Raw genomic sequence first — 72,089 nt, 5'->3', positions numbered from 1 at the left:
CACATGGATATGGGACCTTGGTAGGTATGCCTTGAAAAAGTGTCTCTTCAGATCCATTGGCATTTTTTAACTGGATTGTTTGTCTTCTTGTATTGAGTCCTATGAGTTCTTTATATATTTTGGAGATCAAAGTCTTGTCTGAGGTAGCACTGGCAAAAACATTTTTCCATACAGTTGGTTCCCTTTTCAAATTGCTGATGTTTTCTTCAGTTGTAGCGAAGCTTTTCAATTTGATGTAGTCCCATTTGTTTATGTTTTTATTTCCATTGGCCTAGAGGATGTATGAGAAAAATATTGTTGCATGGGCTATCTGAAATTTCACCGCCTGTGTTTTCCTCTAGGACTTTTATGATATTGTGGTTTCTGTTTAAGTCTTTTACTCACTTTGAATTTATTTTGATATATGGTGTAAGTTGGTGGTCTATTTTCCTTTTTTACATGTATCATCCCAAATCTCCCAGCACCATTTGTTGAAGAGGCTATCTTTACTCCATTTTATACTTCTGCTCCTTTTGTCAAATATTAAGTGACAATAGAGACATGGGTTCATTTAAGGGCTCTCTGTTCTGTTTCATTGATCTATGTGTCTGTTTTTATGCCAATACCAGACTGTTTTGATTACCCTGACCTTGTAGTTTCGTTTGGTATCAGGTATTGTGATCCCTCCTACTTTGTTCTTCTTTCTCAAAGTTACTGCAGCTATTCTGGGTCATTTTTTTGTTCCATATAATTTTTGAAATATTTGTTTTATATCTGTGAAACATGTCATTGGTATTTTAATAGGGAGTATATTGAATCTATAGATAGCTTTGGGTAATATAGACATTTATTATGATGTTGACTCTTCCAATCCATGAACATGGTATGTGCTTCCATTTGTTTTTATCTTCCTCAATGTATTGCTTCAGTGTTGTATAGTTTTCTGAGTATAGGTTTTTTGCCTCCTCAGTTAAATTTATTCCTATGTACTTTATTTTTCCTGTTGCTATCATAAATAGGATTTTTCCCTAGTTTCTGTTTCTGATATTTCATTGTTGGTGTACAAAAATGCTTTCAATTTCTGAATATTAACTTTGTATCCTACTATTTTGCCAGTTCACTTATTAGGTCTAGTAGTTTTTTAGTGGAGCCTTTAGAATTTTCTGTGTACACTACCATGTCATCTGCAAAAAATAATTTTACTTCCTGCTTTCCAATTTGGATGCCTTTTATTTCTTTTACTTGTTTGATAGCTGTGGCCAGAACTTCCAATACTATGTTGAATAGGTATGGTGAAAGCAGACATTTTTGTCTTGTTCCTGATCTTGGTGGTATATCTTTAATTTTTTTGCCTGTCGAGTATGATATTGGCTGTCGTTTTTTATATATGGCCTTTATTATGTTCAGGTATACTCCCTCTACTCCCACTTTGCTAAGTATTGTTTTTTCATAAATGGGTGCTGTACCTTATTAAATGCTTTTTCTGCATCATCATCCATTGATATGATGATGTCACTTTTATATTTCATTTTGTTTATGTGGTATATTATGTTTATTCATTTGCAAATATTATACCATTCTTGCATCCATGAGATGAACCCCATTTGAACATGGCGTATAAACTTTTTGATGTATTAAAGATCTATTTTGCCAATGTTTTGTTGAGGACTTTAGAGTTTAAGTTCATCAGTGATATCGGCTTGTAGTTGTCTTTCTTTGCTGTGTCTTTATTTGGTTTTGATATTAGGATGATTCTGGACTCATAAAAAGAGTTTGGGTGTCTTCCCTTTCCTTGCATTTTTTGGAACAGTTTGAGAAAGATAGAAGTTAACTCTTTCCTAAATATTTGGTAAAATTCACCTCTGAAGCCATCTGGTCCAGGAGTTTTGTGTGCTGGGAGTTTTTTGATTACTGCTTCAATTTCACTAATTATTATCAGTTTGTTCAGGCTTTCTGCTTCTTCCTGATTCAGTTTAGAAAGATTATATGTTTCTAAAAATTTGTCCATTTTGCCCAGGTTTTTTAATTTCTTGGCATATAACTGTTCATAATAATTTCTTAGGATCTTTTGTACTTCTGTTGTATTGGTTATAATTTCTCCTTTGTCATTTCTGATTTTATTTATTTGGGCCATCTATTTCTTCTTCATGAGTGTGGTTAAAAGCTTGTTGATTCTGTTTATCTTTTCAAAGAACCAGCTACTGGATTTTTTGATCATTTGAGTTGTTCTTTTAATCTCTATGCAACTTCATTCTGCTTTGATCTTCATTATTTCATTCCTTCTACTTGCTCTGTTCTTTGTTGTTGCTCCCCTAATTCTTGTAGAATTAAGGTTAGGTTGTTCATTTGAAAATTTTCTGTCTTTTTTAGGTATACCTCTATTGCTGTGCACTTCCCTCTTAGGACTGCCTTCTCCATATTTCATAAGTTTTGGGTTGTTTTGTGTTCATTTTTGTTTATTTCCAAAGACTTTTTGATTTCTCCCTTGACCTCATTGTTAACACATTTGTTATATTTTAGCAAGTTATTCAATCTCCATGAATTTGAATGTTTTTGACTTTTTCCTTGAGATTGGTTTCTAGTTTCAAGTCACTGTGACCCAGAAAAATACTTGATATGATTTCAATATCCTTGAGTCTGTTAAGGCTTGTCTTGTGACCTACCATGTGATATATCATTAAAAATTTCCCTATGCATTTGAAAAGAATGTATATATTGCTGCTTTGGGGTGAAAGTTTCTGTATATATCTATTAAGTCCATTTGATCTAGAATGTTGTTCAATGCCACAATATTCTTGTTGGTTCTCTGTTTGGAAGATCAATCCATTGTTGACAGTGGAGTGTTAAAATCTTCCACTATGAGTGTGCTGCTGTCAAAATCTTTCTTGAAGTCCTCCCAGATTTTCCTTATGTATTTTGGAGGTCCATGTTGGGTTCATATGTTTACAAAGGTTATATCTTCTTGATGGATATAGTGCCTCCTTTGTTTCTTTTTATGGCCTTTGTTTTGAAGTCTATTTTACCTAATATAAGTATTGCTACCCTAGCTTTTTTTTCATGTCTGTTTGCTTGGAATATTTTTTCTATCCCCTCACTTTCAATCTGTATAGATCTTTTTCTCTGAGATGGTTCTTTTGCAGACAGGATATGTGTGGGTCATATTTTCTTATCCATTTGGCTATCCTATGTCTTTTGATTGGAGCATTAAATGATTACATTTAAGGTTATCATTGATTGGTATTTATTCATTGCCATTTATTCCACTGTTCTTGTGCTCCTCCCTCTCTCTCTCTCTCTTTCTTCATGTTCTTATAGTAATCCCTTTAGCATCTCTTGCAGTTCTGGTTTGGTGGAAATCTGTTCTTTTCTTTTTTCTTCTTCTTTGTTTTTTTGGTCTGAGAAGCTCCTTATTATACCTTACATTTTAAGTGAGAGTCTTTCTGGGTAAAGTAGTCATGGTTGTAGGCCTTTGGTTTTTGTTACTTAGAATATTTCCTGTTATTCCCTTCTGGCTTACACTGTTTTTGTTCAGTAATCAGCTGATAGCCTTATTGAGGCTCACTTGTATGTTACTAGCTGTTTCTCCATTGCTACCTTTAATATTCTCTTTGTCATTAAATTTTGCCATTTTTATTATGACATGTCTCAGAGTGGGCCTCTTTGGATTCATCTTGATTGGGGCCCTCTGTGTTTCCTAGACTTGTGCAACTTTTTCTTTCATCAAGTTAGAAGAGTTTTCTTTCATTACTTTTTCAAAGAGGTTTTCTATCACTTGCTCCTCTTCTCCTCCTTCTGGTATTTCTATGATAGTGATATTATTACCTTTCTGGTTTTCCTGCATTCCCTTAAAACCTCTTTCATTCTTTTTGAGTCTTTTTTCATTTTCTTGCCTTATGTGGGAATTTTTTTCTACCTTGTCCTCACTGATTCAATCCTCTGATTCATCTAGCCTTTTAATGTCTTCTACTTTGTTCTTCAATACAGAAATTATGTTCTTCATTTCATTCTGGCTCTTATTGATAGTTTCTATGTCCTTTTTCATGCTGATGTGGTACACAGTAAGTTCCTTGTAGCTTCCCTGTAGTTCTATATAGTTCTTGCTCATTGTGCTCATTGAGCTCATTGTGCTTCTTTATTACCATTATTTTGAACTTAATGTCTAATAGTTTACTTGCCTCTATTTTATTTAGCATTCTTTCTAGGGATTCCTTTTTTCCTTTCAATCTGGGGTTGTTTATTTCTCTCCCCTTTTTTGGGGAGACTCTTCTTGTTTGTTTGTACTTCTTGAAATGATCTGTTTTGACTCTCTGTCTTTGTTGTGTGAACTTCTAAGGTAGGAGACCTGTGTGATTCAGTGGTGCAGTCTCCTTGGTTTCCTGAGCTTGATGCTTTTGGGATACCATTTATGCTCTTTATGTTGGCTCTCTGGTTGTAACTGAGTTTTGATTGTTGTTGGTTCATTCTTTGGTGGGTCCTTCCCTCTGGCTGGCTGACTGAGAGTTACTCCACCCACCATGTTTTGTATAATATTGTACGGATGCAGGAAACAAACCCATACCTGTAAAAATAACCCCACCCCAAATCACCCTATTAATAGCAAATAACCAGTACGAATAAGGGTGTAGAGAAATTAAGACCATTAGAAGACAGGAAAAATTAATATGAGATTGCTGAAAGAAAAACGATTGTGAGACAGTAGAGCAAGGAACACTATTAAGAGTAGGTAATTGGAACAAGAAAAAAAGAGAAAGTAAGTAAAATTTGCATCATAAATAAAAAAGGGAATGAAGAAGGCTGAATGGAGCAAGAACAGAGAAGCATATGGTATTAAGTTTAAACAGAAAAAAATTAAAAAGTGACAGAAAAAGAAAAAATATGAGTAAATAAATTTAAAAATTAAGGGCCAAATTGGAGCACCACAGCACTATCAATGATAGATGAGCTAAGATTAGTATAGGTGGGGAATAGGAGGGAAAAAGAAATAGAAGCTTAAGAGATGTTTAATAGGAAAGGGAAGTGAATTTGAGATGAATGAGGGAGAAGAAATGGTAGGGGTAAAGAATGAAAAGTAGGCTAAAACAGGGAAAAATTAAAATTTGAGATGAAAAAAAGGCAGAAGGAAGGCAGAATGCAGTAAGAGAAGGCAGCTGTAAAAATTGTGATCTAAAATATCAGAATGTTGAAGCCCTAGAGACAAAATTGGAGAAATGAAACAACAACCATCCTCCCTACAATCAGCAAGGAAAGACTGATAAATGTGGAGAGAGAACACAGGCATTTTAAGAGTGAGAAAAAGAAAGTGAGATGGCCAAAGAGAAAAATAGTTTTGAGAGGCTTGAGGGGTGATTAATAAATAGTAAGAATGCAGACTGTAAACAAGTTGTAGCAAAAGAAAAATCAAAGTGTAAAACAAAAATAAGAAAAAGAAAGAAGTACCGCAGGGTGAGGTAAAGTAATTTCTGTGAGTGGGGCGATTGCTTCCCCTCAGGCTGATGGCACTTGGAGGGGAATGGTCTGCCTGAGCAAGATGGCTCCTACAGTATACAGGTGACTCAGCTCCAGAATCCTGGCAGCTGCTCTCTCAGTTCTCTCCCCAAAGCCACTATCCCCAACCTCTCCTCAAGTGTCCCTAGTCCACTCCACCCTGCCTCCTTTGCCAGAGCCCAGGGTAAGTGGCTGAAAATGAAAATTTATGCATTGGCCCTTTAAAAGGCTCTCTGTTTCTCCAGCCTTCTGTCCCTGGCAGAGAGAAACCCCACAACTTTTTATAGCTGAATGTTATCTAGGTAAATTCTGGGCTCTGGTGCTTTAGGCAGGGAGCTCAGCTTGGGATTTAGACCCCACACTTCTTGGGGGGAACCCCCCAGTCATTGAAATATGCCCCCAGCAATTCAGCGGCCAGTCAGGGGAACCCAGCTAGCCCTCTTACATCTCCTCCACACTCTGTATCAGTCACGTTGTGGTGAACCTGTTTCTTCTGCCTGCCTATGGTTGTAAGGCTTCTCTCTCACTATCATTCAGTTGTGTTTTTTCCAATTGACTTCTACACAATTTAGTTGTGATTCCTGATGGGTCCTGGAAGGAGGTTAGTGTAGCTTCTACTTGCTCCTCTGCCATCTTGGATCTTTCTGAGATTTTCTAATAGTGTATTTCCCATGGACATGGCTGATATTACTCTCATCTTGGAATGCTGTGTAAGAAAAAAATCATCAAAGAGAATTTTTAAGGCCTACGAGGGAGTAGAAAAACTAGGGCTTTTGTGAGAGGATTAGGAGAATGTTAAGGGGATGTATTGGGAAACATAAAATAAATAACAGAATATCATTAATTACATATTTATTTTTTATTAGAAATATAGAAAACAGGATCTGGTTAAAAACGCAAAAAGAGACATAAAATTTCATGTGTAAATATGAAACTGGATATAATGCATTTCTTTAAAAAAACTGACTTCTGCCTGGAGGAAATAGATTTATAAATAAAATATATCTAGATCATGTACTTACTGAGATAATTACTGTGACTATTTTATTTACATATTTCACAACTTTAATAACATTAAATGACAATATCCAAACCATTTAATATACCTAAGAATAAAGGCAGAGCGTTTCTATTCATAACTGAATCACTGCAAAGGCAGCACACTGCTGGACAAATTAGTCTGCTCCCAGGAAATTTGCGGGATCCACAAAGGCAGAGCTCAAAGCAAGGGCTCACCTGAAGGGAATTTATTTGGAAATCAAAGAGACAGTAAGCATGAATAATAACTAGGGAGATTAAAATGAGAATGCAGGAAAAAGCAATTAGGAAAAGCCAATAAAAGATTATTATAAAATTGGCTATCACTGTGGGTAGTGGTGTTCAATCCTACTGAGAACATCTAGTAGCCTTATAGAATGCATTTCAGAATTGTCTGTCTCAGTGATGAAAGAGAGAGTCGTTTATCTATTGGTTCCTAACTCCTACTGGTTAAGAATTGCCCCAGGCAGGTGTGGGGGAGATTAATGGCTCTTAGTAGCAGTTTAAGCATATGTGAATGTCAAGTGAGCTCCAGCAGGTATCCACATGTCTGGAATTATAAAAGTACTCAGACAGAGGGCAAGAAATAGACCCCACATATCTGAAGTGAGCCAATCCATGTAAGTTTCAAATGGCACAAAAGCCTGCACAGAACTGTTATGTAACGCTGAGGATGGAATCAAAGGAGGCCTTCATCATAGGAGGCCAAGATGTAAACCAATGCAAATGAGTGCAGAATAGCCCATTCTTTGAGGTGCTCAGGGCTGCTCACATGCAGCCCCAATTTAATTCAGTCTATCACTAGTTGTCAATGTGGGAATATCAGTAAACTCTCGTGAAGACAAGGCAAGAGAATTAGTGGAACAAATTATATTGATTTTGTAATCAATCACTGTAGTCGATATTACCTAAATTATTGTTCTAGCTGCATTTTTTGAATTTTATGTTGTGTTTTTGGTGACAGTTATAAATGTGTTTCGAATTCTGTTATAACTTCCTTATTTTCCAAATATATATTTATAGCTTTTTCCTAGTATAAGGTATATTTATTACTAATATTTTGATTGATTTATTATTTAAAAGTTCTGTGCATGATATATGTATTGTGGTATGTACCTTGAAGGATATCGGTCCTGTTCAAAACTTCCAATGAAATATTTGGTCCACAGTAGAAGTCCTTAAAATTTGGTCCTGTCTATAACATCATGAGCCTATTTGATTCATATTGGATGGTCCTTGATATTTGGGCCTATCAAAAATCCATGATGAATTACAATGAAAATAACATAGATACAATTTTAATGGTTAAATATTTATATTATGTAATGCATCGTTGACCAAACCAAATGTCTCAGTGGACATTTTGAACAGTACCAAATGCCCGGTAATCAGTAAGTATATCTGTCTTTTAATTTTTCTTGAGCCTATGTTACTTTTATGGTAGAAAATGTATTTTCAAAGAAACTTAGGCAAAAACAAACTCAAGTCTGGTGAAATACTTGAGTATGGAGATAAATTATAATCTGGATATCATATGAAAGCTCAAAGTAGCAAGATGATTTACTTACCTAGTAAATCCTAAGAAAGGGAAAGTGAGCTGAGCCGCTTGCAAAGCATTGGAAACACTGGCACACAGACTTTCTAGTTGAGAAAATCACAAAAGTGCCACCAAGTGTACATGCCAAACAAACCAGAAGCAAGGAAGCATTTCACTGCTCAGAAAGCCGGTGTAGTGGGACACGTGGGTTGGTCAGAAGCCATAACTGCCACATGCACCTAAATACCACACCCAGTTCTATGGAGGCTTTTAGATCAGTGTCGCATTTGTAATGGTGAATCTCAGAACTGCAAGGAAGATGCCGCCTGTAAGTGACCCTTTAGATTGTGAAAAATATCATGATTTTTTTTTTACATACCCACAGTATTAGTGCAGGATTGGAAAAGCAAATACTGCATAATGCCTGTATGCTTTCAGGAATCCAAAATACTTCTGGATAAATTATGTTATCAACTGAACGTAGTTAACACAACTAACAAATATTTAAATCTAGTTCTGTCTGACCAAGTTTTGAAATGTTTTGCTACTTTTATATAAATATAGCTCATATTTATGGAATACTAATTCTCCTTTTCATCTAGTACTTTAATTTTCTCAACAAATGATTGTGTTGGATAATATTTTCTGAGCTTTATAAGTGCAAAAAATAATGAAGCTCAGCTCTATGTATTCTATAAAGTGTTAGAATGTTAACATCATTTAAAATTGTGTCTTCCTCACTCCTTTTGTTCTTATTTCACCTTGTTCTTAGTAATTATTATAAAACCAGAAGAAATAAAAATTGCAATTATATATTTTTTCTGAATCATTTGGGTGTTTGGAGAGAGAAAATCTATCTCAGCTAAATTACCCTTCTCTACTTTCTTGGTGGAAACTGGATACAGCATAAAGCCCACATATGAATACTGAGGAGTCAAGTCTTTCACTCCTAAGGAATCTAATGATAACATTCTTCTAGGTGTACTTGAAGTGATGTGTGATGAATACTGTTCATTTGGGGCTTCTAAGATATCTAGGCAGAAAAAAATCATTTCTCTTCTGTAGTGTTTTTCCACTTCATGGTGAACAGTTCAAATTGCCTATTCCCTATGTCTCTTGAAGCATCCTATCTATCAATGTTGTTAGATGCAATTATGAGAGAGCACATGCTGATACTCCAAGTATGTGCTTCAAAGAGCTAAGTTCCAGTTTAGATACAGGCTTCCTCGTGGTCTGGTTGATACAGGGTGCAGTCAAGAGGCAGGGGGAAGGGATTTGGAATGGGGTCCAGAACTCAAGGTGTCCAGGAAATATTGAACAGACATGTAAGATGTCCTCACCCCTTCCCCCACACGTGTGAGTTGGGGGAAGGGACACATGGAACAGGAACATGCAGGGCTGTTTTGTACAGCCACAGCCTTGCAGCTAATCCATGGCATGGTCATTTAACATATCTATAGCCTTTGGTGGGTTGCTCAGATGTGCTAAATAGCTGTGGCCATGCTTGGAGCCAGGGGGTTGAAAGTCACCCCCCAGATGTAACTGGGGGGACAGGATCCCTGAGTTACAGTGCCTGTGTGCGAGCTTGGAAAAGATTGGCTCTATGACATGGGGCCATACCTGCCCAGGCTCATGATGGCAGCCCAGTAAACTTTGAATAATACAGGAATGCTGGCAGGTGTAACTGATTGTAGGAGGAGTCAGAAATAGGGGTATAGAGCAAGACCGGTGCAGGGATTTAAACCCAGACACAGGCAGCCAATGACAGAAGTACCACTCGGCTTTGCCAGAGTGGGGACCCTCTCCTCTCTGCAGCTTTGTAGGAGAAGAGAGATCCACATCGTTTCACCAGAGCGTGGACCCCTGCAGCTTTGCTAGAGGAGGACCACGTGGCTTCAGGGTGCTCCCTTTGGCCACATGGCCTGGGAAGCAGGAGAGACGTTGTCTGGAAAAAGGGTACAAAGAACTCTTGCCAGTAGATCGTGAGAAGGTGCCACACAGCTTTAGATTAATTAAAGGTCCTGCCTGGAGAGTGACACAGCTGACAGTGCCAGGAGCCTGGATCCCAGATATGTGCTTCGTTTCCTGAGTTGTGGCACCTTGAATTAGGGCAGGGGGAGAAGGAGGTGCTGTGTGCCGCTGTGGATATCCTAAGGGACTTTGATATTTTAGTGAAAATGTTAGGTCACTACTTTAAGTCTGTATAGCATTAAATAAACATTTCCTTTCCTTTTCACAAATGTCTGGCATTGAGAGATGTCTTCCCAATAGGGTGGCAGCAGACGTAACAAACCTTGGCCACTGTTGCTCTGTAACATTGTTGCAACAAGTGAATTTAGGGGAAAATTTGACTCTCTTTTCTGGTCTTAGTTCCACCATTTTGAAAGTGTCTTCATAACCTCTTTTACCCTCCAAAAATTTAGAGAAATCTATCTTTCTCTGGCAATAGGTATATAACAAAAAACTGTATTATTTTCTAAGTATCTGCTAAAACCGCAAATAGATTTTCACCCAATTCAATGAGGTCTGAAGTACCTGCAAAAACACTTTTATTCTGTTTTGAGTCTTTGTGCCATTTACATCCTGAATTCTGTGAAAAGCAGCTCTTCAACACTGCAATCTTTATTGGAGGTGAACACATGTGTGGCATGGCGCTTTTCATTAGAAAGGTAGATAAAGAATGGATCAAGAAAATCTAGGAGCTTACTCCTTTTCTTTAGAACTATCTGGCAATTTTTGAAACCATAGTTGCCATTGATCAATACCATTTTGATACTTCTTCAATGAATGTTGTTATGATTCTTTTGTTGGTCCACTCACTTTGAATAGCCATGCTATCATTCATCAAAAATCAACCTAATTCCAATGTTTTATTCGAAGACATATGCCCAGAATATATCTGGAAAGTGGATAAGAACTTCCCTTTGTTGCAAGGGCAGAATTTGAAATATTTTGAAAAAGAGGTCTGACACTTTCTTAGGTTTTAGGGGAAGCTTTTCTAATGAGCAATGACAAATAATATTCTTTTTGGTACATACTCAAGAGCATTCTATTTCATATCATTAATGTATAGATTATGATGTTTAATTATTTTATTAATAATTTTGGGAAAATGACCAGGAGTAATGTAATCACATTGCATAAACCCATTCCTTCCCTTTCACATTCATGTAAAGACACTTTATAGGGGACCGGTTTGTCTTGGCCTGGCAAATGTGACTCAGCTCTGTATGGAAAACCTACAGAAGCAAAGTGGTGGGCAGGAGCCAGATGTTCAAACCGAGTTTTCCTGTGGGAATCAGACCTAGAAAATGCATAAAGACTGTTAGGGCTTGCTCTTGCTAAAACTCCCTCACCCCGGTCTAAAGCAACAAATGTATATTGTCTATCCTCAAAGTAATTTCCAAAGCCTGTGTGAATTTTCCCAAGAACAGAGCTAATCAGCTCATTGCCATTCCCCTCTGCATGTTATTTTCATTTCCTTGATTATACCTAAAAATGTAGACAATAATATTCTGTGTGATAGATAATAAACCCTTCTTTGAAGTAAAACCCAAACAAAACAATAAAAGCCTGTGTAGGCAAGGGTTGGGGTGCTCTCCTCTTGAGAGAGTGGGTGTGCTATCCCCTTTTCCTCCACAGGAATGCTGTAGCCTGTGCATTTATTCTCATCTTCAGTCGCAACAGGTGGACTCTGCTGGCCGGAGTCCACCACAATACTTGAACTGCCTGGAAAAAGCAATGGTGGTACATTTTTGATAAATAGTTTCCTCGATGCTACTTTTCACCTTATCCATGATTAGATCCAGTGACATAACTTAAAGCTGTAATGTTTTTCTCCTCCACTTTAATATTCTAATAAAGTCTAGAATTTCTGCATCTGAAATATCTACCGGACCTTGGAGAACAATTGGGAATATTTGCTGATGAATAACCATTCTGATGTCTTTTAAACTCCAACTGGTGTTACTGTTAGAATATCTTATTCTCAATAACTATGGTTACATACGTGGTGTTTCTTCTTTCCTGAGTCGAAGAAACATGCTTTACCTTTATTATGAATTATTCTGCATTTTTCATAGCTTTAGAATCAGGACAACTATATCACTCTGCTTGATGTCATTATAGAAAAAGTCTTTAGTACAAGGCCTGTCCAGAAAGTATCCAGCCATGGTCTATAAAAAATAGATGAGTTTATTGAAGAAGATACAAGAAACATTGTACACTGGAAAATGATGCCTCAGTCCCCTTCAAAGTTATGACCATCTTGAGGAAATATGTTTTATTGGTAGTGGTTTGAATCAAGTCATTAGCAATTACAGTATGATATTCCTTCTGCCCTGGAAGCAGAAGCAGAGGAATGAAGTTTTCCATGACACATTTCATTCCCAGATCCTGTGTCAAAATATTGAACAAAGTAGAATCTCCACATCAGCTTCTAGTTCTTGCACTATCAGTCATCACCAATTTTTGTTGATTGCAGCTTGTACGAGTTCAACATTCCCAAGTGTTCTGCTTGTTGCAGGTCTTCCAGGTGTGGATCACTTTCAACAGACTCAACCATCTTTGAAGCATATGTCCCGCACCTTTCTTTGTGTTGCACTTGAGGCATCATTCCTGAAAGCCTTCTGAATCATCTGAGGAAACTGAATGGTTTCCTCAGAAGGATATGAAAACGTAATGCAAAACCTGATGCAGATCTGTTGCTCTACTTGCTCAGTCACTTTTAATGCAATAGCCACACAGTACACATGTTCAATCAACAGTGGCTGCCACTCCCACTGACTATTATACTGACTAGTACAGTGAGGTTGTCATTGGTGACACATGCACATTCCAGTCCACTATCCTTGGCTGCCAGGTTACAATGATGTCATGCAAACCCTTCTTGGTTTATTTTTTCACTTTTTTTGTTTGTTTAAGTACCATTGTCTCCATTCCCCCACCACTAATGCTCCCACCCCAGCCATCCCTACTTCCCACCCTTGATCCTACCTCCCTTTGGTCTTGTCCACCTGTCCTTTATACATGTTCCTGAAAACCCTTTCTCCTTTCTTGTGATATTAACAATTACCTCACATACTTCACTTTAGCCCCTTCCCCAAAATACAAATATCCCCTGTCCCTACTCCCACAGATAAAACGAGTACATAAATATATTCTTCCTGCTTCTTCATCCCAATAAATATTTTGAAACTTCTTTCTCTACTTTGGTAGAACAACTCCAAGCTCCTGGATATCATGTAAGCATGAGAATAAACACCTGCTTTTCACCTCTGCCCTGATAGACTTTGTTCTTGCAGGTATGTGCTGAAACTTTTAGTCTGAATGAATATCATATCCTATGAAACATTTAATTTAGACAAAGAATTTTAGGCACTAATCAAAACAAGGACATTTTGCTTTGATTAGTGAAGTTTAATTTTTTTTAAACTTATTTATCTTTTTTTCTGAAACTGTGCATTTTAAGCCATATAAACTATAAGTTTAGCAAACAGAAATAGGCTTTTTTGTCACAATATAGAGCATAATTTAAAGAGTACATACCTGAGGTTATTCATTTTATTGTCTAAAACAAAATGACTCATGGTTTTATTTCTAGTTAATTTACCAATTATAGATATTGCATTATTTTCTTGTCATGAAAAATATAATTTCTCCTAATTTTTACATTAAAAAGTGTGCCAAATAAAAGAGGAGGAGGAGGAAGAAAAAAGAGTGTTTCTAGATTGGATAGTAGGATTATTTACTAAAAGCATCCAAATTACTATATCAGTCTTTCTTTATATTTTAATTTGTATTTCTTATAAATGCCTCCAAAGTTCCTTCATTTAAAATATCTTTAAAATTTTTTAAATATTTTCTTTAAAATATTGCTTTATGGTACATTTACACAATGGAATACTCCACAGCAGGAAGACATAAGGAGTTCCTACCCTTTGCAACAGCATGGATGGAACTGGAGAGCATTATGCTAAGTGAAATAAGCCAGGCAGTGAAAGACAAATACCATATGATCTCACCTATAAGTGGAACCTAATCAACAAAACAAGCAAGCAAAATTTAACCAGAAACATTGAATTAAAGAACAAACTGACAGTAACCAGAGGGGAGGGGGAAGAGGGATAATGGGGGAAAATAAATGAAAGTCCATCAAGGAACCTGTATAAAGGACACATGGACAAAACCAAAGGAGATAGATTCAAAGGTGGGAGGCAGGGATAGATGAAGCAGAGGGCCAAGGTGGAGTGAAAATAGAGACAACTGTACTTGAACAACTATATATATATATATATATATATATATATATATATATATATCTTGGATATGGAGCCTCAAAGGTTAAAAATATAATTTAATAAAATGGACCGCTAAAAAAAAGTATTGCTATAAATGTATGTTTAATCCGATATTGTATTAAATTTACCTGAAATAATATATCCTAGATTCTGTTAAAAATAATAATTTATAGCAAGTCAAACTTTATAGATATGTCTACATCACTTATTAAATTTTATTTCAAAATATGAAAAATTATAACACTTTTTATCACTTTTAGAGTACTTTCAAGATTTTATTATTTATTTATTTTTAGAGAGAGGGGAAGGAAAGGAGAGAGAGAGAGAGAAGTATCAATCGGTCACCAACCGGGTGACCAAAGCTGCACCCCTGGCAAGTGCCCTGACTGGAAATCCAACCAGCAAACTTTTCCTTCCCACTGGGCCACACCAGTCAGGGCTCTTCCGGAATACTTTAAAATGTACTATATACAATGTTTGGCACAAATAATGCCACATTTTTATTATAAAATTTTTATTACAAAATCATAATGATGTAATTCTGTAATATAAATATAACTCCCACGCACCATAGAACATTTTAGGTGAAATGTTCCAATTAAAACTATAAATTATTACACCTACATTATTAACAACCAGCCACATTCAAATAGGCCTTACTTCTGTCAGCCCCTATATTTTCAAGAACTTTTTCACTTTACTCCATATCTTGTTTTATTTTTTCTTATCTCATTGTCTTTCTTTCTTATATCATACCTATAAGTTTATACAATGTTATAGAATATTTCTTCATGCAATTTTACATGAAAAATGAAGTTTTATGAATTAAATAAAAGAGCCCATGGAATGAACATTTTAATTTACTTTTATTTATGAATAAAAATATGCATTACTTGCCAAATTAGCTCCCTTTGTTGAAACTTTTTGGTAGTGTTGGACAAAAATCTCCACTGGTTTTGTATCTTCTTATGAATGTGGGAGAGGTAGAGAAAGAGGCTCTTTGCTTATTTTTTAAAAAATCGTTACTATTTTTCAGACCTACAGACAACAATATATTCTTCTTTTGTAATGTTTTTGACCGTTATTTAGATGGTTGATGATCTGCATAGCATTACCACTCTATCTCCCCCACGTACAATGATCGTGATATTTCACAGTTGGGGAAAGACTCAGTGTTACTCAGCCATTGATTTTTTTTCATTTAGAGACAGTGTGGCACGTTGATAAGATGCATTACGTGTTGGCTCATGCATATAAATTACTCACAAATTGAGAACGTTTTAGGATTCATTTTGAAACATAATTTTTCTCAGTTCCCTGACTTCAACTTAGAATTTATGACTTAAACAGAGCAAGAATTTCTACTTAGAGTACATTATAAGGTCAGATGTAATTGTAAACAATAATTAGTATAGAAGTAAGTATAGGAATAAGTTGTCTCTGAAAAATATTGACATTGTTAAAGGTTACTGGTTTTTAATTATAAAAATTTTAAACTTTAAGTGTAAAACAAAATATCTTTTTTAAAAATATCAGAATTTATACCTTCAGTAAAACATCTGTCATGTTACTGCATCTTGCTTCTCCACAATTTAAGGTCAGTCCATTTTGATAACTTACTGTAAAGATTGATAACCCTTAATCTTTGTTAAGCTTCTTTCTGGAAGACCATCAAGAGTTATTATTTTTTAATCTTACCACTTGGTAGATAAAGAGCTTACAAATCTCTCCCTCCCCTTTTTTACCCCCTACGTTTTGTAATTAATCTAAATGTCATATGAGAGGGCAGGGAATACGAGAGTGTGTTTTTTGTTCCTTTTAAATCTTCTTCACTAACTCTTACAAATATGTTTTTTATCAATGTCAACTCCCAGATAATGCCATCTGTGCTAATCCATCACCCTCTCCACTCTAATGCTTTAAGTTGTCTTTCCCATTGATTTATCAGACAGCTGACCCTGGCCTAACCCTGTCAGCTTTAGTCAGAGAAACTCTTGCAAAAGATAGGCCTCTGATCTGACAAACTGATTGTCTGCAAAGAACGGTTTAACTGGAAAAGAATCTTCCTAACAAGTGATAAAGTCCTTTTATTCCTACTGTACAGTTTTGGATATGTGAGCAGAATTTATAAAATGTCCAAGAGAGGAAGGAAACATTATGAGTGATCCAAGAAGCTGAATAAAAAGGGAAGCAATGAAAGGCCAACATCTTTCTGGTTAATAATGATTCTGAGAGTATCAGCAACTATATTTTATTTAAAAACCTTTAAGTGGAGGTTAATTGAAAATGATCATCCTAATTAGAAAAGAAATATTAAAATTCTCTTAATGTTTCAAAGCTGACTTTAACTACAGTATAATGATTAGGTATAGGAATAATAAACTGTAGTCTATAGAAAACCTATTAATCAGATATGGAAGAGGTTATTTCCATGCTCTTTCTCTGGTGCAACTGTTGAGCTGCTTCCACCCACGGACTTTGCTTCTTGCCACGTGATTTTGCTGTGAGCGATCAATGTTCTAGTAATTTTTTTATCCAAAAGAAGGTTTATTGTCATACTTCCATTAGGTTTCAAGAAGTAGAGATGTAGAATTGGACAATTTTTTTAATCCAGAAAAATATTAAACCAGTATAATATACAAAAGTTTTATTCTTTAAAGAACTTGGCTATTTTCATTATATTATGCTGCACAATTAGGGCTATTTTTATCTTTGTTTTCCCTTGGCATTTTTTCTTGCTTTCCTTTAGCTTCATTCGTTGTTGTTTTTGTTTTTTGTTTTTTTGCTTTTTTATTGTGCCTTTTCATTTTATTCTGCACTCCTCATGTGTACAATGTGTGTACTAATGAACTGCAGCCTCTATAACCCCTTGGTTCCTGAACACATGCATGATGATCTATCTCTTTCTCTTAATGTATGCCCAACTGAGACCAAGATCACGGGTGGAGAAAACATTTACACCTTTTGACAGGAAGAGCTGCAGCACCAATTCAACAGTGGGAGAAAACAGTACATATGTCATCAGTCCTCCCTCCTGCCTGGAATGGGGGTGCAGGGTCTGGAGAGAGGGAAAGCGATCTTGATGTCAGACAGTTAAAAAAGACCCATAGTGGTGACAGCAGAATTGTGAGTCTAGCTATGCAGCAACAAAGTGTATGTGAAAAACCCTACACCCATCCTAACAGCCATGCTAGGACTGTCAGGACTTTGTGTGTGTCCATGACAGTTATCTTTTGTTGATTTCTATTTTTATTCTAATTTGGTCTCTGGCCTTTCTAGCAATCATGTTATCCACATGATATTTTTATGTTTCAATATATTTTTGCCACAGTTATCCAGAGTAGATTCACATTGTTGGCAGATGCCCAGTCAGATATTTTTAGATGAGGGAGACAAAGACTTAAATTGACATACATTTTTCGTATTGTTGAAACTGTTACAAATGTTCCCCCATCTTTTGCCTTCCTCCACCCACCCAGCTCCTGCCCCTCGCCCTCCCCTGCCCTTCACCACACTGTTGTCTGTGTCTATGGGCTATGCGTATATGTATATTTTGGTAAATATCCTCATCGTCTTTTATCCAGTCCTTCCCACCTCACTCCTCACTGACATCTGTCAGTTGGTCCGATGTATCCACCCCTCTGTTCTATTGGGTTAGGTATTTGGGATGGTGCTGGAGGTGCCTTTCAAGAGGGAATATATGTTCATTACTTGAAATGACAAAATAGGATCTTTTCAATGGCTATTTAATCCAATTTACGAGCAGTTCAAAACTACTATAAACAGAAAAAATACAAACTAAATTCTTTACATAGTATCTAGCATAGTCATGTATATAGTAATTTTTCAATACATTTTTGGAAGCTTGGCAATTCCCAATACATATAATGGCTTAGCTTTTTGAGTCATATTTAAGGGCATACAGTCAGAAAAACTGACTGAGAGTCTTCAGGCCATACTTTATATACAGTGTCTGAAAAGATCTGGACAACTTACTGATATTCAGTCAATAATTCTGCTTTTTAAAAATATTTTACAGTTTATTTTAACTTCTTAACTTTGCTGTCCCTCACTGTTTTTGAAAAATTTACTACTTAAAAAAATTGCCAAATGTATACAGGTTTATCATATATATACATATACATATACATATATATATTCATCATTTTCAGGTTTATTAAATGGACTGTCACTTCCAGAAAAACTAATAGTGGAGCAATGTGAACTTTGCTTCATAAACTTTAATTTTTAATTTTCTATTATCATGTTAGTCATGTTTTCTTGCTTAGCGTAATGCTGAATATTGGTTGAACAAAAAGGAAAGAAAGAGAAGTATTTGACAACAATAAAGTAAGCAAAAAGAAAAATAACCTGATTGATATTATGACCAAGAATCAAGGGTAGCTTCAGTTATTTTCAGTGTTTTGAAATATTATATACAAGAAAACAAGGAAATGAAAAAATACTCTATCTAAGAGACATGCCCTTGAAGATACTTTTATGTGAAAACTTAAGTTAGATTTTGTTCTTTTCCTTGCTATATTAGATGGTGTCATCTAGTTCAATGTTCAGAGGTTGAGGGTTAGGGAGGAGGACAAATGTGTAGAGCCTGAGCCAGAGTAGATCAAAGAATTCTTACACTGCTGGGACTCCTCGTTTACTAAACACCGCACTCATGTGGATGGGAATTTCACTCAGGACCTCACGCTTTCATCTTGGTTACTATGGAAATAGAAGATGCTATTGCCTAATGGCCAACATGCAGATACACAGTGGATCTGCAGTCTGTGTGCATCTTCCCGAAATAATGACAGAGAAAACAAAAAGGATCCCTGGACCTAGAGCAGTTGGGGAGAATCATGTATATGTGCTCTGGAGTTGAAGAGAACAGACTAGAACACTGCAAACTGAGATGGCAGGAAATGTTCAATTCTGTTCCATATATGCATTTTAGAAGCAAGTGGGTTTTTTTGTTGATTTGTTTTAACTAACAATTATAATTTTATTCTTGAAAGGGCAAGCTTAATTTTTCAAAATAATTTACTTTGAATAAGATTTTCTTAGAGATTATTTTTTAAAATGAGATTCACATTTAAATGAAACTTGTTTCAGCCCTGGCTGGTGTAGCTCGGTGGCCTGAGCGCAGGCCTGCGAACCACACGATCGCGGTTTGATTCCCAGTCAGGGCACATGCCTGTGTTGCAGGCCAGTTCCCAGCAGGGGACACACGAGAGGCAACCACACATTGATATTTCTCTCCTTCTCTCCTTCCCTTCCTCTCTAAAGATAAATAAATAAAATATTTAAATGAAACTTGTTTCTGTGTTGAGGCCACCGTAAGTGAATATTTAATTACCCTACTTTGACTTCTTCCATTTTTCTCCTGCTGTTGGCTCTAAGATTCTCTTGTAGCTGCAGGTTTCTCTCAGTCCCAAGCTTTTATGAAATGAGTATGTCATTTAATTCTAGCAATCTTCTGTGTTTTTCCTCTCAGTGACACAACTACTCTAAGTAAAAATAATAATAATAATAATAAAATAAGAGTATTTCCTTTGTTATTTTAGTCTAACATTTACATGAGATGCAGACACATTAATGTTCTCCAAAAAGACTATTTGGTCATGAAGATACCTTTGTGTTTGTAAATTCAACTGCACCTTTTAAAAATCATATTTATTGTTTTTCTGTTATAGTTGTCTCAATTTTCCACCCTTTGCTCTTTTTTGGCCATCCCATACCCCTGCTCCCACAGTTAATTATTACACTATTGTTCATGTCCATGGGTCATTCATATATGTCTGTTGTCTAGTCCCTTCCCATTCTTTCCATGACTGTCCCCCTCTACCCTCCACTCTGGTCACTATTTTAGCCTGTTCCATGTTTCCTTGTCTGTGGGTCAATTTTGTTCCTTAGTTTATTTTGTTTATTAGATTTCACTTATAGGTGAAATCATATGGTATTTGTCTTTCGCAGACTGGCTTATTTCAATTAGCATAATATTCTCCATCTCCATCCATGCTATTGCAAAAGGTAGGAGTTCCTTCTTTCTTTCTGCTGCATAGTATTTCATGGTATAAATGTACCACAGTTTTTTGGTGCAGTCATCTACTGATGGGTACTTAGGCTGTTTCTGGCACTCAGCTTTTGTATATAGCACTGCTATGAATGTAGACGGTGCATAAATTCTTTTGTATTGGTGACTCAGGATTTTTAGGGTGTATTCTCAGCAGTGGAATTTCTGGGTCAATAGGCATTTCCATTTTTAGGTTTGTTTTTTGGGGGGGAAATTCCATACTGTTTTTCACAGTGGCTTCACCTATCTGCATTCCCATCAGTATAATAGTGTACACTGTTCCCTTTTCTCCACATCCTCTCCAGCGCTTACTGTTTGTTCATTTATTAATGATGGCCTTTCTGACAAGTGTGTGGTAACATCTCAGTGTGAAGTGGTATCTCATTGTAGTTTTAATTTGCATCTCTCTGATGACTAGAGATATTGAGCATCTTTTCATGTGTCTATGGATCATCTGTATGTCCTCCTTGGAGAAGTTCAGACCTGTTGCCCAGTTTTTAATAGGATTGTTTATCTTCTCAGTGTAGAGTTGTATGAGTTCTTTACATATTTTAGAGATCAAACTCTTATCTAATGTATCACTGGAAAATATGTTCTCCCATACAGTTAGTTCCCTTTTCATTTTAATAATGGTATCTTTAGTCATGCAGAAGATTTTTAGGTTAATGTAGTCTCATTTGTTTATTTTTCCTTTATTTCCGTTTTCCTAGGAGATATATTAGCAAAAATATTGCTCTGTGAGATATCTGAGATTTTCCTGCCTTAATTTTCCTCTAGGACTTGTATGGTGTCATGACTTATATTTAAGTCTTTTATCCATTTGAGTTCATTTTGGTATATGATATAAATTGGTCATCTAGTTTCATTTTTTACTCTAGTTGTCCCAACACCATTTTTTGAAGAGGCTATCTTTATTCTATTGTATGCTCATGCCCCTTTTGTCAAATAGTAATTGACTGTAGAAACTTGGGTTTATTTCTGGGTTCTCTATTCTTTACCATTGATCTGTGTATCTGTTCTGATGCCAGTAGCAGACTGCTTTGATTACAGTGGCCTTGTAGCATAACTTTTTAAATACATATATCTTGACAAATACATGAGAAAAATATTAAAATAGTAATGTCTTATCAGATAGTGTTATTGAAAATGCTGCAAAATCCCATTATAAAATATTATACTTTCTTCTTTACATTGTTTATTAAACTACATGTCAAATAACATTTCTATATGAAGCAAGGTATAAAGTATATATATCTGGATTTAGTAAAAAAGCCTAAAACATTTATTCATTAAAAATTTATTTTAAAAAATCTTCTGCACATTAGTCATTATGGCAGTAGATTAGGCTACAAAATTCTAACAGTATTTTATGAAGTTTGAAAATAAATTGATAGATATCTGTATGAAAATACAACATTTTTATTTCTTTAATGGAAAATTGAATGACCAATGTTTTCAAAATTAACTATTAACTATTTTAAAAGCATAGAAATTAAAAACACAAGTAGACACTTATTTTTAAAGGTAAATTCTTAAACATATTTTTCATCCAACTAATATTTAAAAGAAATAAAATTTTATTATGCTTTAAAATATTTAAAGTTTATACTTTATAAGTTGCATTTGCTATATGTCTATCTGAAATCAGCATGGTTTCCAAGTGAGTTGGGTTATTTTCAGTAAAGAATTAAAGTAGAATTTTCACTTTAATTCAAGTCATTCCAAGACAAAGAGAAAATCATAAAGGCAGCAGGGGAGAAAAAGGAAATAATATACAAGGGAGTCCCAATAAGGTTAGTTGCTGACTTCTCATTGGAAATGCTCCAAGCAAGAAGAGAATGGCAAGAAATATTCCAAGTAATGAGAACCAGAGGCCTGCAACCAGGGCTATTTTACCCAGCAAGGCTCTCAATCAAGACAGAAGGCCAAATAAAGAGCTTCCAAGACAAAGAGGTCTAAAAGAACACACCTCCACCAAACCAGCTCTGAAAGAGATGCTAAAAGGACTGCTTTAAGGAAAGGAAGGAAAAGAGAGAGACAGAGAGGAACACAGGTACAAAAATGGCAATGAATAAGTACCTATCTCCAATCAAAAGACATAGAATAGCTGAATAGATAAGAAAGCATGACCCACACATATGCTGCCTACAAGAGACCCACCTTAGGACAAAAGACCTACACAGACTAAAAGTGAGGGGCTGGAAACAAACTTTCCAAGCAAATGGGCAAGAAAAAAAAAGCCAGGGTAGCAATAATCATATCAGACAAAACAGACTTCAAAACAAGGGCCATAAAGAGAGACCCAGAAGGTCACTTCATAATACTTAAGGGAAGAATCCACCAAGAAGACATAAAAATTATAAATATATATATGCACCCAACATAGGAGCATGCAAATACATAAAGAAAATCTTACAGGACTTCAAGAAAGACATTGACAGCAACACAATTATAATAGTGGATTTTAACACCCCACTGTCAAAAATGGACAAATCTTCCAAACAAAATATCAACAAAGATATTGTGGCATTGAACAACGCCCTAGATGAAATGGACTTAACTGACATATATATAGAGCCCTTCATCTCAAAGAAGCTAAATACACATTGCTTTCAAAAGCATATGAAAAATTTTGAAAGATAGACCGCATGATAGGACACAAAACAAGCCTCAACAAATTCAAGAAAATTGAAATCATACCAAGCATTTTCTCCAACCAGAAGGGACTGAAACTGGAAACCAAACCCCAAAAGGAAAAAGCCAAAACACTCAAAATTATGGAGATTGAATAGCATGCTGTTAAACAAGGAATGGGTCAAGCATGAAATTAAGGAAGAAATAAAAAGTTTCTGGAAACAAAGGAAAATGAACTCACAACAACCTAAAACTTATGGGACACAGTGAAGGCAATCCTGAGAGGGAAATACATAGCAATACAGTCCTACATAAAAAAGATAGAAACATTTCAGACAAACAACCTAACCCTACACCTACAAGAACTCAAGGAACAATAACAAAGACAGCCCAGAGCAAGTAGAAGGAAATAACCAAGATTAGAGCATAATTAAATGACATAGAGACTAAAAGCACAATTCTAAAGATCAATGAATCCAGGAGCTGATTTTTTTAAAAGATAAAAAAATTGACAAGTCTTTAAGCAGGCTCATCAAGAAAAGAAGAGAGAGGATTCATATAAACACATTCAGAAATGAAAGAGAAGACATTACAACTGATACCACAGAAATACAAAGGATTGTAAGAAATTACTATGAAGAACTGTATACGAAGAAATTTGAAAACCTAGGTGAAATGGACACATTTCTAGAAAAAATACAATCTTCCAAAACTCAGTGAAGAAGAAGCAGGAAGCCAGAACAGACCAATAACAGCAAAATAAATTGAAGCAGTAATCAAAAACCTCCAATCACACAAAAGCCCTGGAGCAGATGGTTTCACAGGAGAATTCCACACAGCATTTAAGAAAGAGCTAACCCCTATTCTTCACAGATTATTCTAAAAAATCCAAAATGATGGAGGACTCCCAAACTCTTTATGAAGCCAACATCATCATAATCTCAAAACCAGGTAAAGACACAAAAAAGAAAGAAAACTTCAGGCCAATATGGCTGATGAACATAGATGCTAAAATCCATAACAAAATATTGGCAAATCGCACCCAACAATACATTAAAAAGATCATACACCATGACCAAGTGTGATTCATCCCAGGATACAAGGATGGTTCAATATTCACAAATCAGCAAATGTAATACATCACATAAACAAAAGCAAAGATAAAAATCACATGATCATATCAATAGATGTGGAAAAAGCTTTTGATAAAATACAATACCCATTTATGATAAAAACACTCAGCAAAGTGGGAGTAGAGGGAGAATTACTCAATATAATAAAGGCTATATATGAGAGACCTACAGCCAACATCATACTCAATGAGGAAAAGCTAAAATCTTTTCCACTAAGATCAGGAACAAGACAAGGTTGTCCACTTTCACCGCTTCTATTCAATACAGTATTGAAAGTTTTAGCTGCAGTGATAAGAAAAGAAAAGGAAATAAAAGGCATCCAAATCAGAAAGGAGGAAACAAAACTGTCACTGTTTGCAGATGACATGCTAGTGTCCATGGAAAATCCTATAGACTCCACCCAAAAACAGCTCAACCTAATAAATGAATTTGGCAAAACGGCGGAATACAAAGTCAATATCCAGAAATCAAGGCATTTTTGTATACTAACAATGAATCAGCAGAAGCAGAAATCAAGAAAAAATCCCATTCGATATAGCAAAAAGAAAAATAAAATATCTGGGAATAAACCTAACCAAGGAGGTAAAAGACCTGTATGCAGGAAACTACACGGCACTGAAGAAAGAAATCAAGGAAGACACAAACAAATGGAAACATATACCTTGTTCATGGATTGGAAGAATTAACATCATCAAAATGTCCATACTACCCAAAGCAATATACAGATTCAATGCAATACCTATTAAAGTACCAATGGCGTATTTCACAGACATAGAACAAACACTTTGAAAATTTATATGGAATCATAAACGAGCCCGAATAGCAGCTGCTCTTTTGAGAAAGAAGAACAAAGTAGGAGGGATCACAACACCTGATATCAAACTGTATTACAAAGCCACTGTAATCAAAACAGCCTGGTACTAGCATAAAAACAGGCACATAGACCAATGGAAGAGAATGGAAAGCCCAGAAATAAACCCAACTCTCTACAGTCAATTAATATTCGACAAAGGGGGCAGTAACATAAAATGGAATAAAGATAGCCTCTTCAACAAATGGTGTTGGGAGAACTGGACCTCTACATGCAAAAAAATGAAACTTGAGCACAGACTTACACCATACACCAAAATAAATTCAAGGTGGATAAAAGACTTAAATATAAGCCGTGACACCATTAAAGTCCTAGAGGAGAACATTGGCAAGAAAATCTCAGATATTTCACGCAGCAACATTTTTACTCATATGTCTCCCAGAGCAAGGGACATAAAGGAAAGAATAAACTAAAGGGATCTCATCAAAATAAAAAGCTCTGCACAGCTAAAGAAAACAACATTAAAATAAAAAGAGAACCAACTGTACGGGAAAATATATTTGCCAATGATACCTGAGACAAGGGTTCAATCTCCAAAATATAGAAAGAATTTGTACAACTCCACTCTAAAGAACTTACACGACTCCAATCTAGGGAGACATCTAACCCAATTAAAAAATGGGAAAAGGACTTGAACAGACACTTCTCCAAAGAGGACATACAGAATATCCAGAGACACATGAAGAGATGCTCAATATCGTTAGCTATCAGAGAGATGCAAATTAAAACCACAATGAGTACCACTTTACACCAGCCAGGATGGCTATCATAAACAAAGCAACAAACAACAAATGTTGGAGAGGGTGTGGGGAAAAGGGGACCTTAGTTCACTGTTGGTGGGAGTGCAGACTGGTACAACCACTATGGAAAACAGTATGGAATTTTCTCAGAAAAATAAAAATCGACCTGCCTTTGGACCCAGCAATTCCACTGCTAAGATTATATCCCAAGAATCCTAAAACATCAATTTCAAAGAACCTATGCACCATAATGTTCATAGCAGCACAATTTACAATAGCCAAGTGCTGGAAGCAACCTAGGTGCCCGTCAGTGAATGAATAGATCAAAAAATTGTGGTACATATACACAATGGAATTCTACGCAGCAGAGAGAAAGAAGGAGCTACTACCCTTTGCAACAGCATAGATGGAACTGGAAAGCATTATGCTGAGTGAAATAGGCCAGGAGCTGAAAGACAAATACCATATGATCTCACCTTTAACAGGAAGCTAAACAACAAAACAAACAAGCAAACAGAATAAAAACAAAGACGCTGAAATAGAGAACAAGTGGGCAGCGACCAGAGGGGAGAGGGAAGGGAATTTAAGGGGAAAATGGGGAGGGATTTTGAAGAACAAGTATGAAAGACACAGGGATGAGGACTGGTGGGGGGGATGGGAGGGAGGTGGGGAGACAGGGGGGCTGGGATGGGAGAAATAGACAAAAAACTGTACTTGAAAAATAACTAAATGAAATTAATTAAAAAAAGAAAAAGAACTAAATAAAATTAAAAAAAGAAGTCAAGCAACCCAAATAAAAAGTAGTCAAAGGAATTGAACAGCCATTTCTTCAAGGAGGACATACAGAGGATCCACACATGAAAAGATGCTCAATATCGCCGGCTATCAGAGAGATGCAAATTAAAATCACAATGAGATACTACTTTACGCTAGTCAGAATGGCCATCATAAACAAAGCAATAAACAACAAGAGTTGGAGAGGTTGTGGAGAAAAGGGGACCCTAGTTCACTGTTGGTGGGATTGCAGACTGGTACAACCACTATGGAAAACAGTATGGAATTTTCTTAGAAAACTAAAAATAGATCTGCCTTTTGACTCAGCAATTCCACTGCTAGGATTATATCCAAAGAACCCTAAAACACCAATCCAAAAGAACCTATGCACCCCAAAGTTCAGAGCAGCACAATTTACAATAGCTAAGAGTTGGAAGCAACCTAGGTACCCAGCAGTAAATGAATGGATCAAAAAACTATGGTACATTTACACAATGGAATTCTATGCAGCAGAAAGAAAGAAGGAGCTCCTACCCTTTGCAACAGCATGGATGGAACTGGAAAGCATTATGCTGCATGAAATAAGCCAGACAGTGAAAGACAAATACCATATGATCTCACCTTTAACAGGAACCTAAACAACAAAACAAAGAAGCAAGCAAAATATAACCAAGACACTGAAATAGAGAACAGACAGTGACCAGAGCCGAGAGGGGAGGGAATTTCAGGGGAAAAGGGGAAGGGTTTACAGGAACTAGTATAAAGTACACATGGACAACAACTAAGGGGGGGTGGAAATGGGAGGGAAGTGGGGAGCACTTGGGGGGTGGGCTGGGATGTGAGTAAAAGACAGAAAACTGTACTTGAACAACAATTAAATAAATAAATTTTAAAATATTTAAAGTTTGTACTTTATAAGTTACATTTGTTATATGCCTATCCGAAATCACCATGGTTTCCAAAGAGTTGGGTTATTTTCAGCAAAGAATTAAAGAAGAATTTCATTGTAATTCAAGTCATTTGGTTTGTGTAACATCCATGTATACATGACAGTGTTAGCAAAGAATTTTCCATATATGCTATAATATACAATTAGGAAATGGGAAAATATTTTATCAGTTTATGAGCTGAAATCATCACAGCTAAAAAATCCTTTGGAGTCATCTTTTCTGAATACCGTTAATGTATCTGTATCCAATAAATTCTTACAGGTTTAATTATAATTTTCTACTACACATGGGAGAGTTTTTATAGAGAAAGGATAATTAATTCTGCAGTTCTTGATTATCTTTTAGGCACACATAAGTATGCATTCTGTTCTCTAACAGATTATAAGACAGGTTATTTATAATTGTGCTATAAAAGCATATATTTTCCCTCTATTTAAAATAAGTCTTGGGATATTTGACATTGCTAGTTTCACATTTTACAGGGAGAGAAAATACAAATAGCTCTGCCATCCAGAGTTTTGCCCATGAAATGTTTCCTAACCAGCATTGTCATGTCCAATATAAGTGAATTGGCTTTAGACGATTAGTCAGACTGCCTTACTTTTTACCTGTGAAAATTGAGATCTTGGGTTCACATAACTAAATAAATTCTCTGAGTTGCTAAGTCATATCTAAATGAGCTTGGAAATTATCTTGATTTATAGTGTATAGAACAACAAACAGCATAGTCTTAAAATGTATAAATTTATGTGAAAATGGACCCATTATTATACTTTATCAATCATTATGTATGATCTATGGGTCCAAAAAGACTTTACTCTTAAGTTTAATCTATTTTGAACATTGTAACAATGAGAGGTGGATATGATTATTATCTTTTCACAAGTGGAAAAATTTGAAGGCAGTTTTCAGATGTTTAGTAATTTTTAGTCATTTTTGACACATGATTTTCAAAAAGAGCTCAACTAAAGTAAGGGCAAACAAGTGTATGAATATCTTTTGATGATTTTGACAATTAATCAGATCTTCCACATGGAAAACACCTACAAATTATAATACTTTTAATATTGTCTAATGTACATTACAGCTAAAACTCAAACCAATTATATACATTCTCAAAATACTATTAGCGTAATAAAATAAAATATATATATATTAAAAATATTTTCAAAAGTATTTGTCCAAGTTCCCTTGACATATAAGTGACTTCTTTAGACCTGATTAACTTACTGATATATAGAAAAATTGCCATTGGTAGCTGTGCCAGAAAGTTATGGTTGGTAAACTTTTATATGTTCTGGTATATTTATGTTTTTAGAACTTATTTTGATAAATTCTGCTCTCTAGTAAAACATTTATTAAATACTGCAGCTGAAATTTATCTTTTGAAATCATTTCATCAAAGACTTGTCTTTTTTAAAAAATTGATTTCTTTTATTATGATTTTTGAGGAAATGAAAATTATACACTATTCTTCTAAGTAAATAGGTGCATATTTCTGAAGATTTTTTTAAAAATCAAAGTATATAAAGATAGGACTTACTACATTTAATGTGATACTGCAATCACAAGTTAGACTACACATAAATTATTTGCTAATAAATAAAGCAGCCTTAATTTTTCTGTCATCACAATTCAAGAAGCATGAAGACTAACCCTGGAAGAAAAGCACAAAATCTAAAGTCCTTGTGTGACTAGTTTTCTCTGGGGTGATGCAATGCCCAGATAAATGCTGAAAACACTAGAATGTCATGGGGGACATGAAGGAGTAGGTGGAAAATGTAACTAAAAAAGCTGGGGTGGTTTTGTGAAATTCAACACCTTTATGTTTCTCAATGGTAAGTATATGAATTGCTGTCATAAACAACAGCATGGCTGGGAGCACATCTTGTTCCTCTAAAATAGCATCAGTGAGGAATCAAATTAATAGCACAACCTAAAAAAAGTAAATCTTACCTTCTCACTAGTTATGCAAAGTCAAAACATTTTAAATAATTACAAAACGTATTCTGCACATATATACTCAACTATGCACTTTTAATAGAATTAAGATAAAACTGCAGGATAGACATATACTTAACTTAAAAAAATTTATTTTCTTTCAAGAAAGAAACAATAACTTATATTCACTATTGTCACCAAGCCATTTTCGCTTTAGTGTTTATCAAGTTAGCTTGTATTTTAAAATGCTGGTACAATATTGAGAGAGATTATAGATCACAGTCAGGCTGTATGGGTGTAGCTTTCAGATCCATAACTTTCTAGCTGTTGCTCTTTGGCTGGGACAAGTGAATGAAAGGCTTCGATGTTCATTTCTTCATTTGTTAAATAATGATAATAATTGCTTGTCATGATGGAACATGGGTGAAGATTGAGGGGAATTTAGTAGCATGCTCCTAGGAAATAATGGACAGTACTAAATTGTGGCTATGATCACCTGCATTTCTTTTATTTCTCTTTATGTAGAAAAACATATATATATATATCACATAAATACAAACTATTTTAAACTTAACCTTTTCAAGTTCCTTTTTCTGTTTGTCTGCTTCTTACCACTCTCCTGCCTTGTTTCCCCAGTGGCATTTAGTAATAGGGTGTATTCACCGTGTTTTCTTCATTGGTATGTAACAGTAAGGTTTTGTATCGTATACACACACATATATATCTATCATCTATCACCTATCTATGATTTTCCAGTTTTTATACTAGTATGGTTATGTTATTTACATTATGCTACATTTTTTCACTCAAAAATTTCTGGAAATTTCTCTAGGTCATTTAAGATAGGTCTTATATATTATTTTAATGACTGCACAATATTCTGGAATATACATAACTGAGTTAGTCCTTCACTGAAGGCTGAACATTCACTTGTTTTTTAGATATTTTACCCCTGTCATAATACTAGAGACTAAAATGTTTAAATTGTGATAACTTGTCCTTTTACTTTTATGAGTTACCAAGCCAAGTTTGGAATTTCTGTGTTGAAATGTACTTGCTTATTTAGTTTGAATTGAAGTTTCCAGATTAAAGATGACACTAGAAGGTAAGCTAAACATAGGGCTTTTGCTGTTCAGTGATCTAATTCAAGTATAGAGAAGATTATCTGGCACTCTCTGCTACTGGTCAGCAATGTACCCATAACGCTTAGAAGATTGTCTACTGTTTATTATGTTCAACATGTATTTCTTGAATAAGTAAACAAAAAGAATATAACACTTCATGTTTCTGCAACCAATGTGCTAGAGTTTCTTTTTCACACAATTTCCAACACCAACAGATTTTATAAATTTTTTTACATATTTAATTTATTTTTATGATCCTTAGAGGCATGAAATTTACCTTATATTCATTTTACATTTTCTTAGTACCTTATTATTTTCACGTCCTTTTGCAATTTGTTATTCTGTGAATTACCTATTAAAAGTCTATATAATTTTATTTCTATATGTTGTTTTTCTCAATGAAAGAAATCTTTATATTACTATAACATTTTTATTATTTATCTGCATTGTAAATATATTTATGAACTATCATTGCATATTGTCTTTCCTTATGGTATTCTTTTCAAAAATACATATTTTGTTATTATTGTATTTTTATGTTTTATATTTTTATTAGCTTACACAAATTATAAGTCCTTATAATAAATGTGTAATTATTCTTTGATAAATGCCTTTTTGGCTAGTCCCCTTGAAAATTTCACTCTAATCTTTGATGCAGAAATCTAGTCCATACTACAATAAACTAAAAATTCCAGTTAGTTTTGTTTGTTATACTCTATCTGTTTATCAGGAAATTACTTTGTACATCTTCAAACAATTAAGCCAGTCATTATTAAATATAATTTATTAATATATTCAAGTGTCTTAATTTATGTACTGTTCAAGATTAAATAACATTGTTCTTATTTTTCTCATTTTGATAATATATCCCAAGTTTGTTATTTTATTTTAAACTTTGTATTTATTTTATTATTATTTTAAATTTAATTTATTGGGTTGTCATTGATTAATAAGATTACATAGGTTTCATATGTTCATTTCTATGATGCATGATCTATGTATTGCATAGTATGCCCACCACCCGAAGTCAAATCAATTTCTGTCACCATATATTTAGCTCCATTTACCCTTCACTATGTTCAACTTTCCTTACCCTTCACTATCCTCCACTTTCCTTTCTTTTCCTCAGTAAATACCATACTGTTGTCTATCTTTGTGAATTTCAGTTTTATATTCTACATATGAATGAAACCATATGGTTGTTACACCTTTTCTGACATTTTGCTTAGCACAATATTTTTGATTTCCATCTATGTTTTTGCAAATTTCATCTCTTATTATGGCTGAGTAGTATCCCATTGGATGCATGTACTACATCTTCATTATCCCATCATATATCAGAGGACACTTTGATTGTTTCCATGTCTTGGACATGTGAATAATAGTGCAATAAACATAGGGATGCGCATATGTCAGTGAAAAAATGTTTCCAAATTATTATGATAGATGCTCAGAAGAAGAATTGCTGGGTTATGACTGGGTTAATGTAACTAAATTCTTAACTTTTTGAGAAGCCTCCGTACTGTTTTCTATAGTGGCTGCATCAGTTTACATTCCCATCAGCAGTAAATGAGGATTCCTTTTCCTCCACAGCCTCTGTCTTGTTGACGACAGCCATTCCAACCAGTGTGAAGAGGAATCTCATTGCAGTTCTTGTGTGCATTTTCCTGTTTCTTTTTTTTAATTTATTTTTATTGACTATGCTGTTACAGTTGTTCTATTCCCCCCTTCATTCCCCTCCACCCTACCCCCTGTCCCCACCATTACCCCCCTTTAGTTTATGACTATGTGTCTCAAGTTCTTTAGATTCTATATTTCCCATGCTATTCTTGCCCCCCCCATCTATTTTCTATCTACTGTCTATGCTACTTATTTTCTGTACCTTCTCCCCCCATCTCCTCCTCCCACTCCCCTGTTGCTAACCCTCCTTGAGATCTTCCTTTCTATGTTTCCACTCCTGATCTAGCTGTCCTTTTAGTTTGCTTTTGTTTTAGGTGTGGTTGTCGATAACTGTGAGTTTGTTGTCCTTTCACTGTTCATGTTTTTTAAACTTCTTTTTCTTAGATAAGTCCCTTTAACATTTCATATAATAAGGGGTTGGTGATGATGAACTCCTTGAATTTGATCTTATCAGAGAAGCACTTTATCTGTCCTTCCATTCTAAATGAAAGTTTTGCTGGATAGAGCAATCTCGGTTGTAAGTGTTTGGATTTCATGACTTAGAATACCTCTTTCCAGCCCCTTCTTGCCTGTAAGGTCTCTTTTGAGAAATCCGCTGACAGTCTGATGGGGACTCCTTTGTAGGTGACTGTCCCCTTAGCTCTTGCTGCTTCTAGGATTCTCTCCTCCATTTTAATCTTGGCTAATGTAATTATGATGTGCCTTTGTGTGTTTCTTCTTGGGTCCAACTTCTTTGGGACTCTCAGAGCTTCCTGGATTTCCTGGAAGTCTATTTCCTTTGCCAGATTGGGGAAATTCTCCTTTATTATTTGTTCAAATAAGTTTTCCACTGGTGGCTGTTCCTTTCCCCCTTCTGGTACCCCTATAATTCGGATGTTGGAGTGTTTAAAGATGTCCTGGAGGTTCCTAAGACTCTCCTCATTTCTTTGAATTCTTGCTTCTTGACTCTTTTCTGTTTGGCCATTATTTGCTTTCTCCTGGTCCACTCCATTGATTTGAGTCCCAGTTTCCTTTTCATCGCTATTGGTTTCCTGTGCAATTCCATTCATTTCAATTAGTTTCACCTTCATATGTTTGTCTAATTTGTGGCTATAATCAACCAGTTCTGTGAGGATCCTGATCACCAGTGTTTTAAACTGTGCATCTGAGAGTTTTGCTATTTCTTCATCGCTTAGATTTATAGGCCCTGGGGCTTTGAGATCTTCTTGAACCATTTTTGGTTGTTTGCGCCCGTTAAGTCTGCGGAGCGGAGCCTTGGACTCCGAGGTGGCTGGGTATGTGGAGGCGGGCTCAGAGCGGGGAAGTGGCGCTCCCTCTGCCATTTCTCGCAGCTGGGTGAAGAGCAGAGCCTTCTTTGTTCACCAGGGCAGAGCCACTTAGGTCGCTGAATTATGACGCTGTATGTGGAGGCAGGGTCAGAGCAAGGAAATGGCATGCCCTCAGTGCTGCTTGCCCTGGGGCTGCTGGCTCTCATCCAATCACCCACTCCCTCACTTGTCTAGCCACACGCGAATGCGCGACCACAGTCAACCTGCAGCCCTGTTCCCTCGCTGTTTCCCAGCGATTGCTTGCTGAGTTGCCCACCAGGTCCAACCTTGCGCCTGGATTCCACGCGCCTGAGTCCAACCGACCGAGTTTTCCTGTGCTACCCCGCTCTGCCAGCTGCTGGTTTCGCCCCTCTTACAGGTCAGGCTGAAGAATTTGTTGTTATCAGACTTCCAAAAAGTTCAGTTTTCTGTGTTCTGGCTATGTTTTCTGTTGCTATTATTTAGATGTCTCTAAACTTGGTTGTGTGAGGAAGCACGGCGTCTCCACATATGCCTCCATCTTGGCGGAAGTCTTCCTATTTCTTTAAAATATGAATTTGGATTGATGGGAATCACATTAAATGTGTTGATTGCTTTAAGTAATATGGTCATTTTAACTATGTTGATTCTTCCAATCTGTAAACATGGAATATCTTTCATTTCATTGTGTCTTTTTCAATCTCTTTTAATGATGTTTGGTAGCTTTCAGTGTATATGTTTTTCACAACTTTTATTAAGTTCATTCCTAGGTAGCTTACATTTTATGTTGCAATTACAAAAGGAATTGCTTATTTTTATTTTTTTGAAATTTCATTGTTAGTATATGAGTACAGTCAATTTTTTACATTGATTTTTTTGTATCCTGCAAATGTACTGTATTTATTTATTGTTTTTAATAGTCTTTTGTGGAATCTTTAGGGATTTTTATATACAGAATTATATTATCTGTAAAAAATGACACTTCTGCTTTTTCATTCCCAACTTAGATGCTTTGTATTTCTTTCTCTTACCAGACTACTCTAGCTAGGACTTCCGGTATTATGTGGAGTACGTGTGGTGAGAATGAATATCCTTGTCTTGTTCCTAATTTTAAGGGAAAAGCTTTCCTTCTTTTACCATTGAATATTGTATTAGCTGAAGGTTTGTCATATATGGTTTTTATTATGTTGAGGTACTTTCCTTCTATACCCATTTTATTTAATGTTTGAATTATAAATTGATGTATTTTATTAAAAGTTTTTACTGCATTTAAGAATAAGATCATATGATTTTATCCTTTCTTTGGTTAATGTGGTGTATTACATTGATCAATTTACATGTGTTAAACTATCCTCATGCCCCTGGAACGAATCTAACTTGGTTGTGATGTACCATTTTTTAAGGTATTGTTGCATTCAGTTTGCTAGTGTTTTGTTGAGGATTGTTACATTCATATTTATCAGAGATATTGGTCTGTAGTTTTCCTTTTTTTGTGTTATCTTTGCCAGGTTTTGTATCAGGTTTATGTTGGCCTCATAAAATGTGTTAGGAAGTTTTCTTCCTTCCTTCCTTCCTCCATTCCTCCTTTCCTCCCTTCCTTCCTTCCTTTATTTGAAGAATTTGAAAGGATAGGTGTAAAATCTTTGTTCAGTAGAATTCACTTAGTGAAGACATCTGGTCCTGGAATTTTATTTTGGGGAAGATTTTTTAAAAGATTTTATTTGTTAGAAGGAAAGAAACACTGATATGCAAGAGAAACATTGATTGGTTGCCTCTCACATGTCCCCAGTTGGTGATCTGGCCCACAACACAGGCAACCGTTTGCTTTTCAGGACATTGCCCAACCCACGGAGCCTCACCAGTCAGGGCAGAGTGGGGAGGTTTTTATAATGATTTTAATTTCCTTACTGTTGATTGGCCTATTTAGGTTTTCCAGTTCTTCATGATTTAATCAAGGAAGGTTATATATTTCCAGGAACTTGTCCATTTCTTATAGGTTATAGTATTTTAGTATGATCCTTTGTATTTTTGTGTCTGTGATAACTTATCCTCTTTCATTTCTGATTTTGTTTAGATGGGTCTTTTTTGTTTTTTTTCCTTAGTGAATCTAGCCATGGATTTTTCAATTTTATTAATCTTTCCAAGAACCAGCTTTTTGTTATATTAATTTTTATAAATTTACTGTTATTTCATTTAATTCTGCTTCAATTTTTTTTATATTTCTGGTTTTTTGCTGACTTTAATCTACTTTTGCTCTTCTTTTTCTTGCTCTTTAAGATGCAATGTTAGGTCATTTCTTTGATATATATTTGTTCTTGAGATAGGCCTGTAATGACAAAAGACTGTTTTTACTACATCTTTCATGAATCCCAGAAGTTTTGATGTCACAATATCATTCTCATTAGTCTCCATATGTATTTATCTCACTTTTTATTTCTTCTTTGACACAGTCATTTTTTAGTAGTATGTTGTTTAATCTTTACATATTTGTTGGTTTTACTTTGTTTTTTCAGTTGATTTAATTTAAAAGGATTGTGGACAGAGAATATGCTTGATGTGATTTCATTCTTTTTAAATTTGTGCAGACTAGTTTGGTGACCCAAAGTATGGTCAATCTTTGAGAATTTTCCATGCACACGGAGAAGAATCTATAAACTGAAGTTCTGAGATGAAAGGCTTTGTAAATGATAATTATATGAATTTGGTCTAATTTGTCATTTAAGACATTTTTTAATTGATTATCTGTTTGGATAATCTCCCTGGATGTTTATGTTTTTGTGAGTTCCTCCCTTTAGTTTTTTTTTTTAGTAGTTTCTTTAAATATTTTGGTTTACCCTGATTGGGTATATATATATATATATATATATATATATATAGAGAGAGAGAGAGAGAGAGAGAGAGAGAGAGAGAGAATTGTTATATATTCTTGATGTAATGTCTCTATCATTGCAAAATGTCCACCTTTGTCTCTTATTACTTGCGTTATCTTGAAATCTATTTTGTCAGGTTAAATATAGCTACAAAGGGTAGGGGCTCCTTCTTTCTTTCTGCTGCATAGAATTCCATTGTGTAAATGTACCATACTTTTTAGATCCATTCACCCACTGATGGGCACTTAGGTTGCTTCCAGCACTTTGCTATTGTAAAATAGTGCTGCTATGAATACTGGGGTTCATAGGTTCTTTCAGATTGGTGTTTCAGGGTTCTTAGGATATAATCCTAGCAGTGGAATTGCTCTGTCAAAAAGCACATCTATTTTTAGTTTTCTAAGAAAATTCCATACTTTTTTCTCATAGTGGTTATGCCAGTCTGCAATCCCACGAACAGTGCACTAAGGTTCCCTTTTCTCCACAACCTCTCCAACACTTGCTGTTTGTTGCTTTGTTTATGATGGCCATTCTGACTAGTGTGAAGTGGTGTCTCATTGTAAAATCAAGTGTCCCTGTAAATGTATGTCTTTGTGTGCATATATGTATACATATACATGGAGATGCGTAGATGTGTGTGTGTGTGTACGGAAGGATCATGTGTAGTAATAGTGATAATATAAAATTTGAATTAATGGAAAATCACTCCTTTTTTTCAAGTGGTTTCTTTTTAATTCATGTTATTTTTATGTTTTTCACATATGCTAACTTGACTAGTTTCTATTGCCATTGCTTCTAGTACTGTCTGCTACAGCTGCATGCAAAAATGAATAACACGTGTTGGCAGAAATTTAAACAAGTATTAAAATTAATATTTAAAAAATTGAATGATATCATTGAAAATACATATTATAGAATGATGAAATACAAAGTTGTGACTGTGATTATAAACCACCAGCGCAGTTTTATATACCTAAATCTCCCTCCCTTGAATATATTTTGTTCTTTCTTTTACTTACTTGCAGTTTGATGGTCTAATCTCAGTGGGAAAAACACATTTCTGAGACTTCTAGAATTTTTTAGTTTATTTTTATTTGTTTATTATTCATTACATAAATGTTTATTGAGAGTAAGCACGATGATAATTTAATATAGTCTTTAATATATTTAATTAGTACAGTTTATTAATAGATTTAATATAGCCTCTTACTTTAAAAGCTACAAACACAAAACACTTAGCCTTCCATAAACTCTTTGAACTAGTGTATTAGTATTTGACCCATTTTTGAGCAATGTCTCTTGAGAAATGAAACTAAAATAATAAACTCTAGAAAGGATATTTTTTAAGAAAACAGATGCTATTAACAACTGAATCTAAAAAAGCAAACAAACTAAGCAAACAAGCACAACAGGAACAGATATGGAGATCATTCAGAGGGTTATCAGCTGGGAGAGGGAAAGGGAAAAATGGGGGGCAAGGTGAAGGGATTAAGTTTGACTTGGTGGGTACAGAATAGATGGGGGGATGTTAAGAATACTATAGGAAATAGAGTCACCAAAGAACTTATATGAATGATCCATGGGCATGAACTAAGAGAGGTGATTGCTGGAGAGAATGGGGGTTCCAGGCAGAGGGGAGAAAAGGGGGTAAATTGGGGTAACTGTAATAAAATAAATGTAGTTTTTGAAAAAGGAAAAATAAAGTATTGATTTGGACCTTGACTATTGTGGCTCAGAGGGTTGGGCAGTGTCCCACTAAGCAAAAGGTTAGTGTTTTGATTCCCAGTCAGGGCCTGTGCCTGGGTTGTGGGTTTGATTCCCAGTAGGGGGCCTATGAGAAGCAACCAATCATGTTTCTCTTTTGCACTGATGTTTCTCTCCTTCTCTTCCTTCCCCCTTCTCTAAAAATAAATAAATAAAATCTTTAAGAAAAAAACAGATGCTAAGGGAAATGACAGTCTTCTCTGACTAGATATGATCCTGTGTATATGTGACATCTGGAAATGACAGCCAAGAATATGGGAGCAGAAATATAAAAGAACCGTACTAATGAACTTCTTATGAGAGACAATTGTATGTTCTCACCACTTAACTCATCTTGATTTGGATATACTGGTCCTTGACACTAAACGTAATTCAACTGACAAATAGCTATTTACTGGGAATCTCTATTAAATGTGTCTTCTGCATTCATTTATTTGAAACATCAATCTTGGAATATTATAAAAAACAAGATAAGATTAGTCTGCCATGATTTTATTTTAATGAGTTAGTTCCAAACACTGAATTCATAAAAATTCACATATTTTAATACTTTATCTTAATATTTTTCAATGAATTTTATAAGATTCCCTGTTAAATTGGATTATGGATTCAATATTCTTGTTTAAACATTAAAATATATACTAATATTCTGTCTGACATTCTCTCACCAAGATTTTTCAAAGGTTTCTTTATTATGCATAATATTTACAATTTTCTTTATTTTCTGCAATATAATTTGATGAGCCAAGGGATCTGAATGAATTTGTAGTAAATAATAGACTTTTAAGTATCTTTGTTAATGACTTCAAAAAAAAGTGCATGTGTATATGATAATGATGACAAGAATATACATTTAAATTTTTATTTATGTAAGATTTTGGTGGGAAGATGTCATGTTAAGCATCATTTATTGACAGTTAACTATTGGTGTTTTCTATGGTTTAAGGACAGAATTAATAACTGCAGTAGAAAAATCCCTGCTTATAGAGTTAGAGTGGAGTTAATCAAGGATTGATACAAGAAAAAATCCCGATTATACAGTTCCAGATGAAATCAGAAATGCTGCATACTAGAAACTAAGACTTTAAAAATGTTTTTTTTTGTATTGCCAAATTTATTCTTAGAATTACTGTAGAGCTCAAGTTAACCTAACCTCTTGTGCAATAATACAGGCATCAGTCTCCAAATCTATCTACACTCAGCTGACAGGTAGCTATTTAGGGAGACCATCTAAGGGACTGATTGGAGTCCCATCTGTTTAAGGACTGGCTGCCAGTGATAACAAAAGATAGAGAAAATCCATCATTCTAAATGGGGGATCAATGACTGAGAGCATACTGTAAAAAAAAGTCAGGAGAGTGTTATTTTATATTGAGGAAAAGTCAGAACAGTATTGACTCTCTCTAAGTCATGTAGAATTCAGTTAGGGGCACAGTTTTTTTTTTTTTTCTTCTTTTTCAGCAAGAGGGGAAGGAAGAGAGAAAGAGAGGGAGAGAAACATTAATGTGTGAGAGAGACATCGATCAGTTTCCTCTCACATGCCCGCAACCAGAGACTTGCCCCCCCCATGCCACCAGCATATGCCCTGACCAGGAATTGAACCAGCAACTTTCGCTTTGTGGCACTATACCCACCCCACTGAGCCATGCCAGTCAAGTCAAGGAACACAGTTACTACTGACTGTCTCATGGAGCTTGTTAAAGTCTTTCAAACAGCAGTAAGACAAGGCACTCCAAGTCTCTACCCATCATTAAAAAGAATAAAAAGGATGTTCACTGACTCACTCTTCAGAGAAAAACAGAAATGTCTATGCTGTGTGGCTCTCAAATCTCTCCTCTATTATCTTTTCAGGTAAAACATACAACAACAAAATTAATATGCAAACACAGTTTTGTCCCATTAAGCAGATGGTCTGTCTACTTGAACCTGTTATAGTCTAGTCAATCATGAAATCATAGACTAGTAAATTAGGCAGGTACCCAAAATATCATTGGTCGAATCTCAAATTCAGTGTGACCTGAAGAAGCTAAATGAGTGCCTACAAGATTAAACAATCATACAAAAAAAAAAGGTTGGCCAAAGACAAAGGTATAACTGGAAACAAATATATTTTTAATTATCATATTGCTTGCCTATGATGCCATCCCAATGAGCATTCATTAAGTAATTATATATTTGGGAAGATATAATTAGTATGACTCAAACAATAACAAATAATGAAACAAATCCACTTGTAGAGAATAGAGTGAATTAATATCCATTCTTAAGTGGGTATTAATTTAGAATATTAATTAATATTAATGAGTGAATTAATAGTCATTCCTCCTCTTGTTATACTACTTAGGCTAAAGACTAAAAAATTTAATTCCTCAGAATTATTTGCAACTAGCCCTTTATATGTTATTAAATCTCAGCCAATTGAATAATCTCAGCATGTTTTAGAAGTTAACAATAAGCCAAATGCTATCATTGGGTTTTTCTTTGGAAGCATTAGTCAAGGTCTTTTACCCATCCCTGTGTGTTATGATGCAGGTTTCAATCTTTTTTGGACCTTACAGAATCCAACTCTAGAGCCAGTAATTGTGATAAGAGCTTCCTCATGCCTACTTCACAGCTGAGGCAATCTGGTGGTCAACATGTCTCATGGTTTCTCTTCACTGCAGCACAGTGGGCAGCTTCCCTAGCCTTCCAGTGTAGTTATATTTTCTGACATATCACTCCTAAATTTTGAAACAGTGGAAAGTCTCCTCTTCCTACGTTTTAATACAGTTTCCTTCATTAAGTCTATTATTCTCTTTCTGCTTGAAATAGGTTTTGATTTTTTCCCTACCATTAAAGTCTGACACATGAAATTGCTTGCCACATCCTATGTTTACTGAAATATTCAAATAAAAAGGTATGAATTACAACCAATATTAAAAGGAGGCTTCATAAATGAAATAAATGTAATGTTAGATATAAAAAGAGCTAAGATTTTGCTAAACTAAGGGATGAGACAATGCCAGTTCAGATGTGAGAAGTAATTAAATTCATGGCAACAAGAATGAACTTCTACACCTCTAATTTTCAACCACGTACTGCCTTCCTGTTCTTTACCAAGCAGTGTGAATACATTCAGTTTGAATTGCTATAAACATGACATTAACAGAGTATGGACTATGTTTGAGAGAAATGATAAAACACAGTTGAATTAATAGGAGAGAATTAAAATGGAGAAGCCCTTAAAAATGGAAGCTATTGAAAAAAATAGTCTTTGAAGGGTTTAAAAAAAGGAGTGACATGATAAAACCAATGTTTAAAGCATGTAATCATGGGCAGTAATATATAAGACAATGGAGAAGCTGAACTACAGGGATATTAAGATTAATGCTGCTGGAAAGGGAGGCATAAATAGACGATCAAGGTTTTTTAGCACGGATGATATCTATAGCATAGGGATTTGTTTTAGTGAGCAGTTAACTTCAGAAGATAAACATTAATAAAGACTCTCATATAAGGCTCTAATACAGATGACACCACATAAATAATAATAACTTCCATCCTCATCTCAAACTAAAATGTGTTTTAAGGAGAGAAAATGACCCATCTTCTCTTCTTCTCCCAACATTCTCCATTTTAGTAGTGCCTTTAAATTTTTTTCCTGAAGCAGAGCTTGGCTTCTTGCAGACAATTTAGAAGTTACCAAAAAGCCGAAAATGTATGACAAGGAGAATAGCAACCCGGATGGTAGAAATCTGCCCCTGATGGAGTTCTAAGAGAGTGGTATGAGCTGAGCCTGAGAACCTTTGGCCCAGTGTGTAACCCATGCTGAGTCAGGTTCCCATCTGTGTAGACAAAGAGAACCTATATTTCTGCTGCTGCCCATGGCTATCTAACCCCCAACCCCTGGTTTCTCACAAACCACATTCCAACACCCACACACTCTACTATGGGCAATTCTTTCAAGCACTTGAAGAAAAGACTGATAGGGAGGGGTCTTAAGCAGAAGAAGAGCTTGGACAATAGGTTAAGGTGGGATGAATTCTACTGCACTGACATCGGACTTGTCCTTGTTCCAGGGATAGCAGGAGAGAACAATGAATCAAAGAATTTCTTCCATTCATATGCATCCTCTGGACTGTGGTATGTGAATTTCAGGATATAGCTCTGCTTGAAATGAGGTTGGAGCCCTATGCTCTCTGTAGTGTCTTGGGATAAAGAGCACTTGAGCAGTAATAACCTAAAAGTGACAATAGAGACATATTTGATATATTTTTGTGCCAAATCCCTGTGGGTCTAGCTGTTTGCACACTACATGTGGCAAGATATTTTTTGATAAAAAGTTTAGGCATTATATATATATTTATAACATAAGCTGATTGACATAGAACAGAGAGGGATTCGTGTTATTCATGACTTGTAATTACACTGATTTGCAGTTAAGTCAGTGAAGCCCATACAGGTTGAGAAGTTTATACATTTGTTTAACAAATTAGTGAATGAGTTTAGTTTTTAACCCACTTAGAAAGGAGGTCTGTTGCTTCCAACTAATTTCCTCAACAAAAATGTACTGTGGCCCTTCTGCAGATCAGACACTGAGTAATAGTAAACAAACCTGGCCCATGTCCTCATGAACCTTATATATTAATGGAGTAGATAGATAATACAATAGAAAACAAACCAGCAAGTAAAGTCTAGTGTACATAGTAAAAGCATGGAAAGAAGAGTATGCTATAATAATAATGTAAGAGGAGCCCAATGTGGATGTAGTGGTTGGCCCTCAGCACCTATTTCCAAACACTCTCTGGCATAACAAAGGCTGGAAAACATGGGCAGGTTTTGTGTGCAAACTGGATCCCACCAGTTAGAAGCTCCAAAATGGGATGTTGAAGGCAAAGTGAAGCTTCTTGGGCTATTGCTGCCATAAAGCTTAATTGTAGAGAAGCTGATTTTTTTCTGCCTTATAATTCCAGAATCTAGTCACATGCTTTGTAGGAGTTGAGGGTTGGGGGTAGTTGGTCAAAAGTAAATTTTGTTCATTGACGCCATGATTGTAGTGGTAGATTCTTGAAGTCAGTGGTTCTGGTAATGGCTTCCTGATTCCCCACCTTCCTAATTATGGCAGAGGCGGTGACTGCTCCGGTGGACTGCTAGCCGCTCTTCTGCTGGGAGTATTTGCTGGTGATCTGAGTGCTTCCTCCTCTCGACCTTCTAAAATTTTCTCTGATATATCTGTTTCTGATTAAGATATCCTGTTTTTTTCTTAAATTTATTCATGTAACTGAGGCTTAACTGATACAGCAGTCTCATTTAGATAGTTTTTTATTAGTAAAAGTATTTCTAAAGACTTGACTTCATGTTGATAACTGAAAAACAAGTAGTAGTTAACTAAGTAATGACTGGGTAATAGGACTGTTCAGGCAGAGGGAGCAGCATGGCCCAAATCCTGACACTGGAAAGAAAATTTCTTGACATACTGAAGGTAAACTAGGTGATCAGTCTTCATGGGGGACAAGGGGACAATGTACAGTTTATCTTGAGAGCATGTATGACATGGGCTGTATCTGAATCTCTATATAAAAGGGGAAGATACCTTTCTGTCTTTGTAAGCTGTAGCAAGTTGTTTATTATGTACATAACATTTTTGTTTAATGCTTATTCAATTAAAAAAAATTATTTTCCTTCTTTTGTAAAAAATTTTTCTGGGTTGTCAGGAAATTAGTTTTTAATTTTATTTCCCCAAAAATATGTAGTCAACTTTTAGATACCTTAAATGCATTTTGTATTCAACAATGTTTAGTCAACCTTGATTAGATCCAACTCGATCTATTCACCATATCTCTTAACCTCTCTTATAATTTTTCCTTTTTTCTATTCTGCACTGTAAAAAATCTTGTGATCTACTTTGAATTTATCTGTCGATCTTTATCACTAAATCTAGCTGCTTTTAATCTGCTCTTTGAATTTTGTTTCTATTAGTACATATATTTATTTTTGCAATCTATTTGATTTTTTTAAAACTTACTTTGTCATTACTTAAAGTTTTCCTTTGGCATTACTTAAAGATATTTTCAATTTCCTTTTTAATTTTTTAGAATATAGCAAGAATAATCTCTTTTGCTCTCATATTATTTTCTGTTAACTCCAATATAAATAACCATTACAGATTTGTTACTGCAATTTTATATTTATTTTTAATTCAGATGTCTTATTTTTGTGGCTTAGAAATAGTTTGTATTTAATTCTTTATTTTTTGAAAATATTCCTTGTGAGAATTCTTAAGAATTCTGTGAGAATGAAAGTGTGTTTCTCCAGAATTTCTCTCATTTTTATTAAGAAACTAAAGTCATATTGGGCAGAACATATTAAAGCCACAACCTGAGGATTTTTTCCTGAGTATTGGGAATTTGGGCTGCATATTAAATACCTATTATCACAAAATTTAGCACCTCACAATATTTCTGAAGGTCAATAATCTGGGATTATTTTGTCTGAGGGGTACTGGCCTGGCATCTCTCACAAGGTTGCAGTCAAGATGTTGTCTGGAGCCACCGTGTTCTGAGGGCTTGACTGGGGCTGGAGAATCTGCTTGCAGGAAAGCTTGCTCCCTTGGTTACTCGCTGGAGACTTCATTTCTCTGGAACATATACTTCCCCACAGAGTTGATCTTAACATAGAATTTATATTCTCTCCAGAGTGAGCAATCTAAGAAAGAGAAAGGAAAGAGGAAGAAACTTTTATTATCTAGACTTTCAAATCACACACTATCACTTCCATTTTATTCTACTTATCAGAAGTCACTATGTCCAGCCCATTATCAAGGGGGGAGGATTAAGTTCTCTTCTTTAAGGGAAAGAATGAATGGGCACATTTAAAATAGGTTATGAACTTAATTGGTGGTTGACTAGTCATTTTACTTCTCAGCCACAATTGTTTTCCTTGCTGTATTTTGTCCAAAGAGGATTTTTTTGCAGTCATTTGAAAGTAGAGAGTAATTTAGATAGACAAAATTCTTATTAATATTTACAATGTCAGTGTGGCTCTTTGGGATCATTTACTATACTCTCCTTTCTGTAAGCCACTTGGATTTACTTCATTATACTTACATTTTATTCAATCATTGAAATTATAATTAATTTCCTAAAGCTTGGAAAATATTCTCTAGCAAAAACAGTGTTCCACTTATTGCTTAGTTTCTACTTTCTCTTACATTTATCTTATATAATATATCTTTCTAGTTCTTCTATGCTTCCCAAGTGATTTTGGGTTTTGAATCATCTGGTATTTTTAACTGAATAATAGACACAGTAGAAGCTGCAAAGATATTACAAACAGATACAGGGTTATTGAATTCCACTTCTCCTTAACAGAAGTGGAGGGTGGATAGTAAAAGAATTGCTAGTAAAAATGGAAAAGACAACTTTTGGTAAAACTTTGCAAATTAGCTATAGCAAGCATTGCAGCAATCTGAGACTTATTTATTCCAGAAAATGATGATGAATCTAAGTAAGAAAAGTCAGGAATTGTGGTGTTTTGACTTGACTACACCCTCAGCTTTGTGGTAGCCATGAGAACCAGCAGGCTGGCTACCACGGTGTGGCTCTGATAACCAGCAGCTGTGCGGCCACTGGAAGGCACAGACTGTATCTCAAGTCCGTCATAAATTTCCATCTCTAGAGCATTGTCGTAATTTGACCCATCTTACTGTTTCCTGGAAAAACTTCATTTACATGCACATTTTATATTCATATTTGAGTATCTCATTTTTTCAGAGGAATTGCCGATAGCATTGTTATTAATATCAGTTTCCCATTTGTTACTAGTATTTAGAAATATGATTGGATTTTGTGTGTTGATTTTTTATTCTGAAAAGCTGGAAACTCATTTATTAATTCTTTTGTTGTTGAATTTTATTTATTCTTACTTTTATGTATATAACCATGACATCAGCAGATAGGGATAGTTTTATTTCTTTCTTCCTAATCTGAATGCCTCTCATTCCCTTTTCTTGCCTTATAATGCTGGATAATGCTTTATAGATCACTGAACAAGAATAGTTCTAGAAATGCACCCACATACGCAGCTATTTGAAGTTCCACAGTTTTCAAAAGCAATTTGTGGGAAATGAAAACCTTTTCCATTAGAAAAGGATGGATACTGAGACAGCTATATAGCCACATAAATAAAAATTAACTTTGACCTCTCTCTTATCCTACACAAAATTATCTTGAGCTGAAAGTATGAACTTAAACACACACATTAAAGACAGAAGTCATCTGGAATAAAACCTAGGATAATGTGTTGTCAACATTTGGGTAGAAAATTTTTATCTGCAGGGACACAGAAAGCACTAATCGTGATAAAAACAAACTGATAAAACAGACCTCATCATTTTTTAACTTCATAAGACTGTAACAGTAAAAATGAATACACGAGCCATAATCTGAGAGACAATGCAATACATATATCTAGCCAATGAGTTGAATATATAAGAAAACTAACTCAATAAGGAAATACACTGTCAATTTAAAACAGACATATTTTAAATAAAAACATTTAAAATAAAATATGAGATGATTTTGAAAAAATGTTTATGAAATATAACACATATAAGAACCACAGAAAGAGGTGTCTATTATTAGTCAGGAAGAAATTAAAAGCTAAGATCACAAGATCACATTTCATAAACATTAAAATTGCTAAATTTAAGAATGCTGATTTTACCCAATGTTGATAATACTACAGAAATAGCATTACAATGATAGAAATCAGTGTTTACTTCTGGGGCAACGGAGTCTGTCTATATGGAAGCAGAAAGAAATTTTCTGGGGTAAGGAACATATTTCTTTTTTTAAAAGATTTTATTTATTTCTCTTTAGAGGGGAAGGGAAGGAGAGAGGGAGAGAAACATCAATGTATGGTTGACTCTTGTGTGTCCCCTGCTGGGAACTGGCCTGCAACCCAGGCATGTGCCCTGACTGGGAATCGAACCTCAATTGCCTGGTTTGCAGGCCAGTGCTCAATCCACTGAGCTACACCAGCCAGGGCAGGAACATATTTCTTGATTGAGGTTTGGGTATTGTTGAAGTATGCTAGGCAAAAATTTTCAAACTCCATACTTGTGACTTTTACTGTATGTAAATAACTTAATAAAAATAACACTATCACATATACTGATGTGGAGGGAAATTGCTGTCCATTCAATTTCTCCTGAATTCAAATCATGAGTGTGGTAGATTGGGCAATGATGACGTGGCAGTGTTGGGGTGAGTGACAGAGAATAGCAGTGCTTTTCGAGTTCTAAATTACTAATAGGACACTTGAAAGATGTGACTGCAGGTTCACTGGAGGAAGACTTCTGGTTCAAAAGATTATTTGGGAAGCACGTTTTCCCTGGAAGTATCTCTGACTCCTAGTTAAATTTGGTATGCTTTATGAACAAAGTTATATGTTAAAATAGTTTTGTGGATGGTAAAAACGATTTAGAAAGCTAAGAACCCAAGCTAAGAACCCAAGCCAACTGTGATCATTAACTGCCTTCTTAACTCAAAAATTCCATTACACAAACCTACTTTCCACTTCTTTTTTTTTTCTAGTCCAGTCTTTCTGTGCATGCTCAGACAAAGGCATCGTGATCCTTAACATCATCTCTAAAACCATAGGGCGCTATGTTTGTGCTGGGGATCAAGTATGACATGTAATATGAACTTATTTGAGTTTCCTTTATTAAATTAGGATGTATACATTTGTAGTATGTATACATAGGATGTATACATAGGATGTATACATAGAACAAAATCATATCTAAGAACATTAGAGCTAGTAAGAAACATATTAATGGAAATAACATAATAACTAGTTTTCCTAATTGTTGTACATTCTCAGGAAACAGCTTCTATCTTCTTGAATTTTGCCTCAATAGCTGGACTTCCCTGGTCCATACCATACCCAGTTCAAACCATACCTGGTTTGGAAATATAAAACCCTAGGTCTTAACTCACTACTTCCCATGAAGTGGTAGAACCTCACGTTGGAAGTCAGAACACTGTTCCTGACACTAGTGTTTCTTCTGGGGCTCTGTTACTATCCTCTAATGAGAGAAAAAAGCGCTGTCTGTAAGTTAGCTTCTGTTGTTTTTGGTTTGTTTCTCTCATTTGAACCATTATCACTGAAGTTTTCAATTCAAGAGAATTTTACCAAAGTTTGATTTGAAGAAGTTCTATTTTTTCTAAGGTGTTCTACTTGTTGCAGGCCTTCCAGAACATACAGATTCTTGACCATCTTTGAAGTATTTGTGTTACAGGTTTATTTGTGCTGCACTCATTGCATGGTCCCTGAGGCCTTCTGAATTGTCCAAACCATTTCTGCAGAGGAATGTTCAAGCTTAATGCAAAATTTGATACAGATTCATTGTTCTACACACTCGGTCATTTTTAATATGATGATCACACAGTACACGTGCTCACTCAACAGTGTCTACCACCCGACTAACTAATACAGTGAAGTCGTCATTGTTCATACATGCACATTCCAGTCCACTTTCCTTGGCTTCCAGGTTATATAAATGTTGTGCAAACCATTCTTGTTATATTAACAATGGCTGGACTTTTTCCAGACAGATGATAGATGATAGATAGATAGATAGATAGATAGATGACAAATAGATAAGAACTCTAGTTAAAAGAACATCTGGAGAGCTGAAGACTTGATACTTCTGTGGACAAGTTACTGTTCCTTCTGATTCTCTGAGTTCTGGACAGTTAACAAACATTAAAATATTTTTAGACCTGTATCCCCATTGTCTTCCCTGTTCTACAAATTAAAAGGGTTCCTTGGGGAAACTCTGAGAGAAGAAAGTCTCACTATTCTGACATGCTGCGTGAATCTGGCTGAATCAACTAATTCAAGCATCCGATTAGGGAAAGTGACATCTGTACTTTTATTGGATTGGCAACAAAGTCCATATGGATTTTTCCATAAAATAAAAGACACATTTTCCATTTTCACCCATAAATTTATTGATTTGGATATTTTCAGTATGTCAGCTATCTCCTACGTGGTATAATTGTCCTTAGTTAATGTTTCAATTTGATCACTATCAGCTCCAACTGGTCTACCCAAACATGGAGCTTGTGCAGCAAGAAAATGAATGGATCAAAAAATTGTGGTACATATACACCATGGAATTCTATGCAGCAGAGAGAAAGAAGGAGCTACTACCTTTTGCAACAACATGGATGGAACTGGAAAGCATTATGCTGAGTGAAATAGGCCAGGCATTGAAAGACAAATACCATATGATCTCACCTTTGACAGGAAGCTAAAGAATAAAACAAACAAGCAAACAGAATAAAACAAAGACGCTGAAATAGAGAACAAGTGGGCAGCGACCAGAGGGGAGAGGGAAGGGAACTTAAGGGGAAAAAGGGGGAGGGATTTTGAGGAACAAGTATGAAAGACACAGAGATGAGGACTGGGTGGGGGGGGAATGGGAGGGAGGGGGGAGACCGGGCGGGGGGGTGGGGTGGGATGGGAGAAATAGATAAAAAAAAAATGTACTTGAAAAGTAACTAAATAAAATTTAATATTAAAAAAATAAAATAAATTTTCAGATTTATTCAACCAATAAAAAAAAAAGAAATCTCCAGTATGAAACTTCGCAAACCACTTTTGACACATTTGATCAGTCACACCTTCTACATACATTGTACAAATCTTTTTTTTTTTGGTTTTCAGTTGAGTTTTTACTTTTCTTGAAATAATAAAGCATACCATGCCAAAATATTGCATGTTCTCTACCATCTTCTACATACAGTGAAAGACTATTTCAAACTGCTTAAGATAATAAGTGTTCTAGGGTGCTCAAAGAATTTTCGAAGCTCCCATATGATGTCAAATAACTGAAATGGTAATCCGAAATAGTTGTTTTCTGAGCAGCAAAACAATCACCCGAAGGGGCCCACTAGGTAAGCCTTCTTCCCACCCCAAGATGTACAGTATAAAGATGATGGCATGAAATTAACACTGTGTTTTAAAGATATCTGTGGTTCACATATTACAGCAATTTAGAAAGAAATTTTCTTCAAGTTTTTTAAATTAACTCTTTACTGTATTGTCAAAATGAAAATGTTATGCACACACCATTTATTTATGTTTTTAAACTCTCTAGCTTGATTTGACATGATTGATTTGATCTTGGTGTTGTATAGTAGTATATTATAGAACATAATATTTATGACATTGGACTACATGTTTTAAAATGAGAATAATTTTGTCAAAGATATTTTTAGTATCAAGTAATAGAGTAGCACTATTCTCTTCATTTTTCCAAGTAAAGTTGCAGATTAGTTAAAACTTGTAATTATGAATTAAAAAGCACATAACACAACTCCCTGGCTGGTGTAGCTCAGTGGATTGAGCGCAGCCCTGCGAACCAGACAATCGCGGTTCGATTCCCAGTCAGGGCACATGCCTGGGTTGCAGGCCAGTTCCCTGCAGGCCAGTTCCCAGCAGGGGACACACGAAAGGCAACCATACATTGATGTTTCTCTCCCTCTCTCCTTCCCTTCCCCTCTAAAGATAAATAAATAAAATATTTTTTTAAAAAGCAAATAACACAACAATAACAATATGTAATATCTAGTAGAAATCAGGATAATATAAAATTATTGATAATTATATTACATAGCACAATTATATTAATAACACTGTGTAATTATTAATAGTTATATTAATACTCTAATACAATTTTTAATTAATTTGAGTGATGTGAATTTTATATATTTTAAACATATATTAAAACAAAAAGTGAAGCTGAATATCTAATCATAGAAATAATGGGGAAGCTCAGTAGTTGGAAAATTTTCATTTTAGGTAATAGTTAATAAGCTTAGTAGTTAATGCAAGTAAAAATCTATTGTTTCAGAAACTGAAAGTCCAGCCCACTCTGATTCCGGGAGACCCCAAGCAGTTCGACCTTTGTGCTCCATAGGAGACCATGAGCAATCAAGATGGTATCTAAGCCCCTGTGTTCCAGGAAGAGACATCCAGCCTCCCAGGACACAGATAAAGAAAATCACCCAAGACACAGGACACAGAACCCAGAGAGGAAATCACTGGTAACTGCCCCCACACTTACATTTTCTCAGATCCCTGGCCATTTGAGTAAAGTAACCTTAAATATTCAATCCCTGTCTCTGCTGATGGGTTCTGGTAGTGACAGGCAGCACAGATGCAGACTTTTCTGGTTTCAGAGGAGTAGTTCAATCCAGTCTCTGGTTTCACAGATTGGATTGAATTATGGAAGTAGGAGGATGAGATGGAAAGTGAAGAAAGCACTTTAGATTCTAGCGGATAGCATAACAGCTTCCATTCTAGAAAGATATTACTTAGCATTGCAAGGGCTCCATCGGTCATAATCAGAGTCTGATATTGTGGCAAGCGTCATCTCTCCATCAAGAAATGATACAAAGTAAGACCATTTTACTAATGAATTCTCTGTTGCAATATAGTTTTTACATGTTTTTAACTTGAAATTCATAGACTATATATATTGAATTGTATTCTACATTCTAACAAGTGCACCACATGTTCTTCTGTAACAAAGAGAACTAAATAGTCTTACATATTTTTCCATAGTAACAGAACACATCTTTTTGATCTTTGTATTAGTTTTTACTCCCCACACTTGTTAAAGGAGCATCATATAAATAAGCATGTTTAATTCTTAATTATTTTTTCTAACTTTAACACATAACATAAAAAAGTATAATGTAACACAATATAACATATCTGGGTATATATTTATACAGTTTCATTATAAGAAAAATTAATTTTACAAAATTATGTAATTGGTTAAGCCTATAAGCTAGTTAATGGCAAAGATAGAGTTCAAGCCCAATTGATCTAATTTTTAACTTGTGCCCTTTCAGTGGCCTTACTGTTTCAGAAACCAAGTGGACTCCCCTTAGGACAGTACAATAAGAATTGAGCTGTACCCTGAAATGAGGAGGGGGAGGCAATGGGAAAATATGAGTTCCCATTGGGGAAGTATTGGAGGAGTCAACATGATTCTCCTGCAGATACATCTCTTACAGATAGGATCAGAGTTCAATCTGTGAAGAATTAATCTGCAAGACAAAACTTGGATAAAAAAGTCTTTGAGATAGAATATTCTAACTAAAGGTGTCAAAAAATCAGAAATAGCAATTTAAATGACCAAATCAATAAAAAAAACTTAATAAGAGTTTACTGTGCATATAAGAACAGTTTGTAAACTGAGAATTTTCAAAGCCAAAACCCACACGAAGCTTCAGGATGTGAAGTTATAGGTCGCCTTAAAGAGAGATAATGGGGGAGCTGTTTAACCTTCACAATGATTTATTTTTACAGTGAGGGTTTCCGGATGGCAAGAGATTGGTGAAAAGAGATTCTCATACCATTCATTTTTAAGAAGATAATTTAGGTTTATTTTATGATTATTATATACATTCACAAGGATAATAATATAAGAGTCAAGAAAGAGGCACACAGTACAACTTGGAAATTCTAAGACAGCCTTCTAGTAAAAGGTGTTACTTCCAATGCTCCATAATGAAGTAAGGTCAGATTAGCATGATAGAGGGAGAAAAAAAAGTGTTATGCTAAATTTAGAGATGTTAAACACCAAAGATATCAGAGGGAGTCCCCTTGCAGGCTCCCATAATACATATTTTATTTCTTGCCAGAAGCTATGATTACTTAGAACAAGAGAATTTCTTTCTCTCTCTCTCTTTTCCTTTTTTAACAGGTGGGTGTGAGTTTTTATTCTCAGTGCATAATAGTACTGATTTCTGCTCATCAGCAACAAGCTTTATTGCTTCCAAAATAGTATCCCTTTTTTGCATCTTTTAAAACTCCTATTCTTCCTGTCTCAGTGGAACAACATATTTGAATTTCAGATTTGTCAGTTTATAACATTTTTCCCTATGAATCATATAAATGCATGCAAAACAGTGTACAGAGAGCTCCAATAATATCAGAATGCAAATGCATGCTGGGTTTGCTGTTAAGCCACACTGCAGACTTGGCAACACACACTGGGGCACGCATTGATTAGATGTCACCATTTGCTTACTGATGTCATTCAGACCACAGTGGCCCATCTTTCCTTTTGGTTTTATTTCTTATACAAGCACAACAACAAAAACAGACACACACAAAACAGTGCTTACTATACTAGTTAGTGGGAAAAAAAGAAGAAACTCAAAATTCCTATCTGCATGCTGATTTGAAAAGAACAACATAGTTAGATTTGTTGGCACATATATATGGCTTATTCACAAAGGACATATATACCTATGGGGGAAAAATGAACCACAGGCCAGTTCAGTCAGGTGGCACTTACCTCCCTCCACCTCTCTTAATCAAGAGGAAAGGGGACAGCAGGCCTAACAGCAGGACTGGGAAGGTGAGAAGACTGGCTGCTCAAAGGAAGGACATCTGGTGTGCTCTGAAGAAGGGGCAGGAATGGCTTAAAAGCAGCATGCATTTTTAAAGGCCTCACTATAGTGGGGTGGTCCTTTGTTATGAAAGTGAGAAGTGTGTACTTGGTGATGGTATCCTGGGCTGCTGCAATGGATAGGCAAGGAAGCAGGAAAAGAAGAAAGCTCTGCCTTTGGTGTTTCAAGGTACACGTGAGTTTACCAAGCCCTTCTGGGTTTTAGGTAGTGAGGTAATTGCTGAGATTTAAATGCATTTGCCCCAGTCTGAAGCTGGAGGGGAAAATTAAACCCAGACGTAAGAACTAAGTGCCAAAGGGATGTTTAGGTGGTCTCTCTATAACTTTCAGGGATATGAGTCAATTCAGAGGTCAGCTGGCACCTACAGGAAGGACCTAGCCCTAAAACTGTCAGTCAGAGCCCACACCAGCCTTTCTTTTCCCATACTTAGAGCTCTATCCCCCACCTTACATGTTGCACAAAACCTTTCGAGGGGAGCAAAAGTCCCAATTCAGATCCTTGCATAAAAATTCCCTAAAGGAAATGACGCGACAGTTGACTTAGTATATTTATAATTGGTTTAAAACCAATGGACCATAATTCCTTTCTCCAAACAGCCACCTTTAGACTAAGGGAGAAATTTGTTGGGTTCTAGACTTTTTAAACATAAATTTTGTTGATATGGAATTGAGTAGATTTGTGTTTATGTGCCTATACTTTTAATATAAGTTTTTTTTCTATTCAGTTTCAGGGATCCAACTGGCAGTGAATATGGCATAAGTCAATGAAGCCCTCTCCCAAAATGGTGCTTTGAATTTAGACTTTTATGGGGAAAAGGGGAAACTATTATCCTTGATAATAGCTCTCTTGATAAGTCTAGAAAAATGGTAAGTAGACTGGATGAGAAAGAAAGCATCCAGCAAGAAGGGAGATCTGACATAAATGAGTGTGCACCCCAAAGAAGGTGGGTGCCAGTCCCTCTAGTAACTGCTCATTAGGGTCGGGAACCTTGGTTGTATTTTATTTCTTCATGAATGGTTGGAAGAGTGGTACCCAAGACATGAACATCTCTTTGATTGCAAGGATATTCTGATTTGGGGTTTGCATTTTTTACCTCCAACAAGAAGTGTTTATTTTGTTTTTGTTTTTATCTCCTGTTGCCTCTGGGGTTCCGAGAAAGCTTTTAAAAGATCCTTTGCAGTCAGAAATCTTCTACTTTAAGTTGTGTGCTCTGAATATTTACTCTTCATGGTTCCTTATCCATTGCTATGAAATCTCTCCTCACATCTCTTCTTGGCTAATTCTTTTCTTTCAGTATAATATCCTGCTGGGCTCTACGCTTTTTCTACTTCCTGGCTATTGTCTGGGGGTTATGTGTTTGACATCAATTCACTGTGATTGAAGAGTGAAAGGTTTATCTTAGCAATTTTGAAAGAATTTTTAAATAGGAATTTTTACAGTTCATGAGAATAAAAGTATTACTGAGACCACCTTACCAATGAAGAAACAGAGTTTCAGAAAGGTAGAATACTCATTGCCCATGTAGCTGGTAAGTTGTCACTACACAGCATAGCAGGGTAACCTAGGTGCCCTTCCTTGGCTTCTGTGTGTCTGTCTGAACTTTTACAGGGACAGAGTGAGCTGGACCATCTAAGAAACACCTTTCTTCCATCACTGCAGGCTCAGAAGATGCTCTCAGGCTGTCGAAGTGAAAATTCAATCTTCAAATACAAGAGTTGAATGGCGGACATATAAAGTTTCTCTTATTTCTGAGAGTAGGCTATTTCACCCATTTACAACACAGGGAGGTATCCCAAGGAAAAGCAGAAGGCCCAGGGACAAGTATATGTTTGGAACACTGACAGTACAAATAAGTTTGGAATTAAAATAGCCTATATCATAGTTTTTTACTTAAATGAATAGGCTGCTAAACAGAACAGTCCAAATCACAAGTGGGAAGATATGAATGGCCCTGCTATAATCCCTGGGATTGTATGAAGTATCATCAGAAAGAAGAAATAGTACAGGGGAGAGTTGGGGAAAGTCACAGGGAAGAAGCTGTGGTGGATCTAATGTATGTACGGGAGAAGAGCCCAAACGAGAGGTGAGTCAGGCCCCCAGCTCAGCAGGCTGGGAGAAAGGATGCCTGTGTTTATTCTGTGATCAGCGGCACAGGACCCAACCCAGAAAGAGACTAACTAAAATCCCTGGCATTATCCTGTGAGGTGTGTTGAAGTTGTGATGCTATACTAGTGGATTCAAGTGGTATAAAGTGTAGCAATAGTACATATTATCATGTTCCACTTAGATTTGCCACTTTGTTTTATTAAATGGTTAAATTCATTTTTAAAACTCAGTCTTTTGCTTGTTTGACTTTTAATAGGTTGCCTGGTAGTGAGTTTGTAGGTGAGAAGGCATCTATCTTTAATTTGTCATTAATTATTGAAGCTTTCTGATAGCTAAAAAAACAAAGGGTCATTCAGTTTCTTTTCCGTATGATGGCTCTGGTAGTGCTTAGTTGTCATTAACTTCATTTGAAACAATTTTGTTAGATTGTATTGTGACAGTTGTTATATAAGCATGCATTTAAAAAATTATCAAAATTGGTGAATATTTGTGTGGACATTTTAATATCGAAGATGGGAGAAAATAAGACACGTTTTTGGAATATTATGCTTTATTATTTCAAGAAAAGTAAAAATGCAATGAAAATGCAAGAAAAGATTTGCGCAGTGTATGGAGGAGGTGCTGTGACTGATTGAACATGTTGAAGATAGTTTGCAAAGTTTCTTCCTACTATTGATATTCTGGGCAAATAATTCTTTGCTGTAGAGCTGTCTTAGCAACACCCCTGGCCTCTACCCACTAGAAGCCAATAGGGGAGATAGCTGACATACTCAAAACATCCAAATCAATAAAGTTATTGGTGAAAATAAAAAAAAATGTATATTTTCTTTTACAGAAAAAACTAAGTGGACTTTTTGGCCAACACAATAGTTTGTTCATTTTGACACACTTGATTTTTCCCTTGGAAATATAACTGAAATCCACTCTGGCCAGTGTGGCTCAGTAGATTGGAGCACCTTCTTGTGAACCAATTCATAAGTTTGATTCCTGGTCAGGGCACATGCCTAGGTTTTAGGTTTGGTCCCCGGTGGGGTGATACAAGAAGCAAACAATCAATATCTCCCTGTGTCTTCCTTCCTTTCCCCCTCTCTAAAATCGACAAGCATGCCCTCCAGTAAGGCTAAAAAAGAAAAAAAATATATAACTGAAACCTGAAGCACAGCAGCAAGCAAGTCATACACTGAAATAAATTGTTATTCTCACATCTGTTACCATCCACATTAATACAGAGTGAAAATGCTTAGGCCATGTGGAAATCCTCCTTTGAGAGCAAGAAAAGGAGATTATTAGCTGCTTTCTTTCACTGTAATAATAATTATCTTTTCACTGAGAAGTTAATTGGCCATATTTAGAAGGCAACGAGACTGTTATAAACTGTCCACTCATGGGAGAGATTTCCCTGTGGGAAACGGGACCTTTAAATCTTCTCAGCTGAGAATACAGAGACAGGAAGCAACCCCTGCGCTGCCCCTGCCCCGGTGCATTACAAGGAGTGATGGTAAGCAGAACTCCTCTCCCTATTTTAGTCCCTCAAGTACATGGTTTTGTGTTCTACTTAATTGGAACACAGCACCATATTGTTGATTGTGTCAAGGAATCATGTTCAAGCCGGCATCACAGCAATGTCCTCAAAAGGCTCTTGCATTTCTCTGACTGGTAGCCTCTTGCAGATATGTCCTGTGGTAGAAGTAGATCAGGTGTGTAATATCATGCATCTCTTTTAAAAAGCAGTTCCCTTGCCCTATAATTAAGTTATGCAAGATCCCTTGTCAGTAGATCAAATACTGTGTAAGCTCCCAGAGTGTGGTACTGTCAGAAGACCTGTGGGTCTTCTATGAATTTAAAGTTAAATCCATACTTAAAATATGTGTTAATTTTAGTCAGAATGAATCCCTCCCCCTTCCAGTGTGGTTGGAAGAATCCGATATAATTAACTCATCAACAAATGGCATCTTGATCTTTTTGAGAAACTGAATTGGGAGTTTTTGTTAATCTCTGTTGCCAGCCAGTTCGCCGTTAGACAGTAGTGTTACTTAAATCAGAGCTGATGACTAGGCTCTTGGAGTCACAGACGTCCTCTAGTTCCGTACCCAAAGCTACTGCGTTCATGAGCCCATGTGCCAGCTTGGAGCAGTCGGTAACAGATGGCCGATGTCCCCTTGCTGAGGCAGTCTGCCTCCTTGATTGTTTGTGGCTGTTCCATACTAGATGCTCTCTAGAGGGTGATGACATTAAAAAAAATTAACACTGTATTGAAAACATATTTCTACCTTGGAAATACTAACAGTCAAGCTATTCTTAAGATTGGCTGGACCAGTGGTAATGACAACTGGAAGGGTCCCTCTAGAGTAATCATATCAGATGAGTCTGTGTTGCAAATTAGTAATATTTCTGCTAAAATATATTTAAATTATTTTTATAATTTTGCTTTTAAAATAATTTGACTAAATGTAGCATTATATTTACAGTTGGTTAACTTATTAGCCACCCTTTTGCATATTAAGAGATTTTTGTTCAAAGTAGAAGCAACAAGATCAAATTGTTTTTAAATATTTTGATGTGATAAAAAGTTAAAGTAACACTTTTTTGTTACTTTAACAAAAAATAAGTATCATCTTACTTTTTGTAGAACTTTTATAGTTTATATTCTTTTGGTTATTAAACTGCTTTTTTGTATTCTGGAGATCAAAATTTATTTTTCAAGCCTTGAAAGATTTTTAAAAATTTATTTGTTTGTTTCATTAGGGCATGCATAAATTAGCATCCTATGTTCTGTGTGACTCATGGTTAAAAGTCTCTGTTTGTGGTGATCTTGACCTCTCTAATTTATTACTTTCTTCTCACTAATTACTTCCTATTTATTTATTTATAATTTATTTTAATCCTCACCCAAGAATATGTTTATGGATTTTAGGGAGAGGGAAAAAGAGAGAGAGAAACATTAATGTAAAGGAGAAGAAACATCAATTGGTTGTCTCCTGTATGTACTCTGACCAGGGACCGAACCCACAACCTGGGTGTGTGTACCCTGACAGTGAATGGAACCCGCAAACTTTTAGTGCACAAGAGGATGCTCCAACCGACCGAGCTACCAGTACATGCTACTTACTTTTTTACTCATAACAAATTTTCCCTATCCTTTAACTTTAAAGTATTTTATTTTCTATATAACAATAAATATATATTAATGGAAGTTTGTTGACTTGGCAAATTTACTAGAATTTTTTCTTTAAATAAATATCCTTAAAATGGCAAAAAGTGATCTCTAATGTATGTATTTGGAGAATAATTCACTGCAGTATACAACTGTTTTCTGGAGTTGGTCACCTTTTATTTGCTAGTTCTGAGGGTTTTTTATTTGTGAGAATAAATACTCAAAACTAGAAAGATTTGCTGCAAAAAAAGAGTTGGTCTGCTTCCAATTCTTTCTTCCTTTGACTTATCATTTATTGGTGTCTTCATGATGTGGTTTTGTTGATAGAATTCTTCTAGATGACCTACAGCACATGTGAAGATTTTCACATATATTATAAAACTGTCCATAAAACTGTCTCTAACACTATAAACCACATATTACTCATGTTCCGAAACTGCAAAGATGAATAGGACTCTTTTATAGGCAGGATTTGCTTTGCTTTGGAGAAAAATAGAAATGACAGCAGTATAAATAATACATACTTCTAACAGCAGTTTATACAGCTAGTCATAAGAATAAAATAAAGAATTATACAAATTAAACTATTGGGAATTAAACATGCAAAATTAAACATGCAATTAAGCAACTGGGAATTATTAAACTATTATATTTTTTGGATACATGGCTATACACTTACAATTTTTCTCCACCATCCTCTCATTGGGTTTATCATTTTTTATGTGACTAAAATAAGGAGACTCTTTTGAAGACACACTTATTTGGCTATGATTGGAGCTTCTGTTCTTTTATGACAAGGGAAAGGTTTTTATCTGCCATTGTTTTTAATATTAAAAATTAAAGGAGGGTAGATTAGCAATGGAAACAATTAGTGTTTTAATCTAACAAGATTTACCCCATGGATAATTAATAAAAGGCATGTCCTTACCTACTATTCCCATGTCAATGACATAAGGAACTGGTTGACCTAGAAATTTCCATTGAAAATAAAATTATTGGGTACATCTAATACAAAAATTAGAGCTTTCTAAACATGTTCCAGAGATTTGCAGTTTTAAATCAACAATTATTAGGTGCAACACACTATAGCTTATTTAAAAGCTACTCTCCCTTTTTATTTAAAAATGCAAAAAATATAGAATATGGGACTATAGAAATAATGACATTTTGTGCAATTCATATATTCATCAGACTATTTAAAATTCTAAGTAATTAATTAAAATGACATTTTAATTTTAAGAATCAGAATGTTTTTATTAGGATAACACTGTTTTGGCATTTATTCATATATTTCTTCCACATTCATATAATTTAAAAAAAATATGTATCTGAAGTATTTCATATGAGCAAAACAAGAACTGTGTTCTGGAGAACTTTTAAGTAAATAAGCTCAGTTGCATCGCTTGTGATGTTTACAATAGTGTGGAAATCAAAGCATAGAGACTAAATTAATAGCCATACAAATTATAATGATGTAATATACAGTGTAAGTGAAAGACCAAAGGAAGCTGAAAACAAAGAATTATTAGAGAATGAGCCAAAGTATGAAGTTATAAATGATGAAAGGAGAGTTAATCTAATTACTAAACAAGGGGACCATTTTTCAACTGTAAAGATGTTCTAGGGCCAAACCCAGAGGCAAACACATGGAAATGGGAAAGTTTAAGATGTTCTAGAAACACCAAGTTTCATGATTTGGCTGGAGTCAAGTTATGGGCAAATTTTTAGAAAAACTAAATAATGGTTGAACCCTGACTATAAACAAGAGGAGAGGAGACCATGTACTATTCTACCAGGGATGCCTTTATATCCCACACCTATTTATTGAAAAACCATTACATTGTAGATTTTTAAAATTTTCTGAAAATGGATAGAGTCTGAAAGTTGATGAAAGGTATCCTCCTCCGTATAAATATAAAGCCAACTACAGTAAGAAGGCTATGACATTTCACATAAAACTGTAGTGTAAGACACAAGACAGAAATTCTTACAAGATAAACACAGAGATATCTGGGTGAAAGAATCAGAAAAAGTTTTTTAAAGAATATATATTCGAGATGAATGTTTAAAGATTTTAAAAGTTGGCTGGAGGTAGAGGATAAGGGTGCACTTCCGGTCTGGTAATAACTTACACAAGCCAGTGGGGGTAAACTTCTGGGATGACTTTTTGTTAACACTCAGTGGTTCTACAGTTGGTCGGTGGTGACATGCAGTGCCCTGGAGGCAGTGTCAGTGTAAGAAATATTCCAACCTGTAGAGAATTTTTGGTCAGTTTTTGAGCTGAACTTGTGACAATTCCCCGGAAGCAGTATCTCAACAGAGTGAGAAATGCTCTGGAGAACGGCAGCTTAGCAACTTAGTTTATACATTAGAATCAAAGGAAGAGCCCTAAGGAGGTTACATGAAATCCACTGGTGATAGATCAGAGGAGGTACGAGAAAGCAGAGCCCGGGAACCTCTGGGATTGGACAAAAGGTAAGATGGCAGCCACACACTTCTTTCACAGAAGTGGGTAATGGATAGTTAACAATCAACAATTAACATGATAACAAGGACAATAAGTGGATCTGTGGTCTCAGCTTGAGCCCAAGAAGTTTGGGAGAAAAGGGAACCTTGACATTCCAAGCCTATATTATCGTAGATGCAAAAGACAGCAGACAGGCTCAGTTGAGATAAAGATTGACCTTTGTCAGGGAAAAATACTGGCCTGGGACATGACCACCCACTACGGCCTGCTTCTGGTTGGTAAGTTTTCATTTTAGATGGTCCGTTGTGCTTTAGCTCATCCCTAAGCCTGCCTGTCTCACGGGCCTTGCCTGTGCTTGTCAGGTTAATGCGTGACCCCCTTTCTTCCATGGCAGCAATTTTTTTTAAAACTGGAGTGTATCCGTATTAGGGATTTATTTAGGGGATGGGAGGATTTGGATTTAATTCAGTTACTAAGAAATGAAAAGGTGCTGATCATCTGACAGTAACAAAACTTAATTTGTAATCATAAATTTTAATGATTAAAGAATAAACAAGAATGTAAAGAAATCTTATTGAAGATGGTAGAGTAAAGGTGGGTCACAAAGTTCCCTCTTCCAAAACCTAATACACTGATAAAAAAAATATATTCTTTACCACTACTACCAGAATCAGCCATGAATGTCTGCTTGGATTTTTCATAGAACTTATTTTATAAAAACAATAAACAAAGAAGCTGTGAGTACAAACTTTAATTAGGAATTTATTAATGCCTTGGGGGAATTAGGGAAGAATAATCTACACTATAAAGAGAATCCTCTACAATTCTCAAAAGTAAAGCAAAGCAAAAAGTAAAGCAGAAATGGACCAACAGATGAAAAGAAACAATAAATACAGTCGTAAGAAGAATTACTGCTGTGGAAAACTCAAGCCGTGATGATTAGCAAACTTCCAAGCCTTAGGATGAAAAAGGAGAGAGAGCATGTGATAAATATATAAGAAACCGATGTAGCTCAAGCACGGATGCAGGGGAGGTGACGGTTTAAAAGAGAAAACAACAAAAACAAAATAATGGATTGGAACAGAAGGAAATAATCAAAGTCTTAAGTAAAGAAATGTCCCTGAGGTAAAGGAGGGGATGAAATGGGGAGGGGAAAATGACTTAAAAATATCCAAGTTCATTATCCACAAAGTGTCAGAATCTAAATTTCATTTCAAATGACAAGGGAGGGGAAACATGGTTCTCCATCAATTGTATTATTATTCTAGTTGTCTATATGTGTGAAAACAAAAAAAAATATTTTAAAAATATATAGAGCTTCAGAAAACATCCCACACACTGGTAAACAGGCAAGCGCTTTGAAGGCACAGCTAATATCTATCTTATTCCCAGCAATCAGCGGGGAAGCTAATAAATAATGGCCCTCTCTACCCACTTTGTTATATGCTGCTGAGGTTTTCTGTGGGTTATTCTGCATTCCGTGAGGTTAAATAGCTGTCACAGAGGAAATACACAATGTTTCAGTTGGTGATGATTTCCAGGGAGGAAAACAAGGCAGGGCAATAGAGACAGGGAATGCTGGGAGTATGGGATAGTTGTGTTTGATAGAAAATGGCCAGGGAAAACAAATAAGTGAAGTGACATTTGAGTAGAAATATGAAGAAAGGAGAACTCCAATCAAAATAGCTTTAATATTTCCTCAGCTTGACTAAAGATTAGACAGGCTTCTTCCTGACCCTGAACTCCCTTTTCTTAAAACATATACTCTAAAATCTTATAATTTTAACAAACTATAGAAATGATCTCTGAAAGTATGGATGGACCTGGACAAAAGTATTGTTACAGCAGAAACTCCCAGAAACTCGGTTCTTCTCACCAATGGAGTAAAGAAATAAAGATCAGTGAGTCTGTTAGAGTACAAGCAGGGTTTATTGGTCATCTGTTCTCATGGAAGAGAACAGGCCTAGCAAATGTGGGAATGGGAGGCTGAAAGGCATACATTCAGGGTGAAGCAGGGTAAGGGCAGCAAAGTTAAGGGTGGCCAAAGGCAAGGGTGGCCAGTGTGCTCATGGCCAGACAGCCAAGAGCGCCAAGCCTGGCAAGCTTTTGTCCCGATGACTTATATAGTTGGCGGGATTGGGGGAGGGGAAAGAAGTTACACATTGACTGACAGGTAAAGGTGGTGCTAGCCTTCCAGGACAGGGACATGAATAGTCAAAGGTATTGATGGGCTTCTTCCTTTAGGCATTATGGGCCCTTCTGGGCCTTTTAGTCCTTGGAATGAAAGCACAGTTTCAAAGGCTTTCTTTCCCAGAGAGTAGAAAAGATACATAGAATTTCAAGGACTGCTGAGTCAGAGGATGGGACTTGTATCCCTCCTCCTCCCCTCAGCTTTGGTTTGCAGTCTATCCTACCTAACATTACCTTAAGTGAATTAAACCAGCCAGTGAAAGAAAAACACCACACGATCTCACTTACTTGTGAAATCTGATGAATATAAGAAACTAAGTAACAAGATAGTAACAGAAGCTTAGATACATGGAAGCTGCCAGAAAGAGGGGGTGGGAGCAGGGGGTGGTGAAAGGATTAACCAAAGAACTTTTTTGCACAACCAGAAGACAAGGACAGCCCGTGGGGATTGCCTTCGGGTGGGGAGAGGGAGGGGCCGTCTGAGGGAGGGGAAGGCCAGAAAAGTGGTAACAACTGAGTAACAGTTTAAACAAACAAAGCAACAAACCCTTATAATTAGAAAACCTTTCTCTGCTCCTTTGTGTTGCAAAGCTTCTTGCCAGTTTTTCAATCCAAAATGTCTTTCTCAAGGACCTGGGAGTGTCTGTTTGAAAGGTAATTAACAAAGAAGAAAGCAAGTGCCCCTGTCTAGAAGGGTTGGAGCTTCACTTGGGCAGATAATTGCTCCAAGTCATAAAACCACCTCTTGTCATGAAGATAGGAAGTTTATTTTCAAAGGTTCTGTATATAAACTTTTTTATATTGGCACTTGGAAACCAGTGCTAAATACAATTTAATAGTAATTGGTAAAATGCACTATTTATTTCTTAGTGTCCTGAATGTGATATCAGGATATGAATGCATTTTCCCTAGCAGGGTATACATCTCTGAAATAAGAGTCTCAATATTAGGAAAACAGCTGTATTCAAGTGCCAACTCAGCAGGTAAGCAGTGCAGTATTGGCTGTTGTGGGACTAGTCTCTGACCCAAGTCTTCTCCCCACATAACTTTACATTTAAAAAATAAAAATGTGAATGCAACTACTCCAATACAGATAGTGTAAAATTTTAACTAATTTGAGCCATACATAAGAAAAGTATAATTCAGTTTGGGTGCAGGTTAAAATGACATAAAGGACGTTTATCTGAGAGACAAGAACTGAAATGGTTTAATATGAGTGCTTTAGCTAGAAAAGGCTAAAAGGGGGTTACATGTGAGACATTGTGGGCATGATGGTGTTGAGCACTCGGAGTAGTTGAACGCAAATTAAAAGGTTGGAAAGGAGAAGGTGGTGCAGCGTGGAGGGCTCAGTCAGGAAAACATTCCTATGCAGCAGTGTGACCATCCTGTCAAAAAATCCTGCTTTCAGCGCAGTGCATTGGGCCACTCAGCATATTTACCTAGTTTCCACAGTCATAGAGCATATTAATACCGCTGCAAGTCATTTTCTTGGATTTCATTATATTACCAAATTAATTTTCATGTAGTGATTTAGTAGCATTCACTAAATTATTACATATATTCAATAAACGCATTATTATTTCCCCCAGCATAAGGTTGCAGATACCTTCTTATAACATAAACAGCATTAAGAAATCTTGCAGCCTAACGGTCTGACCTACAATCAGTTTAGGCCTTGCCTGACATGCATGCACTTACCAGTAACCTGTTGTCTGGGCTAGAGCTGTCCTCCTAAAAAACAACACACACCCACCTAACACCGGTTTGTACTGTGAGGTGGAGGGCAGCAGAAGACCCTTTAGAGCATCTACTTCTAGGAACAATTTACTGAGTCAGTATACCTGGCACCCAACTGCTACAAGTATTGGCTTCCTGATTATTGCTCTCAGCTAATAAGCACCACCATCACTGGGCACTCATCCCCTTACCCCTCCAGGACTGCCCAGTGCCAAGCACAGACTGACACCTTGGTTCAGAGATCTAACTTCCTTGCCTCGAGGGGAAAAGGAAACTGCAGTTCTTACGGGTTGAGCCTTGCCCGGTGGGTCAGTCTAAAGCTGTGACTTCATCATTTCTCATCTTTTTCTCCAATTACATCCTGCTCTACGCCATAACTTAAGGGCTTATCCTGAAGAGCACTGTGCTCCCTCAATTAATCTCCTGTACCTCATCTCAGACCCTGTTCTTGGGAACTGCACCTGAGAAGATGATTTTTCATGTTGCTTGTGGATGCACCACAGTAGCGCTTCATTTCCTACCTGTACAACAGGAGACCCTGTGCTCCCACTCCAAGACTTCTCTATTGCAACTGGGGCACAAGATACTCTGGGGCTCATTTAGTATCTGAGAAAAAGACTTGGAAGTAAAATGTGGTGAATTAACACCCTCTGGGTTAAACTTTAGCTAATTGGGGAGAGGCTGCTGTAGATAAATTATTCTTTCTTCCTTCTTCCTTCCCTTCTCCTGCTCATGATTGAGGTATGGGAGTCTGTGTTTTGCTCCTCTAAATACCTTCCTAAACATATATATATATGTTTATCTCTATCTCTATCTCTCTCTATTCTCACTTTTCAGCCAGGGATACTGGACTAAATTATAATCTATAATAAAATTTGTTTTTGGAAATTTTTGTGACTTTAAGAATCATATATATTTCCCCACAATAACCATTGTTCTACAGGTAATAAAGAGGGTAAGGGGAGAAATAAAAATAGCATTCTGGGGGAAAGAAATTTTAAAATTGAAAAGAATGGAAGGAAATTGGGATATTAAGAAAGTGGTACTCAGACACATGGAGAAAAGAAACATGCATACCCTATAAAAGAAAAATCAAGAAAAAGTATAGTTCTCGCTGTTGGAAATCAAATTGATGTTGAACTAGGTTCAGACGTAGGTTAGCATGACTGAGGACAGCTGGCTCATTGGACTCTTGGGGTGAGAGATGGGCAGTCTTCTGGGTAAGGACACATCTTTATTCAATGGAGGATCATAGTTTATGGTAACTTAGATGCAAACTTAAAAAAACAATGCCTCCATGTGAGATAGATACCATTCTAAGTGCAACACAGTATCTATCACTCAATTCATAAGAATATGCCTGAGTCTTCTGAATATTCAGAGTAAAGAGGAGAGTTACCTGCTGGTATACAATAAATAGGAGCATCACTCTGCATCTCTTTGTAGCCTGTTAAGAGTGCAGCACCGGAGAGAATTAGTGCGCACTTCCTGTATTTGGGGGTAACAATGACAGTGAGTGGGGAAACAATAAAAGGTGAGCTTAAAGGCTTATGGCACAAACCACAGATACAAGGATGCAGGATTGGATATCATTTTTAATACATTTTAGGGGGAAATGATTACGACCATTTAATTGACAGAGGTAATGGCTTTGGATAACTTTGAAAGCATCTTCAGTTTCTAAAAGGATATTTAAACTTTTTTATTTTAGTAATGTTGTTGTTGTTTTATTATGGTTATTTTCTGCTCTGTAGTGAGCATTTATCCTTTAGATTGAGCTGTATGCTAAGAATCTTTTGACCACATGAGAGGCCCAAAGTGTCCACTAAAAACCAGTAGGTAGCAGTAAAACAAGAGACAGGACAGGAATGATGGAAGATGATGGATATCTTGCTAAATGCGATAGGAGTGTTTATAAATATAGTGAGACTGCTGCCAAAGAGTTCTACCAAGAGAAAAAGAAAGGCATGTATCATGAACAGAACTCGTAAAAAGTCAAGTCAAAGAAAGAGGGCGTAAAGGAAACACCTTCAACTTTCTTACAGCAATTACACTTGTTTATTTGGTCTTTTTGAAATGTCTCGCTGTAATTTTCCGACACACTTGCATCAAAGAAAGAAGATTGGATTGTTACCCAAAAGAAGGAGAAGAGGGAGTTAATTGACACTGTTGTCAGGTTTTCATTATGAAGTCAGAAATGTGAAAATCCTCGTTCCTGTCAATCATAGATAACTAACCTGAAGCAAGACAGGAGCCCAAGCTGAGGGAGTCAGGATGGTTCATAAGCGGGAGTCCTCATGTGCAGCTGCAGGATTTGGAAAAGTGACACTTAGGCTAATGAGGCAAAACTGAATAAAGGCCAAAGTCACAGCAGAGAAGGTCTTAAACTCACAGCTGTGTCAACTGCTGTCTCTTTTTCCACCTGCTCTTCAATTGCATGTGAACATTTTCTCTGTGCAGTTTGTTTGCTTCCCTACAGGGTCCCCTAACATTTTCTGAGTCCAGGACAGCTGCTATTGATTATTTATTGTGAGTACCCTACAACTGATAAAATTTACTTTTGTCCTATCAGTAGGCCCTGAGCTGAAGTTAACTGTGTTTGTCAAATCCCAAATTTCATGTAAGATACAACATCACACTAAGTTATAAAATTCCACCCTACCAAACATGACTTGGCTTGAAACAATGCACAAACATATACATTATTTATTATAAGAGTATGTAATAGGCAAGACATGTACGGGAATTCTAAAGGAGAATAAATGAAACTGTTTTCTTTCTCATGGTTGAAACAAGTTGAATAGGTACCATATCCCTGAATAGAAAGATGGCTATCTCATGGTTAACATTGATTTGGAAATGTGGCTTTTGGTTACAGTCACATGGGTACACTCAGACCTTACTGTCCTTAGAAAGACTTCCTATCTTAGTCAGAACCAGAACACTTGGATTTTTCATTGGGTGAGGGGCCCAGTATTACCACATAGCTCACTCCAAAGAGTATGCACTTTGTATAGATTCTATAACAATAATGATCACATAATACAATAATAATGGTAATAATATTATTAAAACAATGGCAACAAAAATAAATTCTCATAATGTCCCTTTAGAGCTTTAAGTGGAATGGCTAGTACTCATACCCCAGTGAAGTCTGAGAAAGAAAAGGACACTAGAGTTTTTACCTCGGTTAGAACTTATTCTTCCTTCCCCAGAACCTTGAAGAAGGCCCACTTCCTCTCTCTGCTTACTCCTGCAACAGGGCGGGGCTCCTCCAGGCCGAGCCAGTGGCACAGATGGAGTAGACCAGCCCACCTGGGCTTGATGAAGGGCACCTGCGTGGGGCAGCATTTTCACCAGGCCTCTGTTTTATCCTCTGATTCTAGGATGTGTCAGGCAAAGCAGCTGAACAGGAATCACCCTCTTATCACCCTGACAGCTGTTTTCTTGGGAGAAATTTATATGACATAAACGTATGAGCACATAACTCTTCTTACAACACAACTTTAGCTTTCTGTTAGCATTTACTTCAACCAATCCTTTAAAAGACCAGATTTCTTTTCTCAATATTTTATTTTTTTGTCATTTTTATTGTTATTTTATTACAGTTGTCTCAATTTCCCCCCTTTGCCTTCCTCTGCTACACACCCTGCTCCCACAGTCAGTTCCCACATTATTTCCATGTTCATGGGTCATTCATACATGTTCTTTGACTAGTCCCCTTCCCCCTTTTTCCATGATTGTCCCCCACTCCCCTTCCCCTCTGGTCATCTTCAGTCTGTTCCATGTTTTCATGCCTGCAGTTCTATTGTTTTGTTGGTTTATTTTGTTAATTAGATTCCACTTATGGGTGAGATCATATGGCATTTGTCTCTCACTGACTGGCTTGTTTCACTCAGTGCAATATTCCTCGGTTCCATCCACACATCTTATAGAAGGCTTTTCAGTTACCTCAGTTTTCATTAAGCTGTATGGATTGATGATTTCTCCAGAATATAAAGCCTTCATTTCCTCTTTACTCACACTAAAAGAAGGTTTAATGACTAGAGTCATCTGATTTTCCTAGATCACACTCTTGAAGTCCAGTGGATATATCTCTATGACAATTAATTTTAGTTTCTTATTTCTAACAACACTCAGAGCACTGGCAAATATTTTAAAATGTTTTAAATTTAAAATTTGTGGAGTTTTTGACACAGTTTAATATGACCATGGGAACTTGAATTATTTTTCATTAGCCTAATAACTTAAGTAGATGTAGTATAATGTAACACTATTTTTGATATTTCACCTTAATTATTGTATTGAGTCTCCATTTCACTCGAAAAAATAGCCTATGTAAAGTGTTGGTGCTTTTATAACAATTTAATTATAAACTGTCAATTGATACTTCTTTCTTCTTTATTCTGTTTTCCTGTCGCTTTTAGGAACTTACATAATTAGAGTATCTACTGTCTTTGGCTGTAGTTGATGCTAAGCTAGTGAGATATCACTTGTCCTCTCTGTATTTTTTTGGCCATTGAGCATATCTTCAGTGCCGCCCCCTGAGATAGACGTGGTACTGCCATGGCCTCCAGTCAACAACCCTTGAATCTTCCTCATTTTGTCCTCAGGATTCAGAAGAATTTGCTCACCATAACACTAAACTTCATTCTCTCTCTATGGGAAATTTGAAACTTTTCAAATATTTCTTTTTGCCCCTCTGGGACAGTAGGAAACTTGGACACTTAGGAAACAGTCTTAGCTCTCCGCCTAGAGGGTTTTTTTAAACAAGAGAATATTTGAATAAAGTCAAACAAGGAATTGTGCTTGTTTTATTTAGGAGTAGAAAATTCCAGCCAGCTGGAGTGCCAAAAAGTAAGAACCAGAGTACAGGTAATACAGAAACAGCCAGAATTGTGTACAAGCTTGTTTTTCCAACAAAAGATTTTATTTGTGTCTGCTTCATCTTTGTTGCAACCACCATCTACATAACATGAAAGAAAGTGATTTTGGTGCCAGATTCTTCATAGCTACAAATTTCTGTAGAACTACTACTCAACCCCTTCATACAAATGTCTCAAATGCATCCATCAAAAACTGAAAACATCTAATTGTCCCATTTTAATCCCTCCTCTGAGTCCCCAGTGACCCCATCTTAGATCATTGCATTATCATGTAACTGCTGAGTCCTAAAATCTGAGGGTTATCTTTTATATTGACTTATAATTTTGCCATGGTGGGAAAACCATCCAAAAAACTATTGCTTGCTCTCTTTCACCTAAATATATCCATGGAACTAATTTTGTCTGCTTAGATCCACATAGTTTGGGATTTCTATGAGTGCTTCTGAAAGTTAGCCAATTCACCATATTTTCATTTGTTTGCTTTGGTTTCCTACTATTTTATTTTTTTTTTACCTAGAATTCTGATTTGGGCATGATTACTGGTGGTCCAACTTATGCTATTATTTCTTGAACCAGATCATCAAGGATGATGCAATCAAAAAAATGAAAACTTTTATCCCTGATGACAAATATTGTTATTACATCAGTACTTTATTGTGTGTCTACAAATTTGTCTCCATGAGTTAAAAATAAGTGTCTATTTTCTTTAAATAACTTATGTTCTAGGATACTTTTTACATATTTACAGCTACCCTAGTTCAACAAATATAAATTTGGTACTAAAGCCTAAAATGAGGCTTTGGTTTAATGATCAATGTAAAGAGGTAGAGATAATAAATTTTGATACAGCAAGCAGAAAATCTTTGACTAATTTTGACAAAATGCCTGGTCAAACCATTATCTTCTGCACTTTGGAAAGCATCATTCAGGGAATATTCACTTTGTGTTGGCTTATTTTGAGAAGTTTGCTAACTATAGTCAGAGAGAGATTAATAAGTTTAGAAGAAGCCACTTGACGAACAAGCATGAGAAGGATTACATATTTGCTTACAAGAGAGTGCTTTCTGCTGAGCCTAAAGATTTGTAGGAAGGCTTTATTATGACAGTTTTTTGTTATTTATATACAGTAGAATATATTCTTCAGGTAGTACAATTTCATGCATTTTGATGCATGCATAGGACCATGTACCCATCATCATATGGCCATCACCAAAATCAAGTTATAGAACAGTGTTACATACGGAACATACAGTGTTACATACAGCACATTTTCAGGTGCAGAATTTACCTGAAAAAATTTCTCCTGTCTATTTGTTATAGTCAACATTTAAGATTGTAGGTAAATCTGGCAGTTATTAATCAGCTCTTATTTCTACTGTTTTGCATTTTACAGTGTCATATAAGTGGAATCATACAGTTTAAAGCTTCTTGAGACTTGCTTCCTTCACACAGTAGAATATATTTCAAATTTATGCCCATTTCTATTGTGTGTGTGGTTTCCTCCTTTTTATTTGTGAGTAGTACTTTATTATATGGGTATACTGTGTAGTGTTCATACATTCACTGGATGAAGGACATTTGGATCATTTCTACTTGTTCAAATTATGAATAATGCAACTATAACAATTACTATACAAGCTCTAGTGTGATCATATATTTTATTCTTGGCATAACTAACTAGAAGTGTGATTGCTGCTATATATGCTAAATATGTATGTAATTTCCCAAAAAAGTGCCAAAATATTTTACAAAGTGACTCTTTTCATTTTGCATTCTCACTAGCAACGTATGATTTGCACTCTCACCAACACTTAGTATAGTCAGTATTTTTTTCTGATGGGTGTGTAATAGTATTGCATTGTAGTTTTAATTAGAGGTCCCTAGTGGTGAATTAGT

This window comes from Artibeus jamaicensis, unplaced genomic scaffold (genome assembly GCF_021234435.1).
Source record: "Artibeus jamaicensis isolate MK-2021 breed Jamaican fruit bat unplaced genomic scaffold, CSHL_Jam_final contig_3206, whole genome shotgun sequence".
NCBI lineage: Eukaryota > Metazoa > Chordata > Mammalia > Chiroptera > Phyllostomidae > Artibeus > Artibeus jamaicensis.
Note: the sequence above shows the minus strand (reverse complement) of the source record.